Raw genomic sequence first — 72089 nt, forward strand, 5'->3', positions numbered from 1 at the left:
CTGGTGGGCTGCCGTCTATGGGGTCGGACAGAGACAGACACGACTAAAGCGACTCAGCAGCAGCAGGGTCATAATAAAATATTCCAAGAATGCACTAGGGGAGTTTGTAGGTTCATGCTGGCTTGTCTACGTTTATGGTTTGTACTTAGAAAATTTCTTATCAGAAGACCAGGGACGCAGCTTTAAGGTTAACTCATATAGTGCATCCCCCAGTTAGATCTGCTTTTCTTTCCCTCCATTAATGATTGCCTATTAAAAGATGATTTACTTTGAAATTTGTAAGTAAGGGTCTCTTTCATGTGACTTTGCTAGTAAGTTCTGTTCCTAGTGATCACTGTATATATAGTAATCACATGATCACATTTAATATTCTGATGGTTTTATTAACAAGTATATAATACATATATTGCATACTGTATATAGTATATGAGGACTGTACAGTACAAATTTATGTTCACAGTTTGACATGACAAAATGTCATTACTGAATTCCCATTGGACTACAGAGTAGAAACAGAGAAGGAACATTAAACATTCACATCTTTAGTAAGAAAGATTACCAAAATGTTTCAGTATTTGCAAGTATACTAATGCATGCTAAAAACCTTTACCCATTCAGTCTTATTAGCTTATAAAATATATTACACTTTATTAAAAATTTCTGCATAGTTTATACAAGTATTAAAGTACTGTAAATGTAATAATCCTGCTATATTTGCAGGTATGGTTTAAGAGATGCTAAGCAGAAAGATTATTTTGACCCTCTAACACTAAGTACATAACAGCAAAAAAAAGTGCTAGTATTCGTAAAACATAATATTGTTGTAGCCCTCGTTTAATGCATGTAAAATGGCTTTGTAAATGTATTATTTAAGTGAATTTGCAATCATTTAGAAATTGTTAACCTTGACCAAGAAGAGAATAAAGACCACTCTGAGCAACTTCATGCATGACAGTGACTCCTTCAAGATGACTGTATATTTTCAAACCAACCAAATTATTTTAAAACCTCAGACCTTTGAGATTGTCTTTTAAACAATCTAATCAGGAATGATGTGCAGATATACAGTATCAGCAATATAGCTTTTCAAATTCCACATTAGTGCAACACTGATAGTGCAGATGGGTGTTTAATAAAATATACACATACATATAGAGTTCCCCTGTAAATCTGTTCCAAGGCTCTTGAAACTTCTGGTATTTAGCCATTTCCTTAGTTGAACATAGCTATGCTGCTAACACATTCTCCAAACCAGGTGATTTAGAATGTTAATGCCCATTTATGATGTAGGTTCACATTTTAGAACTCTAAAATAATGATGGTTGCAGATTTGATTTTTCTGACTTCTGCCCCAGGATGACACTTGGATAATCACCAAAGAAATTCTATAACCAACAGAATTTATACAACACCAACTTCATGTTTACAAATCATTCTCATCAATTTAAAATATTCAAAATTAAAATCACCATTGATAGTAACATGGCATATCATTAAAACCACACGTTCAAGGGTACCTTATCTTGTATTGGAGGTCTTCCACAATAACAGCTAAAAATTACTAAGATACTAAATTTTTCAACTATCATATTAAAATACAAATATATATAAAGAAGGAAAATTTGGTTAACAGCCAATTGGTAACTGAAGTATATAGGCCAGCATGGGAACAGAAAAAAGCTTTCTGGGTTGCTTTATTTTCAGAGTTGAAGTGTATTCTTGTTAATGTTACCATATCTAAGCAGGCTGAATAGTAATGTAGTAAGTCTTTGCAGGGTCCTGCTTGCTTTTTTGAAAAAAATTTAAATATGCTATAGCAAATACGAATTAAATTTCATGAGAACCCATGAAGCTTTCTATCAGCTGGACTTCGACTCAAAGCTAATTATCCAAAGATCAATTTTCTACCCTTTCTTGCCTCTTTTCCCACCTTCAAGATGGGTTAGAACATGCACAAATTGGTTAGCTCATAAAAAAAAAAATAGTTATTTGCACTCCATTCTTCGGTGTGTTGTGGAAGAACCATTTCAAGCTATAAACACTTTGGCATGAATGTGACTAAGCATCTACAATATAGACAATACCTACTTTTCCAAGAGCCATTTTTAAAAAAAATCCCTCAATTCATGTCATAGTTGCAAAAAAAAAAAAAAGCCTCATAAGGATGGTTTAATATTCTAAACAAATTTTTGCAGTGCTTAAGAAAAAAATAAAGAAAATAAAAACCAAGTGCCACATACAAATTACTCTGCATTTCTCAACTACATCGCCTTTCAGTTGGACCCGAGGGCTGATAAGCGGGATCTCTTAGGTGCACAGTCCCTACAACTCACGTTTATTAACATGGCGCCATCAAAGTAAGCTCCCCACACGATCGCAGGCCTCCAGAATCACTCATGCACTGATGTTTTAAAAACAACTGAACAGTACATTCCTCCCAGTTACGGTTGTGTTGGATCCTGAGTTGTGGCTGGGATGAATCTTCAGGATTCCGTTCTTCTCTCTGCTCCTCCTTCCTTTATCGAGGGATGAATGCGCATTTACTTACATGCACCCACACTAGACCACCGTCGCCCACTTTCTTCAAATTTAGGACCAATGGCATTTCTATGCGTAGATTATTTTTATTGGCATTTACACTATGGTGCTCAAAAGCCTGCTTTTGAAAAACTTCCCCTAAAATAATGGTGCTATTAATCGTCAACATAAACACGAGTCATTTTCAGTTTGTTCTTTTCTGGTAGGATATGTGATAATGACAGGAGATTGCCAGCTCCCACAGTAAACATTTGGGAATTTGAGCTACATTTATGAATCCCTGAACTGTGGTTTTCCAGATTTTTCAGAAATCTGTCCCCCAAAGAAAGGTATGTGTGCTTCACAATTATTTATATTTACAAATAGTGTCACTCAGGTCTTAGATTGAAGGGATCTACTAAAGCATTAGCAGATATTTGTTTTGAACACAGATGACAGCCAATTAGGCACTCTGCAGCTCAAACAGAAAAGTTTCCGTATGAAGTTTCCATGATTAATTGGATAGGGGAATACAATTACCACTCAAAGTTTTCCTGTTTGCAAAAAAGCTATTAAATAGGTGGGGTAAAAGAAGGCCATTCATACCCTTACCCAAGAGATTTTTTTTTTTTTTTTTACCATGTCTGGGCAGATATTTTTGTGGCATTCCTATGATCAATGCTTGGTGATGCACACGAAGGACATCGCAGAAATGGAGACAGGTGTGTGGAGACGCCCACTCTATCTGGCTTTGCAATAGGATTCTGCACAGCTGAACGTGCATAGAGGCTGAAACTCTGCGAATGCTCTGCCCAGCTACAAAATGATGGCGTCTCACCAGAAAGCCCTTGCCCAGCAGGATGGATGGCTTCCTCCTCTGCCCACCCCGCTCTGCTTCTGTTCCATGCCCCTTTGCTCCAACTCCATGCTAGGCAAATAGAGCATCCATCCCCTCAACTGACAGACATCACCCACCTAAATCAGCAGCTCTGGCTCCCCTCCCAGTGGTGGCAAAGCCCTCCCAAGGAGCCACAGGCACAAAGGGGGTTAAAGGATGTACATTTAGATGAAGTGACAAATCCAAGTTGACAAGCCAGATATGTGAAGGACAAAGGAAGAGCTGACTGTACTAGCCCGACAGCAGGCTGCAAGTCTAGCTAATCTGTGAGAGCTTACGCCCTTCTTTTCGCTGTGAAGCACCAAACATGATCACAGGGCACATAGGTCTGGATGTCTCTGGCAAGGACTAGCAGGCTGGATACTGTACTTGTAATACATTTACTTTGATGTTCTCTTGAGGAATACATGGAGAAACCGACAATTGGTTATGTTCGTTTACATGTTCCCTTGTTTTCATTACATTAAACGTATCTCTAAGAAGGGTTTGCTTAGCATCCCCGGAAAAAAAAAAAAGTGTTCACATTCTTTAGGTCTGACCCGTGGTAAGGAGAGGGAGGATTAGAGGATATTTACTACTGACCATATGGAAGTTTGAATGATATAAATTCAGATTCAGACCAGCTGAATCGAAATTAAAATGTACATGTAAAAAATGAGTTAGCTGATGGGGAGGAGGATAGCGAGCGAGCTGGAGGGTGGGGGGCCACGCTGAGGCGGGCGGTGGAGGTGTTCACACGAGCATGTGGCGTTTCCTGTGAAGAGCAAGGTGGTCGGAGCGGGAGAAGCTGCGGTCACAGTCTGGACACTGGAAAGGTTTGATGCCAGTGTGTTTTCGGAAATGTCTTGTGAGTTCATCAGACCGAGCAAATTTCCATGTGCATCCTTCCCACGTACATTTGTAGGGTTTTTCTCCTGCAGAGAGGTGGGGGAAAGGAGCTTATTTTTTTTTTCTAATAGCAAAACGATATTAACAATTAAAGACAGCAAATATTTTTGAGCTAAAGCTCTTGACAATGGGAAGGGAGTTTGGGGGAGAATGCATATGTGTATATGTAAGGCTCAGTCCCTTTGCTGTCTATCTGAAACTATTACAACACTGTTTACAGGCTATGAGCTTAGTCATTCAGTTGTGTCTGACTCTTCCTGACCCCATGGACCACAGCCCACTAAGCTCCTCTGTTCTTGGGATTCTCCAGGTAAGAATACTGCAGTGGGTAATCATTCCCTTCTCCTGGGGATCTTCTCAACCCGGGGATTGAACTCGGGTCTCCTGCATTGCAGACAGATTCTTTACCATCTGAGCCACCAGGGAAGCCCATTTTAACAGGCTATACTCCAATATAAAGTAAAAAGTTAAGAAAAATAGCTCTTGACAAACATTATTTCCAATATATGATCATACATTTGTTCCTCAATAATACTGCCATATGAACCACTGGGGGACAGACAAGAAAAAGAAACTGTGTTAATGCGTAATTGGCTTTCTGCTCCCCAAAAGGGGGGAAGGGTGGGTTTTAAGAGTTCTTAAAGCATATTTATGGCACTGAAATCCACTCCAAGGGGCTACCAAATAATTTTGGGTTTGCCCTCAATAGTAGTGACGAACCTGTTCTTAATACACAGTGATCCGTATTTGCTAACCTTCAAGTTGTAAACCTACTTAGGAACTTAGCTACCTGAGGCATTATCCAATGAGAAGCCCAAATCAAAAGTCTTGTGGGGATTTTCTTATTCAGTAGTTTTCTAAAAATGTAAAGTCCCTTAGTCCCTATGAACTGAAATATTTATCAGGGATTTCAACATTTTGCTTTTTGGTTAGTCAACACCATCAATGCCTAAGTATAAAGCTTTAATGAAAACAGAGTAATTTCTCCCCACCCTGTCAGGGGACATCAGGTTTCTGCAACTCTCTCCTGGGCAAGGATAATCCACAGGTGAGAAAAAGAAGACCGCTGCTGGGGAGTCACAGGCTCAGCTGGTAAAGAATCCACCTGCAATGTGGGAGACCTGGGTTTGATCCCCGGGTCGAGACGATCCCCTGGAGAAGGGAACGGCTACCCACTCCAGTATTCTGGCCTGGAGAATTCCATGGACAGTATAGTCCATGGGGTCACAAAGATTTGGATGACTGAGCGCCTTTCATTTACTTCCTTACTTGTGGGGAAGTCACAAGGACAGTCAGCATGACGGTTTTTACTAATAAACAGGCAGCTAATGGCAATTTTGCCTGTTTAAACTAGTAATAATGGATAATGGGCATCACAGATTCATTTCCATTTACTATCTCCTCAGTTTTCCAGAAACCTTAAAGGACTGCCATTCCTTGGCATTTATTTCAATGACATACTCAGAATTTATATTACCTACTTTATTGCACAGAATATACATGTAAGAGGTAATTTTTCCTACATCTAAATTGTTATCCAAATACCCAATGTCTTTTTAATCTTATGCTGGCATGTGATAACATCCACCTCTCAGGTCCCATTCATGCCCCTGGGGAGGCATTCCTGAATCTGCTTGGCACTGCCCATTGGGTGATCCCCTAACCGCAAGGCTGTGGCCTCAGCTCTCTCCACGGTAACGCTGCGAGGAAGCCGAAGGACAGCTGTGTGCGGGATGGATTCCTCTGCCTCCTTACAGGATGTGCTAAAAAACTTCACTTCCACTCTGCCAGACACTTTAGTTCCTTTCCTCTTCCGAATCCCAGATTGTTCTCTTTGTAAATATTCCTAGTGAGAATGACTCACAAGGCTCCCAAACCCCTACATTCTGAGTTAAGGAAATGTACAGAGAGGCAAATGACTATTACGCTAGAATTTCACATCGAAGACTTCAGGCCACGCCAGATGAGGCCTCCCATAAACATTAGTCACCACTACCAACTGCAATTACTCAGGTTTGTTTAAAATACTTTTGTACGAATTCCTTAAGATGTTTTGTTCCGGAGCCCAGGGGACAACTTTATGTTTTCTTCACCTATTTAACAGTTTTTATAAGATCTGCCTGCCTGCTCTATATTCAACACCTGGCAAGCTGGAAAATACCCTAGAACAAATATGGCAGGCGATGGCATACAAGCGCCCTCACTTTTAGAAGATGATAATTACCAATATCTCTTTACTTTTCTTCCGTTCAATGACTTCCATTTCCATTTGAATTCCATTTCTATACACTGCTGCATTTACTTGCTCTGCATGAAGAACTGTTTTTTAATGTACAACATTTATTAAATGACAGTCTACAAGAAGGCCACATCTTTGATGACACAGGCCCGTGGTTAAGGGCACTTTCCCCTCTGCTCGCAGTGGAGGTGTCCTGCCCTTCTCTGCCTCTTACTACAGAGAAGGCAGAGCTGCAAGTGTTTGTGAGAGACCTTGTTACGCAGAGAACCCTGACTATGTCCTATTAGAAAAACAAATCATCATCAGCAACTTCATTCTTCACAACTGCAGAGAGACAGCTGTAGCTGACTAGGGCCACTTTCAAGACGCCTGAAAAAATTTCACTGTAGTAATCTCTCCAGGACAGAACATTTAACACTCCCTTCTAGTACTTCCTAAGAAAGTAAACGAAGCGAGTCTCTTAATACCTGTATGTGTCCTTCTGTGCGCTTTCAAGTGAGAGCTCTTAGTGTACACTTTGTTGCATCCATCATAATCACATCTGTGTATCCTCCGCTTCCTTTGTGTGTCTGGAGATTCCACAGGTAAAGGTCTCTTCCCGGGCTGCACGATGACGGACGGGTGATTCCTAGGAAAGGCAATGCCAAATGCAAGATGGTGAGGTGCAAGATCCTTGCCTTCAGGCTACCAAAAGCATTAACAACACTGGGCAGAAACAAACAAACAGAAAACCCAACAAAATAAACAGAAAGAAATTAGCTGATCAACCCAAGAAGCACTGCTATATTCATTCAACAAACATGGAGTGAGCACCTACCATGAGCCAGGCACTGTGCTTGGCACCGGGGCACAAAGATGAATAAAAACAGGGTTCCTGCCCTGGAGGAGCTCACACTCTAGGGGGAGACAGACATGTAGATAAGTAACGACAGTGAGAAGGCTTAGGTGCTATGCTAGAGGGAGGTGCGAAGTGCTGGGAGAGTCTTTCCCTCAACAGGAATTTGCTTTGCAGGATTTTGTGGTTGGAGGCTAAACACTGTACTGTTTTCTCACAGGCCGCTCTGGTTTCCATTTACTGTTCTTTCGGGGAAAACCTAAGAGGTCAAATTCCTAAGTCTCAGGCAACCACACTGTAGGATGAATCTATATTTTATCCCCTATGTAACTGGCATTTAGTTTGAGTCTCTTAAAGAGGCTTACATTTGATTTTGATCTTCAAAAAAAAAAAACAAACCGTTTGTTGGCATGCTGTCTTAACAAACTCAGACCTTTACTGTCACTGTTATTCCTCCTTGGGAGAGAACCCGAAGCAGGGCTAGTGGTCAGGCGAGGGGGCGCCCCACCCAGGACCCGGGCGCCCTTCCGGGGCCCTGAGCAGCTGCCTGCCATCCTCCCTGCCTTCCTGGCTCCTCTCCCACACCCGCCTTTTCCTGGGCCTTCATACCTTTCAGGGGTGCGGGAGGGGTTGAAATCAAATCCTGTTGAACGTCATTACTATGAACTTCCTCTTTTTCAGAAAGGAAGTTGGTAGAAATGGCAGATGAGGAAGAGCCAGGAAAAATCTGTAGTTTTCTCAGGCTTCTCCTGCTGATTGATGTAAGTAAGTAACAAGTCCTAATCCGTCCATTTGCTTCCCTAATGACTAATTACTTGATACATTACAAGCTTATGTAGTTGGTCTCTGTGACAAAAGACTCCTGTTTCTTTTCAATCTGAATCTAAATTTCTTAAAATGTTATACAAGAACATATGCAGGGTGGGGGGTGGGATGGGGGGAAAGACTGGTGGAAAGGAAAATAAATACTTAGTTCCTGAAATAAAACTTATTATCTTGGTAAAAATATATTAATAAATACATCTCTTATCAACAACTTTTTCAGGCACCTGAAGTGACTAGGAAGAGAATAAAAAGGTACATTTTACCTTGAGTGACCTTGCTTCTCAATTATGAGCAAAGAAAACTGTGTTTATTTCCCTGTTTTTTTTTAAACTGTCAGTTTTGAGTATCACGTTACCTTCCTACCCTGATACTTAGAGGGACTATATGGAAGAATGAAGTTTAGCCAGTTTAGATACATGGAAAAGGGAAACGAACTAGTCGGGGGTGGGGATGGGGCAGGGAACAAGGACTTCAGTTATATAAACGTAAAAGTAACAGGGAAAGTAGGTAAGTGAAGAGATTTATGGACAGAGTTTTTTTTTTTTTTTTTTTTAATAAAAGCCCATTATGAAGATCCTTCAATAAAAAGAAAAGCTTATCAGTTTACTTTAAAATTTCAACTTTAATGTCACTGACTGAAAATTTTCATCTTAAAAGAACTTCAGGAAACAAAGTGCTGAAGGAAAAAAAAATGAACAGTTAAATGTATCTTATGTGCTTCTGGGACACGGAGAGAATCCCAGATGAGTTCAGAAGTCTCTCCCAGTTATTAAGATTTTAAAGGTTGGGCATCTAATAGTTTCTGGGTAGTAATGATGATCATTGCTTCAGTTACTCACTTTGTGAAAATGTCAGCCTCAAAAAAGGAACCCTAAAAGGCTGTGAGCTTCAGCTCTAAATCCCAGCTCTACCACTGATGGTCCCCGTGACCCCTGGCAAGGTAGTTACATTCTCCATGCCTCAGTTTCCTCTCTGTAAAATGGGTATATTAATAGGATCTCATTCAGAAAACTAAGATCATGGCATCCGGTCCCATCACTTCATGGGAAATAGATGGGGAAACAGTGGAAACAGTGGCTGACTTTATTTTTCTGGGCTCTACAATCACTGCAGATGGTGACTGCAGCCATGAAATTAAAAGATGCTTACTCCTTGGAAGGAAAGTAAGGACCAACCTAGAGAGCATATTAAAAAGCAGAGATATTAGTTTGCAACAAAGGTCCTTCTAGTCAAGGTTATGGTTTTTCCAGTGGTCATGTATGGGTGTGAGAGCTGGACTATAAAGAAAACTGAGAGCGGAAGAATTGATGCTTTTGAACTGCGCCGTTGGAGAAGACACTTGAGAGTCCCTTGGACTGCAAGGAGATCCAACCAGTCCATCCTAAAGGAGACCAGTCCTGGGTGTTCATTGGAAGGACTGATGCTGAAGCTGAAACTCCAATACTGTGGCCACCTCATGCGAAGAGCTGCCTCATTGGAAAAGACCCTGATGCTGGGAGGGATTGGGGGCAGGAGGAGCAGGAGACGACAGAGGATGAGATGGTTGGATGGCATCACCAACTCAACAGATACGGGTTTGGGTGGACTCCGTGAGTTGGTGATGGACAGGGAGGCCTGGCATGCTGCGGTTCATGGGGTCGCAAAGAGTCGGACACGACTGAGCGACTGCACTGAACTGAATAGGACCTCAGAAGGCTGCTGTGAGTGATGCACACGATGAAAAATCTGCTCAACGGCAGCTGTTGATATTTCAAGGTTCAGAAATCCACTTGCAAACTTCGTCCTTACAGTTGTCTAGTCTTGAGGAATTTCTGGGGGCATGTCCTAACACCAGATCATGAATCTACTCCAGGATAAAGAGATGCTGGCAGCATCGGAAGGCAGTAATACTCTGAGAGGGGTCAGCAGTCCATCTTGAAAGGGGCCAGACATTGGTATAGGTTGAGGCTCAGGATCTTGGGATTTCATTCACCCTTCTTGCTCTCTTCACGGCTCATTTTTAAGGAGGTTGTTTTGAGATCTTTCTAAGAAGTTAGAATACCTAGTAAATAACAGAGACCTGGTCATTGTTTTGAATTAAGCTGATCCCTCTTTTTTATTTTTCAACTGTTTGTTTATGGCTGCACTGGGTCTTCATTCTGCTCACAAGCTTTCTCTAGTCACAGAAGAATGGGGGCTGCTCTCTCGTTGTGCAAGAGCTTCTCATTGAGGTGGTTTTTCTTATTGTGGAGCACAGGCTCTAGGGTTCATGGGCTCAGCAGTTATGGCCCACAGGTTTAGTTGCCATGAAGCATGTGGAATCTTCCTGGACCAGGGATTGAACCTGTGTCCCCTGCATTGGCAGGCAGATTCTTAACCACTGGACCATCAGGGAAGTCCAAGCTGATCCCTGTTAGGTTTGCTACAATTTCATGTACACAACTCAATGGGGAAATCTGATCTACAAGATTTTGTTCTAAATACACTTTCATACACATAGATAAATAACAAAAGGAATCTGAGTGACTTTATAAATAATTCTAAAGCTACAACTTTATGATTAAGCAAAATGGATTTCAAAGCTGTAGTCCTCCCCTGAAAAGGAATGGCTTCCTAAGGCAAATATCATTGGGGCTGCCTCACTGAAATGGTACCAGGCATTTGGTTTCCAGTGATTCTTTCCTGGCTAGCTGGTTTCCTATGTGGGCTGCTACTGGGCATACTCCAAGACATTACTTAATCACATCTGTGAGAGAATTACTTAAAAAGTACATGTTCCAGTTGTGGCTACTCTGTTCAATTTTCTGAGAGGCAAAATGCATTCTTAGATCAGCATTAGAAGAAGCACATTACTCATTAATCATTAAAAGCCATTGAATGTAAGATCATCAAAAGAACATTACTTAAAATAAGAGATGTTTTCTTTTCAGCAGCATTCAGGGAACAGAATATTGCCTTCAAATATTCTTCTTCTGAAATATGTCACATTGTAATTCACAATAACCTCCACTTTGGAATACCCCTTATAGTCAATGGATCCCTCCCTTTGTGAGTAGCTGGCTTTAGAGCATCTTTTTTATCATCTGTTCAGGAACAATTACAAGTGCTAAGCCAGGGTACCAGTTACTTTGTGGAGACATCTGTCATTCTAAAAAAAGAGGCGATTCAGCTGTGTCCATTTTGGTTTGTTGTTTGGTCACTAAGTTGTGTCTGACTCTTTGTAACCCCTTAAATTGTAGCCCACCAGGCTCCTCTGTCCATGGGATTTTCAGGCAAGAGAAGTGGGTTGCTACTTCCTCCTCCGGGGGATCTTCCTGACTCAGGGATCCAACGTGTCTCCTACATTGCAGGTGGATTCTTTACCACTGAGCCATCAGGGAAGCCCCCCATTTTGGTTGGCCTGTTTTTCCTTTCAGTCAAGTACAGGAGCAGATGTAATTTGCTAGACATGATCTAAAAATGGCAGGAAGAGCACACATCTGGAAGCAGGAGATCAGCCCAGGTCCCCTCTGCTGTTGTTAATGGTGTGATTACAGCAGACTCACCTATGTCTTGGCTCATCAGTTCTCTATTTGCTCTGACTCCCACATGCTTGTTTTGGGAGAATGAAATAACTCCTTCGAAAACACTTGGAAAAATTCCTCTTTTTTTTTTTTTTTAAATTTTGTGGGAAAGGAGTGCTATGCAATTGTGAAGGGTAACAATGAAAAGACCATCAGATAGGCTCCCTACTGGTGTGGCTGGGGCAGAAGATTCATTCTCTTCTCATGTATCAGGGAATGGATGAACTCCCCCTCCTTCCCTCCCAAAAAAAAAACTGATTTGGTTCAAATGATAATTAACCCATGAGCTATTATGAATGCACCTACTTGGGCTGAATGTAGATACAACCAGAATTTATTTGAAGTTCCATAAAATAGCTGTTCTAAAACCAGAGAATTCATATTCTGTTACAGAATGTTTTATGTAAGGGAGAGAGGAATGCAGAAGATAAAGTAGAAAGGGGAGCAGAAAAGCTGGAGGGAAAGTGATATAGGGAGGAAAGTGATAGAAGGGAGTCTGAGGAGACAATAACTGTTATAGTTCCTCTGTACTAGACAGCTGGTCCTTAAACCCAATGTTGAAAGGACCATAATATAAGAAAAATAATTAAAACCAATAATGCAAATCAAGAGAAAGCAGGGGCAAAAGAGCAAGTGGCTAGGCCAAGGTCACACATACGGTGGAGAGCAGAGGTGGGATCAAAGATGTTGGGCCAAAGACGATGTCTGTACCTACTGCAAGCACAGCCCCCAGGGTAAACCCTGGGAGAAGTCAAGGATGGTGCAAACCACAATAATGATGTTATTTAGCCTGTGTGTGACACCCTCATATGACAGCAAGTTAAACCACTGTTCAGGTGCCAGGATGCTGATGGGTACAGTGTAAACTTTCTACTGGATGGCATTTCTAAAGCAGACCGAACATTCTAGGGCACACACAATAAAAAAGACCGGAGAAGAAAGAGCTCTTTCAAAGCCAAGCTTCTCTGAGCAGTATCGTCAACTTTCTGTTGCCATAGGACTGGTTTTGGAGAAATCTTTCCTGGGCTTTTGTGGTTGGCCTGAAAATTCTGATCAAAGCCATACCCCATCACAGAAACACTGTGCTTTATGAGAACCGACAACAGGAAGGACGATGAGTGATCCCATAAAGACTTTTCAGGATCCAACCTTAAGTGGGATATCTAGAACACCAAATTCAATCCACATTGGGATAAAGATGATGGGAGGACTATATACACATAGTCTGGAAGGACAGAAAAAAACAGGATAAAAATGATTTAAGGGGTAAAGTGGCAAAATGAAGGGTGACTGACTCACTGAAAAGTGACCCAAGGAGTGTAACAGAGCACAGTGATTGTGGAGAGAGTCCATCTGGCCCAGGGGCTGCCCCGAACCACCAGGTGGTCCTAGCAATCCACAAGACATCCCTCATCGGAAGCTCGGGCTTCCATTCCAGTTCTGAGATGCACGCTGCTATGCAACTGCCGGGCAGCCCTCAGTATACTTACTCTTGCAACAAGGCTTGCGGGGGGGACACTGAGTTCATTAAAGGGGGTGACATTTCTTCGGGATAATAATCTGTCCTCTGTGGTTCGATCCCAGGTTCTATTTTAATTTTTTTCTGCAATATAGGCTTCTCATATGATTCAATTACAGGTACTAAAAAATAAAAATAGAAAAGTTACTCTATGTACACTTTACCAATGTCCAGCCTTTAAAAGCTTATCCCACAGCTTCTAGCTACCACACTGATGTGTGAGTATCTACCTTTGGCAAAATGACAGCAGAAATAAGCCTCGGGGGTGGAATTCTTACTTTGTTAGCAAACACTATGTAGGAAGTTGGACTTTTAAGACATAGCCCCCAGGGGATTTCTTCCTTATGACTTTTGGTTATCTCCTTTTACAACAACCTGCAGCCTCTGAACAATCAGTAAACAAGCTGGCTTTTGATAGCCATTAGTTATCACATGGTCTAAAGCAGCCATCTCCAATCTTTGTGGCACCAGGGGCTGGTTTTGTGGAAGACAGTTTTTCCATGGAATGGGGTGGGGGTGTGGGGTGGGGGTGAATCAAGCCCATTACATTTATCATGCACTTTATTTCTATGATTATGTCAGCTCCACCTCAGATCATCAGGCATTAGATCCTGGAGGCTGGGGAGCCCTGGTCTAAAAATAGTTCTTACCAGCCTTTTGCACCTAGAACCATGCTGGCATTCAATAAAGCAAAATGTAAAGTCAAGATTCTTGTTATCCCAAAGCTGACAAGCACATAGTGAAACTAATCGTTTCATGGCATTACACAGACAGTCTGATTCTTGGGAGTTCTTGCAGGATCAACACTTAGAAAAACGAAACGCCTCAGGCAGCCTCTGAGTCGAGTGCTTCCTTTGCAGAGTAGAGCGGCTCTTGGCTCCTTGCTTCCTCTGCTCCCTCAATCAGACCAGACTACCTGGCAGCGAAGCGCTGCGAGTCCGGATTAACGGGGGTGGACAGGGCGGGGGCGGTAGCAGGGCGGGTGAGCTGCAGAACAGAACGGTACCTTGCATGCTACTACTGGAATTTTCCATCTCCTCCGACAAGGAGACCATGAGCGGCTGCTGGAGGTGGCTGGTGTACATGAAGGGGACGGGCTGCACGACGACGGGCTGGATGACCGGCAGGATGCCCGGGCTGCGGATGCCGTGGCGGGACAGGGCCGCGGCCATCACCGGCGGCATGGACAGCGGCACGCTGAAGGGCTGCACGCCGGGCGGCGGCGGCGAGTACTTCTTCCCGGGCGGGCTGGACGAGGGCAGGCTCAGCCCGGGCGAGGCTCGCCTGTGCGAGGGCTGAAACTTCAGGGAGGACGGCGAGTTCCCGGCGGAGGGCGGCGAGCTCCGCTTGTTGACCGTGAGGTCCACCGGCTCCATCTGCATCCCGTGAGACAGGCCTTCCGGCGTCTGGAAGAACTTATCCGACAACGGCGTGGAGTAGATGACGCCGTACTTGTTGGGCTTCATCGACTCCATGTAATTAGACGGGTATGACTATTAGGAGACAGAAATGTGTCAACAGACAGGTGTGTTTGCTTGAAACACGAAATAAGATGAAAATACACAACAAGGCACATTCAGTTACATGGACTTTCATAAATGGGTTTGGATTTAGATATATGCTTGCCACTAAAACAAAAACAAAAACACCATTAAAGAGTTGGTCTAATAAATGTAGGCACTAAAGTTAACGTGGTAACCATGTCACACACAAAAAATCTCAAGTTTAACTCTACAGTGATGGCCATATCCAATGTTAAGATTGATGACGACGCCTGGAAAAATTCTCAAACAGGTTACAAAAGGCTTATGGGCCTTTATCGTTAGGAGTTGGGATTCACCAAGAACCAGCCAAGCCAAGGAACCTTATTGCTTTTCTGATGGGGTTTCTTAATTGGCAGGAAATACCCTCCTTGGCTTTAGTGTCCTCCACCCAAGCATAAAGACACAGAACATTTCCCATGCTTGTGGATAACATGGACAAACCGGGCCGCGTGGTATGCCTTGGCATGCTCTCCAGCCACTGACCAATCCATGCTAAGGTGACCACGAATCCTGGCTTTAGTGCTAAATGTCCGACATCTGAGGAAATGCCTCAGTATCATGCAACTCAGGATGGCTAGTCACCCCACACACTTATATACAGAAGGCCACCCACACGAAGGCGATTATGTCCTTGGCCCCAACTTGTTCAACAGATTTATCCACAATTTGAGATACTGTAGAAGATGATTTAATCTCCAAATCTGAGGATGACACAGAACTATAAGAAAGAGCAAATATAACAGGACTCAAATAAGGACATGTGATGTTGGGAGGGACCTACATACAAGCTGAGGCTTTGCCTTCTCTCCTTTCCACCTTGCTACCCCCTCATCAAGAGACTGGGGGACAACCTAACAAGATACTGGAGGTGAGATAAACAGCCCCCTGAGAAATCTAAGATCTGTTCGTAACTGACTGAATTTGTCTTCAAATACATTCCTTTCTTATAATATCAAGATAACGTGACTCTCATTTACCAGGTTGAAATATAAATCAATCCTAATTGCACACTATGGGTACTGTCCTTGGCCACGGAATTCATTAGAATTACTTCTACTCCTTAAGTAAAATTTAAAGTCTGTTTTAGAATGTTTAAAAAAAAATTAAACTCAACATAAACCCTTTATTTGCATGCATTTTAGGGGAACATATTTTCAGTGGTAACATGTCAAGTCTAACTGCAGAGGATTACTTATATTTGAATGTTTTATAGTAAGGGTGAAAATAACACACTGTGCCTCTCTTCCAGCCCTAAAATTCAATGCATTTGTGATTCTGAAGCAACACTAGCTCACAATGCAACTGAGAAAACCCACTAATGGGTACTTATAATTAAACAGCTTAAATGCACTATTAATTTCTGAACCTCCCTGGCCCCTTCACTGGCCACTAATATGAGTTATTAATAACTGTGGGACAGCAGTGGTTTTGACTGGGATTACTACTGAGATCACACCCTTTCCTCTCTGGGCCTCACTGGGTGAATCTCCACCTGGCTATGCACCCAACTCATCAGTGCTGCTTTGAAATCCCAGTCCTGCACTTTCAAAGTAACTTTATTATGTTCAAAAGCAGTCCTAGAAAAGAAGGCAAGAAAAATTACTAAATAAATATTAGACAGGCAAGTGTCACGAGGTTATGTCAAAACCTGTCAAGGTGGTGCGGGATACTCATCTTCTAGGAGGCTGTGACATTAAGATTAGAATTGGACCCAATGAGACGCCTGTGAGATGAACTTAACACACACGGGTCGAGGAGCCTTTTCCGCCTGCTGTATATCACAGGTGTTAGGACTTCAGTGGGCTTTGATATTATCAGGTATTCTTCAGACTTCATTAAGCATACAGATTCACCTGGGAATCTTGTTAAAAGGCAGATTCTGAGTTACTGGGGGAATGACTCAAAGTGCCATAGATCAGCCTTGGACTAGCATGGCTCTAAATTGATGAGATACAGAATAAAAATACTAATTTTTATTACTAACATTTGGTAAATTATTTAAATGCAATTTAAAGGTGGGGAGGGAGAATTTCCACTAATAATACTGCTTAAAAACAAGGACATGGGGATATAAAATCAGGAAACGCAAAACAAATTGTTTTTTAAAAATAGTTTTGAATTATGTATCAAAGATCAAATGAAGAAAAGGCTATTTCTACCTTTCTTTAGAATGAGACACACAGAGGTGCAACACAAGGTGAGAGGCTCAAAATATACAGTAATATTAACATGCAATAGATTTAAATTGAAATATTAAAATAGGCAAAAGCAAGAGGCACAAGGTTTGCGAACAGAAATTACACATTATGTACAATGAGGGCTTAAGGAAGTAATTAACTACAGGAGGAAAAAAGATTTCTCCTAGTTCTAAAGTTTAGCCAGCTTGATATAATTTTCTAAAGGGCAAAAGTTCTGGTACAAGAAACAAAAACTCCAGGAAATGGGAGGCAGTGTTCATTGTTTCTACTCACAGAAATGTAGCTTCTCCCTTATTTTCAGCCCTAGTCTTCAAAGACATCCCTATGACCTAGATTTTAATACCAAGTTATTGGCAACTACATAGGAAGCAGGATGAGGACAAACTTTTCTTGCTGTCATGGCTGGATTTTTCTATCTGTGGGGTGAGTTTAAGGAAAGCAGGAATTTAGAACCTGGGGGATTTGCAAATTTAATAACAGTCTCAGGTTTCTCGAGCCATAAAGAAACAGCCACACAGAGCTGAATTTTATAAACATTATGCACAGTTTTGCTGAGAGTCTTCCCTCTCATGAATGCCCCCTGTCCCCCACACTGGACATGTGGTCTTTGGAAGGCTCCAGGGCTAAAAGCAGGGGGACTGTTTTCGTTGACCTGGGCATACAACTGAGTCCAGTGTTAACTATTTCTGGTCTGACTGCTTTGCCTGAGGGTGAAGAAATGTGGTTCTTCAAACTGTCTCACTAGCAAACTTCACAGCAATGTTTACCAGAACCTTCTATGAGGCATGTTTACTTTAATCATTTGGGTGGAGCACATAAGCCACTGCAATCAGCTTGCAACAATCTGGTTCTCCACAGCATAAGGACTGACACAGGGCTTGCATGGGGTGTGTGCCTTGGGTGGATACACACTGGTAATAGTTGCTTCCTCTCTGTTCAGAGCATTCCTGTGTTCTAATGAAGCAATGCAAATAAGTGTGACTGCACCAGCAAAATCCATATCAGCCCCAAGTAGTGATGAAGCAGAAAGAGGTCCTCTGGACACTGCTGGGCATCCATGGCCCTCCTGACTCAAGGATAGGTCTCCTCCACTCCTGACCCCCAGTAAGGGTGGCAAGGGGGTTACTTTCCCCAAAAGTCTGGTATTAAGAAGGGTTCTTTCCCTCTGTGGTAACATTCATTCAAGTGTTCACACCTCCGTGCCATGGCTTATTTACTTGTTGGTGGCTTCTTGTCAATGGAGTGGGAGATGATGGTCCAGCCCAAGTGCTCAGAGAACACTGGATGAATGGATGACATGAATCAACATGCTCTCTGAGCAAGTTTTTACCACTGACCAGGCTCAGCATAACAATTTTTTGATTCTCAAAAAAAAAAAAAAATTTTTTTTTAAGTGTGATGAGGAAAAAAGCACAGGGTTTGGATAATTTTCCAATGTTATCACTTCCTGTGAAAGTGAGAATGAATAGTTTCTCATTTTATTGGAAATAGTTTTGGTGAAGTTTTCCATTACAAGATGGTTTAAGTGGACAGAGTGACTGCATGAAACGTGGGTGAGTCTGTTTCACTATTCATTAATATGAAAAAAAAATGCGACTGTCCGTGACAGGGCGATGGCAAGTCAAAGGAATCTTCATACCAAGGGTGGAGTTCCAAGTGCAGGAAGGCGCGGTGCATTTATAAACAAACTCTTTGGAAACAGCAAATGTCATGCCCCTCTGTGCAAACAAAAGTAGAAAGCTCTCTTTCTACCAGGCTCAGAAAAGTCATGAAAAGTTTCTGTTAGAACACAGCAGAGGGACTACTGATTTTAACTACTTCTTCATCTGTAAGGAGTCTGTTAGATGATAATTTTCATTAAAGAAAAAAATATACTTTCTTCAGAAGTAATCTTCCTTTAGGAACAGAAGAATATGAAGGAATACTTTTTAAAAATTTTCTTTTCTCATTTCCTGAATTAAATTCTAGTTTTCAACCTTCTTTGGCAGTATTGGTAAAAACATGTGCATTTTATATACACCTGCCATTTCATGTTTTACATGTAAGTATCTCCAATTTTATAAATAAGAAAAAAATTGGAGACTCAGGGAGCTGCTGATGGCTTTGCCAGCAACGCACTGACAGTAAGCAGCAGAGATCTACAGCACAGGATGGGGGGCGGGGTGTACTCTGCTCCCCATTCCTGCAAATCTTAATGGGATCGACAATCCAAAGTCTAGTCTGCCTGAAGGCACAAGGTTTAGTGAGCATTATGAAGGTTTATACTTTAGTAAGAGAAAAATGACATTTCCTCACTTTCTCTAAATTATAGCAAAACACCAACTAGGCAGATTATTTTTACTCTTCTTAACTTTTAGGGAAAAGGGGTGAGAGAGGGGAATAAATCACAGTAAAATATTTTTATTCATATGTGGAATTGAAGCAAAAACCAATCTTACATGTTACCGCTTCATGTTTACAACACTGACCTGAATAAACAAAGACCTCAACCTTTAGGTCAAAGGCAGAATGAAAGAGAGAAAAGGAATAAAGGAATGATAAATCAGATTTCATATACTTCACCTATGAAGGTAGGAAAAATAAAATTTGAAGATTTAAGAGTGGAAACAAAGAAAACTTCATTGTAAGGACTGGAACTCTCTTTTGGTGAAACAATATGATTAAATTCTATAAGCATCAGCAGAACTTGAAAACTAGAGCATGAAGGAGAAAAAGACCATTAATTGCAAAAATACTTCCACATATTTTAACTCCATGCATTAATATGTTACAGCATTATAACTATTACAACGAAATTCATTTTATTTCCAGTTTTTTTCAGCTAAGTGCATTTCCTTGTATGGTGAAGTTCATTTTAGCTTTAAATTAGGCTCTTGTGACACATTCTCATGCTTGATTAAAAGCTCTGAAAGTATACTGAATAGTAAAATGCATCACTGATGGGCCTACATCATTTACCAAATTAATCATAGTCTCTGGTACTAAAACCCTATTCATATTTCAAGGATACAATTAATGAGGACATTTTGTACCTTAATATTCCTCCAGTATGATCATGCAATAGTTGGGGGAAGGGGTTGATGACGAAATGAGTAACATTAGAAGCCAATTTAGCTCTTTGATTAATAAAATTCTTATTGCTCTGTTATTATCATGTGGTTGTACAGTTGTCAGGCAAGAATGTAAATGCTGTTTCCTTAAAGCCACTCCGACTTAACTTTTCACCGTACGGAGTGGTAAACACTGGCGCAGAAATCTCCATGGCAACTCAGTTCCAAGGGCCTTGGAGTGACCCCCGTGTCTCGTATAAACAGTTTTGGCAGGAACTCCATAGCCAGCGCATAAGGATGATCTAATTTTTGCAAGCGTGTCATTACCAACCTTCAGAGCCACAACTCAGGCCAAGTTTTCCCCCGTGTGAGTATTTTCCAAGCCCGAGGAAGAAAAGAGAGACAGAGCTGGGAGTGTGGCCGTGTTATTTCACATTCACTAAACCAGAGCCCCTCAAGTCTCAACCACTCCCGGCTCTGCAGTCGGACACCTTTCTGCTGTCAGCCCTGTCCAACCTCCAGAGAGCTGGTGTTGCACCTCTATAAACAACTGGACTCGGTACTCCTTCCCTGGTGGTCGACAGGCATGAAGACCGGGCTAGCTTAGCACTGAACTGTTGAAAGAGACGATGAGTGTAATTGCCTCCCAGCCACCACAGACTGAGTGAAACAAAATTCCATCCTCAGGGTCAAGTTCTTTCCCTAGCTTCTCCCAAGTCACAGCTCCACAAGGCTGCCTGCTTGGAGTTTAAGCAAATCATTTTATTCTTAATATATTTTTACATGCAAAATGATCAAGGATTTTCTTCTCCCAATTTTCATCTTTTTAATGATTTTTGTGAAGGACATCCTAAGCACTACGTGAGGCAAAATGGAGTCTTTTTTTTGCTGCCAATCAAAAAAAAAAAAAGACTGACATTCACAAACATGTTTAAGAAACTCCTCTATATAGTCTGGGTGGTCATCTTGAGTGAAAAATACCTCTAAGTAAACTCACTCTTGATGAAGATTTCTTGTAAGTACATTTGGAAACTGCTTCCTACTCATGATAAACATTGTGTACAATTTTATTTTTTTTTCAACATTCCACATGCACATTAATTTTTAAAAACTAGTCTGGCCATTTTTTTTCTCTTTTGGCCAAAATCAATAATCTTGAGAGCTCAGACTAAAAAACTGACAACTAAGGGGTTTCTGAAAAACTATTTCTGTTGTGAGCAGATGTACCTGTGGCTCAAGCTCTGTGCGGATGACATCCTGGGGGTGGTGGGGGGCTGGGGCATAGCGTTTAAGAAAACATGGACCCTGTTTACAAGTTTGCCTATCAAATGCCTGTCGGGTAAGGAGTACTTTGGGGAATAACACAACACACAGTAAAGTTATTACCAGTTGGAATAAACAAGAGGTGTTTAGTTTTGGAAAACTTACCACCGAGACAGGGTCCATGGCCTCTTGCTTGACAGGAACTGGGTCAAACATGAGCATTCTTTTAGTTATGCTTTCTAGGGTGCTCTGGTGTTTAGCCTGGAAAACAAAACAAGGTGTCTGTCTAAATCCTGAGGTTACTTTCAATATAAACTGTTGAAAAAAAAAAAAAAAATTTCCTCACCCTGCTTCTCTGGTCTTTCCTCTCCCCTGCCCCCAGAATGGCTGGAATTTGTTTTTCTTACCTATGAAAATGCCATTTGATATAATTAAGACCAGACTCCATGGTCATGACCAGAGGAGAGTCAACTGGAATTTCTAACTCAAAAACATAAACCCTGACGTTTCTGGGAACAATAGGTACAGCCCTCCTGAGCGGCCAAGCTTGTTTAATAAGATTACTGTGCAGCTCAACAGAAGTTCACATTATATACAAATGTTAAAAAAAAAACAAAAAAACTTTCCTTTCCACCTTATGTCATAAAAGAAAAATCAGGGAAAAATAAGGCAGGCAAAAAGACAACCTAGAAACAGTTATCACGACTATCTTTGTTTTTATCCCTCCAAACTCTTTTTAAATGGATCGTAATATGCATACTATGTAGTACCCAGAATTTCACGTAACAATTATTGGGAAAACGTTTCCTTTCCAGTATGTGTGGTTTCACACCATCAAGTTCAGCGTGTCACCATGTGAACCAATCAGATTTTTTTTTTTTTGACCGTGCTGAACAACTGGTGGGATCTGTTCCCCAACGAGGATGGACAACTTGCCTCAGGCCCCTCTTATCCAAATTTAGTTTAAATGTTCAGCACTTTGGTTAAAAGCCAGGTCTTTATATATCACTTTTGTTTGGGTGGGAAGGTGAGCAAGTTCTAGATTGAGCTCCACCTGAAAAAGGTATAGAAACTCCTGTTTAGATTACTTCCTGTATTTCAATATTTAAACTCCCCATCCCCACCTCCCTGACAGCAATCCTGTCGTTAGTGGTGTCCACACTCTATGGGTTAAACTAAGATATCTTCATGCACAATTATAAAAGTAATACTGTGTAGTTCTTGTGCTTCACTGCTGTGCTGAAGAAAGACTGTCCTGGGTCTCATGACAACACGTGAGTATCATCATTAACTCCACATAAGGCCCGGACTTCAAAATTATATTTTCCTACATCACAGGACGTATTATAATCTGCGAACACAATTTGAAACCAGGCTGCTCAAATCAATGGTGCTACCACCCTCTTCTGTGTCCCAGTAAGAACAAACCCCATAGCCAGTGAAAAATGGATGATTTCATAATGAAGGATGAAAACCCCTTTTGTGTCTTGGGATCTATTATTAACCAGTTCCCAGCCTAGCAGCTGTACAGATGGATATGGTGCTAAGAATTGCTGCCCAGGGCCCCAGAGCGGACCATACACAAAAGATGTGAGATCGCATGCTTGTATCAATGAGGTCAGATGATTCAGCAGCCTCGACCCATGGCCGGTCATCCTTCCCCAAGCTTTTTAGATTTAATTTACTCTTACAGATTCATCCACTCCACTAGAGAGTATCTTGCTGCAAATCCTTCTAAATAGAAGCACTCATATTCTCAGGAGTGTAGTGGAAGAGTTCTGATCTTGAAACTCAAGCCAGAGATCAGTACTTGACCCTCGCCGTGGGGAAGTAGATGGGGGGAGGCCGTTTTTTACATGCAAAATGCAGAGGGCACCTCTTTTGTCTACTTCCTAAAAGATTTACCTTCAAGGTTTTGGGGAAATTAGAGATTAAAAATAATAAAATCCAAAAAAAGAAAAACTCTTTTTTGCCCTGCAAGTTGTTTATCTGAATATGCACACAGTTTTTGAATCTATAATACTATACACACAGCACTAAATTTGTTGATTCTGATCTCTGGAACAATGTCAAGTACTTGCCTCTTTCCTAGAATATTTAGCCTTAGTGGTCAACACCACCCCCTCCCCAACACACACACCCTTAAAAAACTCAGACTAAATTCAGTTTAAAAAGTAATGGCTGCTTTCATCCTATCTGAGATCTCATACAGGACCTTGTCACTTGAAAATCGCACCATCCCAATAGTTTCCTATCATCTCTTGCCTTGCCTTACCTGGAATCCTTTACTACCAGTAGGAGCAGCACAGCGGAATTAAAGATGATGGGGTCTGGAGCTCATTTTGGTTTAAATCCTAACCCCATCATTTAGCTCATAAAGCCCTTCAATGTACAGTACATTTGACTTTTTCAAATGTCTACAGCAGTAACTACTGAACCCATTTAGAAATGAATGACACATTAACTTGCTACAGTTTGTGTCATTTTAAGACACTGGTGAAGTTAATTTGTTAGTTTTTCTGTTTTATCTAAATTTAAGGAAATTAGTGCTTTGAAACACTTGTAATCTTAAGAGAAAAATTCATCTAGCATAAAGCATCCCTCCTAACAAAACTGGACTCATTTTTAGTAAAAAATAATTGTAAGGGTTGTTTATTCAGAACTGTACCTCAAAGAGTAACTCAATCACTGATGAAGGGATACTTCTCATACACAAGGATTTCAGCTAATAAACAAGAAATGATATTACAGAAGTTAGAATACCTCATTTTAAAACTCCTAACTAAATAAAGCATCACTTGGCAATAAAAGGTCTGTGCAAAATTCAAACGTCACTGTGAACAGAACCACACTCACTGTCCACTCACATATTTAATAGTACTTTGCTCTCAATCTTGTAGCTTCTAAAATGACTGATTATACTTTCAGTGATAGTCAAAGGCTATGAAACAAGCAGGACATGTAAAAAAAAATATAAGAAAAAGACACACCCTAACCTTTAACAAGGAATTCTTGGGAGAGGTGGGGGCAGATTTATACATACCTGTGTGCCTATTTTTAAATGTATTAATTCTATAATCGAAACTTCTAATAAAAGTAACAGGGAAGCTAAGCTAGAAGAAATCAAATTTAGGAAGAGACTCAAACACATTAATGCAAATCAGACTTTTGTTTATTTATTTGCACAAGTCTAGACTCTGTACCCACTGTTTCTTGAGTGGACCACTTTTGCCACTAGCACTGACCTTATCTTTGGGTTCTGATCTAGAGTAAGAAAAGAGTGACTGCAGTGTCACTGAAGGGCCTTCCATATGATTCAGCACTGGAAGAAGTGGGGTCTCTAAACTTAGTGGCTTTTGCTATGCGTGGGCAACTCTGAGCTCTGGGGCTATTGAAAGTAAACTTAAAATGCTATAGAAAATCTATTACCACATAACCCTGACAGCAGTTCCAAGTATGACCATTAGGTGGCGCGCTAAAACAAGTATTCAGTAAATTGAGTTTGCCAAAGTCAGGGTCTTTAAATCTAGGGGATTTTAACCAGGCTCAGGAGTTCTTATCACAGAGATTAGAAGGCCCCCCAAAGTGGTTCTGTTTTTCTTACAACTAGTTCCCAAACATTAACAGGTTTACATCTTAGTTAAGCTAGCTTAGGAGACATACATTCTAAACTAGTAATCCCAGGATAACAACACTGCATTTACAAGAGGAAAAACAGGCGAAACAGGTTTAAAGAAAAAAAAAAAAAGTCTAAGTTATCAAAGTGCCTAAAAGCAAAAATATAGGAACATCGCCATCGCGAAAATAATTTTCCATCACGGAACAAACGTCTTCTTCCCCAACTGTTATTTTACTGGGAAGGGCCAATAGAGAATAATTTTCCTTCAAAAGGAAGAAACAGATTTTCCTTCACACTCTACGTATACTTCTGACTTTTCAGCTGTCATAAGAAGGCTCAGATTTTTGTCAAGATGCACAACCGCGTGTTTATGTTTGAAGAAGCTTTGGTGAATCACTTACATGAAGTTTCACAGGCAATCTAGTTCCCTCACATGGTCTTTTCAGCCCTCCACGAGGCCTACTCGACAATTGCTTCATGAGGGTACAAATGAGCCGCAGAGCTTAGAAACACACACAGGCCTTAATGTAAGAGGTTATGCTGCCAGCCTCCTTTGAAGATAGCTTGTCTTGAAGCTATGGCACATTTTATTACAGAAACCACCTTTTAAATAACTGCCCCTTCCTTAGAGGAATGGGGGGGGGGTGGGGAAGAAAGGGAAAGAGAGAGAGGGAGGTGTGGGGCAGGGTATGGAGGGAGTTCTGGGGAGAGAATGTATCTGAAAGAAACTTCTTGGCGATCTATCAGGATTTGCTCTGACATTCTCCCTTTTCCTCTCCTGTCTAATGCACTCAAAGGGAGCCTGAATTCTTCTCCCCCAGCCCAGCCTGACCCTGAGCTACCTGCCTCCTTCAAAGCTCATCTTTTGTTTCCTAGCCGACCTCAGCCAGGCGTAAGGAGAAAAGGAGGATGGTGAAACCAGCAAGCCATTTCCAAGTGCCCCTTTCAACCCACCCCAGCCTCTGGGCTTTAAAGGAGGAAGCCTGTTGCCTCCTCTCACCTCTCACTCCCTTAAGGAACTTCAGGGAAAAAATAAAAAAGACAAAAAAAAAAAAAAAAGGTGCGTGGGTGAGTGTGAGTGTGTGTGGATGTACGTGAGAGAGATTCTCGGTCAGGAGGAGGACCAGGGCGGACAGGTAGCATCCCTAAACTTCCTCTCCGAAGAAACTTTTCTTGCTTTACTTTTGTACCCAAACTCTTTCAAGAGCTCCAAGGAGTTGTGTATTTAATGGCAGCTGCTCTGGCCAGAAATCCAAGGGGCCGGGCAACAGATGGAAGTAGACATTTCTAAGTCGGAGCCTCCTTCCAGAACAGCTGAATGCTGGCACCTACCTGGAAAGGCGTCTTGTTTTCATGTCACTCGATGATTTTTCTCCTACCTCAGTCTTGTACTGTTGGTGTGAAAGGAAAAAAAAAATCCCGTGGAACACTTCTAAATCTTTGCCCCTTGTAAATTAGTTAGTTTGCATCAAAATGTTTTGTAAATGGGAAAGAAGTTAATTATTTAGTTTCAGATTAAATATAATGATCCATGAGCAAACAATCCGCCCTCTCTCCTCTCTGGGCTAACAAGCCACCCAATTTTACTTTCCTGCCTCCACCCATCTGCTCCACCCTATGGAGAGTTGCCAAGGCAGTCCAACTTGTCCAAACAGGACATGGCTTCAGATAAGATTCTGCCCACACCCTGTACTTCGGAAAGACCAAGTGAAGCAATTGATTTTGCATGTAAATAAGGACAGGTGCAAAGGTAAGAACGAAGCGAAGTCCCTCCACTTTTGCAGAGGGCCCAGCAGAGCAGGGTGGAGGCGGGGAGGCGCAAACCCATACCCTTTAGGTGAACTCTCAAGTTCGATGCCACCCAGCGAGTGGCCTACCACATCTTTCTTAAAGCAATTTTAGCGAACACTAGTCATTTTCCCTACTAAGGTTATGTACTCGGTTTTCCTCCCCATGCCGACAATTTTCATTTTTTAAAGGCCAGTGACCCCAACTCGGTTGAAAAGCACCCCTAATGCGTAATCCTGCCGTGTACACGGCTGACGCCGCCTGCCTTGGCCCTGTTTTCTCCTGCGATGTTATATAATCAAATCCAGAAGGGCTGTGCGAGGCCACGGCCTCTCCAGGCGGGTGCCCTATCGCTGGAGACCCACCCCACCCCGCCCCGAGGGGCCTCCACCCTTGGGGCCCCACCCTCCGAGTGGAGGCTGGGAGGGACCAGTTGGCTTCAGCCAGCTGCCAGTTCCTGGAAATGCCGGCCTGAGCAGCGGCGGCTGGAACCTTGCAAACAGCCAGAAAGTGGTGGCTTCCCCCAGCTCCTGAGGATGCTCACCACCAGCTTCTCAGAGCCACGGAGCCTCTGGGTGTGGAAACGTGAGCTGTTGCGGACCTCTCCCTTCAGAAGCTAGCAAACAGAAAGGCACCCCGCACCACGGCTGTGGAAGAGAATTCAACGTGTCCCAAACCCCAACCCTCCTCCTTGTCCCCAGAAGGCTGCGCCCCACATCTGCCTTATCTTCTGGCCCCTCGCCTCAGAATGCTACAGGTCATCTTTCAAGCTTTCCTCACCAGCTTTTCTATTTCTACTACTGCCGTGGCCAGGCTCTCAAACCTCAAGACTGAGTTACTGGGACTCCCCTCCATTGGTCTATGCTTGCCCCTTGGACCCTCCAAGCCATTCTGACTATTCCTCCCCACCACCCCCCCCACCTGCCACTTGCCACCTATGTGTCACAAAGCCCTCTTCCCTGGGAGTCTTTCCCCAACTCCCAAACTTTCCTCCGGGGACACCCCTAGGGCTTGCAGAGCAGTTTCAAGCATCATGCCCAGCGCCCCCTTTCCTACCAGCTGCCCCCCGCCCCCCAGGAGCCCTCCATGCTGACTGCCCTGCTTCCCCCTCCACCCGCACCCCCTTCCCCAAAGCCTTTGTTCATTTTTGGCCCTGATGCTGGGCAACCAGAGTGGAATGCCCATCCCCTTCCGGCTTATCTAAATCCTCCTAATTCTTCAAAGACCAGCTTGAGGCCCTCCCCGCTCAGCGCAGCTCCTGGGCCCATCTGAGGCCGCCTCCTCTTACCTAGATAGGTGGGCCTTTCTACCTCCCAAATAGGCTGTCCAAGACCACCACCGGGCCTGGAAGCGCCTGAGCACAGGCATTACTTCACAGCTCCTTAGAGGGGTTCCCTTCCTGCTCCCCAAAGGACATCAGGCACACCCGCTAAGTCAAGGTTCTGCCAGGCATAAAGAGTGGATATAAAAGCCCTGAGCAATAGGAGTCTCCATCACTTCCCTTTCTTTTCAAATGCACTTGAAAATCTCCCTTAAAACAGTAACAGGAGTGAGGGGGCGAGGGGGCCTAACCTAAAGGAAACCTATCACATGAAACTTCCTCAAAAAACCTATTGCTCCTAACCTTAACCCTTTGTTTTTTATTACTCACCCAGAGAGCTCTTCTAAACAAGCCCAGTGTCAGGGTCTCTATTTTAAAACCTAAATTAAGGGCGGGGGCGGGGTGGGGTGGGGTGGAGGACAGTGAGAGAGAAAAGAATGTGGTAACTTGAAGTGCGCGTGCGTGCGTGTGTGCATATGTGTGCTAACAAACATTAGGTTCGTTTTGTTTTAATGCTACTTCTATTGACCAAGGAAAACCAGGAGCCCAGTCATGTCACAGGTTTCCTACTGATTATCACCAGCTTCATAACTGGCACTCTCCAGGCCCCATTCTTTACAAGGACTGTGTCGTTTCATGCCCACGATGTGGGGAGGTACTACCTTCTCATTTTACCGTGGAAACAGAGAGGTAAAGTAATCTGCCCGAGGTCACACAGCTATTACAGGTGGAGAGCTGGGATGCAAACCCAAAGCAGTCTGATTTCAAGGCTGGTGGTGACTTGGTTCTCACTTCCACTGCCTCCCACAACAGGGCACAGCTAGAGTGGAATGGAGGGTTCTGCAGGCAGGTCCGTCCACTGTGGATCTGGAACCAGGGGCAGAGGATTTATGGCAGGGGTGACCTCAACTCCTGCCCGCTGGCCCCTGCTGCCTCCCCCTCTGAGTGCAGGCTTGGATGCAACATCAAAAGACACAGTCTGAAGGCCCCGATCTAGGCAAACTATTCTTCCTGGCCAATGCACCTGCAATTGGTCCATAAAAACGGCTCAGAAAAAATTGGCAGCTTCACCCAAGTAAATACGGAAATCCTCATAATAACTGTACAAAGGTAGAAGGGTCAGGCCCTCATCCCCATTTTAGAAATGAGGAAATGAAGGAACAGAGGTGAAATGACTCGCCCAAATTCGCCGAACTGGTGGGAGCTGCAGCCAAGAACAGAAGCGTGTCTGCTGCAGACCCAGGACTCTCTCTGTTCTTCCGCTCCACTCTGCGCTGCAGGACCCGCTTTGAAGTCAAACCATCTTATACACTTGGGCATTCCCCCAGGGTCGCCGGGGAGCGGGATGTCTGTGCTGCCACGCTGGTCCATGGGAGGCAGTGCCATAGGGAGGTTCCGGCTGGCAATTATGATTTCAAAATGACTTTTCAGGTTAGATCACTTGGGACCTACTCCATCCTTGTGGCATAACTGAGAATAATGACTGCACGCAATCTGAGATTAGCTCTAATGAGTAGGTGCTCAATAAATACTTGTGGGATGAATACATGAACAGATGTCAAACTACCTTTCTCACATGCTAGGATAAAATGAAGGGCAAGGGCCTAAGAGTGACTGTATATCAGGTGTCACACAAGGAGAATCTGCCCAGGGGCCAGTGGAACTAGCCTGAAAATCATCTTCTGAAACACAAAGTAAATGTGAAAACCGTCGCTTGGGAGACAAAACACCCTTGCTTGGAGAACTGGAATAGGAACTTGAACTTACTAATGAAAGCGGTTCTGGGGCTCAAAGCTTTGGAAGGGGCCAGGACGTACAGTGCGAGAACAGATACAGGAGGGGATTTCAGCCATCAGACTCAGAACAGTCGTTAAGAGAACTAGAGCATACGCACCAAAGGAGAAAAACCCCACACGGGACCACTGGTGGCTCTCCTGGGTAGAAGGCACTGACCTCAGTATCCGCTGGATCTCTTCTGTCTAGATTTGGCCAAACTCCACTGATCTGGGCTGAGACTAGCTCCAGGCCATCCCTGGAAAGCCCCAGGCCTTCCAGAGATTGGCCACCATCTTGGACATGTCCCAGGTTAAGCTGGTCCTCCTGAAAGGGGGCTGCGTCTCAAGGGAGCACCCCCTTCCCAGGAGAGGGTAGCAGCGAGACCCAGGGTTACACAGAAGCTGAAGGCCCAAGTAAGTGACTCCAGTTGGTCTCTGGCTCCCCTTAATAATGAGATGGGGAAATGGTAATGTATTCGACTTGCCAACACAATGGAATGAGTTTCCAACCGCTCTAGGAACCTGCTTTGCTTGAGAAAGGACCTTACTATTTATTAAATACTCTGACCAACAGACACAAAATATAGTTTTTTCTAATGTGCCACTGAACTATGGTGACAATGCAGAGAAAGCAGAGCCAGTTTTTGCTTTGGGAGAAAACAGTTTTAGTTCTGGTTGAGAAACTGTGTTTGTAGTATTGTATCTCTTTTATTGCTACTAAATTTCAAGGAAGGAGAGTTGAGGGGGAAGCAAGGCTCCCTCCCTTAGACAATGCCCTCCCTTATCAGGGCAGACTGCCGTCTGGTTTCCTGTCTCCAGCGCGGGCATTACTGTTTCAGATGAGAAACCGGGTCTAATAAGGGGACAGATCAGGCTTGAAAATGAGAATGCTGGAAGTTACCACAATCCTTCCCTTCCAACTCACTCCAACATGAATTCTGGCTGGAATACTACCAGATATCAATTGTTTTATAACTCTAGGGATTTTCTTTTTTAAAGTTAGCACCAACTGAAACACTTCAGAAAGAAACCCAATTTTCAAAATAATGTAATTCCTGGTATTTAAAGGGTCAGGTTGCTTTTATTTATTTTTCTTAAACACAACCGGATGTGAAAACAGAGTAAGAAATGCCACTTTAAGATAGCTGTTCATTTTATAGCAAAAATGTTGATTTGCACACATGAAGAAGGCAAATATCTAAAGAAGGGGATGGAGGGAGATGATTTACATGGCTTAGAGACTACCTTCTCTATGTAGACCGTCCACCTCCACCCCACCACTTTTTTTTAGTGATTATAACAACTATCAGATTGGTACAATTTTCCCTAATTGTTTAGCTTACATTTAAAAGCTTGCAGAATACTTCCTGATAGAATAATATTAGTTTCTAATCATCTCTATTAACCACCTCCCTCTCCCCATAAATAGGGAAAAATGACTTGAGAGTAAGCCAAATAAAGACTCCATCTACCAAATCTAGTTGGATTGTTAACAACTTTGGAGCTAAAATAAAAAATCTTACTTCAATTTGGGTTACTTATGAATTCAGTTTAAAGATCTCCTGTCCTACAAGCAACTTAATATCGCGAGTCTGCTTCCTCCAAAGAAGAAAGGAAAAATCTTATTGAAATTTTCCAAACTGCATCTTTTTTTCATGGAAGGTTATCAATATCCTACTATTTGACCCTAGCAGCTTTCTTAATATCATACTGTGTATTTTCCTTTTTATCCATCAAGGAAAAATGTGATGGGTTGAGATGCTAAAACCAAAACATTATTATTATTATTATGATCACCAATTTGGGGAAAGAATAAGGCCTGATGTGCTGCCTCAGAAACTTTCCATTAATTCCATTAGAGAACACTGTAGATAATTCCTCTAGATTTTAGAGAAAATCCCCACATAAGAAGTTTAAGGGAGAAATCTGCCAAAAAACTTTTCTTTTCCAACCATTTTATGCAAACTTTGTTTCTGGAGAACCAAGAGAAAAATAGTTTGTTAAAGCAGGTTTTAAATAGTTAACCCAGAAACCTCCTTACTCACAACGGACAGAATATACCAAAGAAAAAAAAGGGGGGTTGGGGGGCTGGGGTGGAGATTATGAGAAAGTTGCTGTTGTAAAACAAAACCAAAGAGCATTTTCCTTGTTTTCAAAATATTAGGTCAAACATTTCCAAACTATCATTAAAAGAACGTATTGCATTTTTCCTTTCCTTTGAGCTTTTTATTCTTAAAACAGTTTGGAAATCGGATGTAGGATACAGTAAAATCTTTGTCCTTAAAAAGAAATAATCCTGTAGGGCTCTTAATACATCTTACAATTTGTTTCAATACATGATGTCTCCCTTAAAACATAAGCAAGACTTCTTTAAAGTCAGTACAAGCAGTCCAAGACTGCTTGAGTTATCCGTTCAGTGAAGCCTCCGATGCCTAGTGTTGGGTGATAAAGGCAATATGAGCCACATCCTTCAGATCCTGCTAGATCTTCTGAACAGTGAGGTGTAACCCCATCCAAAATTGACAGCTCCGGGGCAAAATGCGTATCAATACTCAAAACAAGAAGGAAAAACAAACAAAACAACCTCCTTTAGATTTCCAGCCAACACACACACACACACACACACACACTTCTTGAAATCGAATTGATAAACTAAAAAAAAACAAACAAACATAAAAGTACTTATTCATCCATACAAACATATGGGAGCAAAGGGTGTACGTAAAAAGGTTAGCTGACTTTTGTCATTATGACATAACACCGGCATCTTAGGCAATCCTAAGTGTGTGGAGACATGATAACTCCCTGGGTGGGGACTGGGAGTTTAAGGGCAGGGACCGTGGCCTGGTCTGGGCTACTGATCTACCAGAAAACAGCCTGAAACAGGAAAGAGCACACACATGCCACTTGGAATGTATGACGCAAACCCCAGCCTTGAAACAAAGAACAGGAAACAGCTCTGCAGGCTGCGCTGGAGAGAAAGCACAGAGAAACATTTAGCCGGCCCTCCCTGACCCTAGATTCATGAGCAGCTGGAGTTTTTTAAGACAACAACAGGGGGGTGGAGGTGTTTGTTCTATGGGTGTGAATAATAACACCAGCTTTATACAGGAGACCTGCCCTATTTACAAACAGGAGCTTCCACATACAGTAAACATCATAAGTGAACATGTGATTTTATCATATTCAAGCAGCAGCAACCTTCCTAATTAACACCAGCCTCCCTACCAATTTCTTTTGTCTCTTTCGCCCCCATCCCAGTGGCTGGTCTCTGGCTACAGTCAAATTCTGGGCTGGGGTAATGCCTACTGCAGTCTCAGGGCATCAGGAGGAAGAGGAGAGGGCACCGCAGCTGAGAATTCAGATGACACTGGGGTCATCCCACATAACCCTCCCAAGACACAGTGTGGAGACGTCTAGAGTCATCCCAAATTTTCAGTCTTTTTAAACTGCAGAGTTACAGAGATATTTGCACACCGCTGCACATCTGTTCTACATGTACACACATCTACAGAAATCCACCTTTTGAGAATGCAATTCTGTTCCTGAAATTTCATTTAATCCAACTGAAAAATTGTTATACAATCTGTAGAAAAGAGTATCGATTTTTATAAGATGTTCTAAAATGTCTAGTTTCCTTCAGGTATTTGTAAGGTAGCAAAATCCATTCACTAGTCCTTTCCCCATTATTTCTTTTTATTTTGTTAGCCAGTACTGTTTAGGTTCCCATTAGCAGAGATTTAAGAATCTGTGTGTAGATATAACTACAGGTAAAAAGAAAAAAAAGGGAAAAAAAAAAAAAGGCATCACTGTGTCCATAGCAACCAGAAGGTTGGGTTTTAATTTAGAAACTTTGCAGTGAAAAAAACAATAGCTTTCTCCAAAGCTATGTTGCCGTTTTTTACATCTGACAAGGTTCTGTGGTCTAAGCAGTTAAGTTTTGTTATTCTCACGTTAGGATTTTCATACTTGCATTTTCCTTCAGGCAGGCAGGAATGCTTCTTATAGTCTGTTTTCATTGACCTCACCCATGGTACATTAGGCTGCTTTTTTCTAACAGTTCTGCAGCAAACCCCACTGACTGTAGAAACTGAAATATTAGCTTCTTTAGGGAGCTGAACGAAATTAATCAAACATCCCATTTAAGGTTTCTGTGAACAGAATAAAGTCAACTTCCATACCCCATGTTTCAAGCCACGGAAGAAACACATCCACTCTTTAACTCGCAAAATTTTCAAGATGTCATAAAATTGTTTTTCTCCTAAAAGCAAATCTTCTCTTGGGTTATGCAGATTATCATCCGGATGAATTTCTCTTTTAAAAATGCTCCTCAAATTCATACATATGAGAACTCAGAAAAGGACAGCACAAAACTGTTCTGTGAAATAACCTATAATGAACAACTGCCTTATACCCTACTTGATTGTGTTTAATAAGTAGACACTAAATCTAAATGAAGTCAGAATACCACTTCATACTTTTCTCTACAGACCAGACTCTTATGAGAATATAATCAATATGTTTCAAATGTCTTGGATGACCTATCGAAAAATACATTCTGAGTTAGCAAAAAACAAATTCAGTGTACAATGTTTATTTTAGTGAAATATAAGAAGGTGAGCCATTACCAATTTCCCTTTAACCTGGCTTAGGGAAAAAAGTCCCATTCACACGGTCTTCATCTAGTTTTATAGATTGCAGTAAAATTTAAAGTAGAATTCTGTCCTCGCTTTTAGCTGCCAAAGAAGTAGCTATGACAATTCCAGGTATTGTCTGCCATCTCCAAAGGAAGGTCCCAAGCGTCCAGGTCCAGAGCTCCCTCCCTCGGTCCCCACCCGGCTCGGGTCCCTAACACTGCAGGCAGTCGCCTGAGGCGTTCTCCGCCTCCAGCCACGCTGCAATCCTTCCTCCAGACACTGCGGCAGGTTCTCTCCTTGCACCCGAGGACGACTCTCCAAACCCGGCCAGCTTTCTCCCCTGCCCTCAGGGATCCAGACGCCCTGGCCAGCTCCTGGACTCCAGGACCGAGAACGGGATGCTCCCTCCACTCCCGATCGCCCCAAGTTTCTTCCCAGAGGGCCCGCCAGGCTGCTCCAAGTTTGCTCCGGCGACGGGTGAGCGGCAGCGCGCCCGGTCCGAGAAGGGGGGCGGCAGGGGGCGCAGGCTGGGGGCGGGCGCGGGGGGTGGGGGCCGGGGAGGGGGAGGAGCAGGAGCGCGCGGCCTCGGCGCTACCCTTCTCCAAACAACGTCGCCACACGCGGAGAACACTGAGATTTCTGGGGCTTTGGAGGGAATCGCGAGCGGGCAGGCGGGAGGCGGTCGGGGGACCACACAGGTGAGCCCCCGCCCGCGCCCTATCCCGGGCCGCGGCGGGCGCCGCTGGCCTCGCTCGTCGCTCCCGCAGATCTGCACGGCGGTTCTCCCCAATCCCACACTTTCCACCGCCGAACCCGGGGGCCCCCTCCCCCTCGCCTCCTCTCCCACCCCCGCCCCCGGCTGCGAGGAGCTGTTGCACTTTCCCAAGCCCGGGGGCGCCCCCACCTCCGCGTTGCACCCCCAGCCCATTCACCGCACGTCCCCCCCACCCACCCCGGGGGAAAAAAAAAGGAAGCTGGACTAGCCGAAAAGGGGGGCAGTGGGAGTCGGGGCGAGAAGGAAAGGTGAGAGAGAGGGGACTTACTTTTCGAGGCGCGGTGCTGAGCGCTGCAGGCGAGAAATAAAGGCCCGGATCCGGGCTGCCTGGAACCCCGCGGATGCAGCGGTGTCAGCGCTCCAGGACGGGCGGCGGCCGCTGGGGACGGGGACGGGGACAGGCGCGCGTGCGGCGGGCGCGGCTCGGCTCGGCGGGCGCTCGCGCTGCGCTCCGGCTCGGGCCCGGGCTCCGCGCGGCTCCGCTCCTGGCTCCCCTCTAGCTCCTGGCACCAACTCCGGGCAGTCACATGACGCCGGCGCCGCTCGCTCTGCGAGCCTCCCAGGGCTGGCGGGGTAAGTAGAGGCTGGGACCCGGGGTGGGAGGGTCAGGGAGGGGAGAGGGAGCCGCCGCGGCCGCCCGGGCTGGGCGGGTCCCCACCCACTTGGGTGGAGGCAGCCGCCGGAGGGGTCGGCCGAGTCACTCGCGCAAACACGCACCCCGCCCTGCGCCCTTCCCCCGCCACCCCCGCCTCCCGCGCCGCCTCCGCCCCGCCCCGCCCAGTCACCCGGGGACGGCCTGACAGACACTCATTATTCCCCGGAGCCGGGCGCCGCCCCGCCGGCCCAACCTGTCCCGCGAGGCGCGGCGCGGCCGTGGGGCTGGGCGGGCGCCGCCCCCGCCCCCCGGAGTCCCCGCCCGCGCCCCCTCCCGGCGCCCTCCGCCCTCGGCCCCGGAGCCCGCGGCCCCGCCCGGCCCGGCCCCGCCGCCGCGCCGCCGCCCGAGCCCGGGGGGAAGGAAGGGCGGCGCTGGCCGCTCCGGGCGTCACAGGGCAGCAGCAGCCCGCTGCGCCGCTTCCAAGACACACAGCCGGGCTCGCGGGCGAGCCGAGGCGGGGGACCCGGGGCGGTCGGGGCCATCAATCAGACGGCTCCGGCGGGAAGGGCGGCCCCGGGCGCGGTGGGAAGGGCTGGGCCCAGTGGCCAGCGCGGACAACTCTCTTAAAGGAAAACCAGAAAAAGGCACCGCTGCCGTTGCAGCGGGTGGACCCAGGCAGATTCCGGAGAGACGGAGAGGCGAGGAAAGGGAGGGCAGTTGGGGTGACTGCCGCCCAAGCACGGCCCCGCGTCTCCAAGGTCATTCCCCAGCCTCCAGCGCGCTCTCTTTGTGCCCGGGGCGCCGGGCGCCCCGTGTCGTCCGCCCCGGGGGGGAGGTGCGGCCCGGCCGGTGGCGCCCCCGCCTCCCGGGGACTTTTCTCTGAAGGCCCGGATACCCCCGAGCAAACTTCCCACGGCCGGGCCTGCCGCTGGAGCGAAACGGCGACCGGGCGCAGCGGCGTTTGCTCAGCCGGGCTTGTCGGAAAACTTGGCAAACTTCGGGCCAGATCCTCCCGCTTGGAGGGAGACCTTGGGGCGAGCCGAGGGCTAGGAGCGGCGACATTTCCTTACATGTCGCCTCCCCAGGACCGAGGGCGAGCGTCCTCGGGGGCCTTCCCGGGAGCCAGGCCCCCGGGAGGACTTTGCAGAGCTTGGTACCCAAGTTTAATGCTTTTTGAGTTTTCTTTTTAAACAGTATTAATGTAATAAAGAATGCAATAAAAAGAACAAAAGACAAATTGGTTCAATTGTTTTAGTCCTGTGCGCTGTTTAAAAACGCCCCTGCTGCCGTCTATGGCTTGTTATTGCTTCAAGATGTTTTAAAGGCCCTTTAAGTTCACCATTTTAACTCTGATGCTTCATCCAGGCATGGTACTATTTAAAACATAGAGATACCATGTATTCGGAACTCCAGCGTGTAACTACACAATATTATGAAATTAGTACCGGGAAACCTCAAATAGTGAAATTGCTTATTGTAAAAAAAAAATGCATATACATAACAGACCACGTGGAAAACACCCAGAACTGACACTGTTAATGTGCCATCCTACTGTCCCATAAAATTAATCTTTGAAATGTAAAAGGATGAGGGTTTTTCTTATGTTGGTGAATAAAGACAAGTGCAAGGGAAAAAGTTGGATTTGTGTCAATTACTAATCGCAGCTTATTGATTATTGACATCATTAAATGTCTGATCGGATGCCTTAGATTTGTATTAGCTGAAAAAGCATTAGTGACGACTAATGAAATTGTTTTGCATTTCCATGCCTGGCTCATAGTAGAGACTCAAAAAACACAGGCTTCACTCAAGGGACTCAGAATGATGAAAACCTGAAGAGTGAAGTAGGTCTATCTGAAAAAAGCGTTATTCCACATAAGTAGGGAGTGTCTTTGATGTGAAAGATGCAGGACGGAAGAGAAAAGTCGTAAAAAAGGTTCATTAATGAACACACCATGTTCAGGGCCCTGTGGGAGACTGCTCAAACATAACTTGCACAAAAATGAATCCATCCAGTGAAGGACAACCACCATCTCTCCAGGTGCCCAAACCAGAACTGCCTGAAGTCATCTTTAACTCCTCCCCTGCCTTGCTGATCACAGCCCTGCCGTCACTGGATCCCAGACCTCCTCAGTCCTCACCCACTCCCTGGCCACCGCCCGGGCCCAGCCCATTCCCACAGTGTCTTGTTGGTCATCCTGTTTGCAGCGTGGCTGAACTTTAAGTTAGGGATTGCAGCAAAGGATTAAGACTGCCTTTTTTAAAAAGGCAAACCTAAACATGTCAAACCCTTCAATGGTTTCTCTGCTGATAAAATCTGAGTTTAGCCTCCATGTTGACCTGACCTCCACTTATTATTATAAACTCATTTCTCCCTGTTCTCCCCTTCCACTCTTTTCTCCAACACTTTCCTTTCTTCCAGCTCTTTCTCTCCACCTCTGGCCCTTTGCATATGCTCATTTTTTTCTAGATGGACTAGCCTCCTCAGCTTCTCCCTGACTCCTTACCTCCACTCTCATTTCCCTAAATTCCTATTCATCCTCTAAATAAATATTAAATTTATTTAGTTAAATTTATTATTTAATAAATAAATATTCAATGACATATTTTCAATAAAATGTCTTTTCTTACTGCCGTCCCTTTGGACAAGTGGAGGCGGCTCCTTAGTGCTCTGAGAGCACCCAGGCTTCACCTCTTGTTAACACTTTTTATTCTTTCTTGTAATTGACTATTTAACTCTTTACAGCACTGAACTAGAAACTCTGTGAGGGCATGGACCATGTCTTTTTAGCAAAATTGTATCCCAATGACTCAGATGCTCGAAGAATATTTGTAAAATGAATAAATGTGAGCTATGGATTGAGAAGAAGTCATTCAGGCTGAAAAGATGAGAGGAGGCTTCAGGGTGGCAAATGGCCATGTACCTCTGAAATAGTAAGGGGGAGGGTAAGGGAAGTAGAGTGAGATGGTATAAGTGTGTCTAAGTCTTCTTTTTATTCCTAACACTAGCACAGTGCTTTACACAAGCTGAGGTGCTGGATGAACCCATAAATCCTAGGTCAATGAAATATCTTGTGTGTGGTCCTTGCAGTAGTTACTTCACTGTTGCTCTTTGAGGACAGCAGGCCAGTTTGGTTTAGATTTGGGCAGCATGTGCTCAGAGAAGGATACCCCTTCCTAGCCCCAGCATCCTTGCTCCCAGCCAATCATTGATGTCTTTTTGGGGAGTGACTGTTCGGAGAGTAGATATGTGACCTTGTTCTAGCCACCAGTGGGACCTGAAGGGAAGTGTGCTGGGGCTTATGAGAAATTTGTTTCTTCCTGATGAAAGGAAACTCTTGCAAGGATAAACCATCAGACCTACTTTGGAAATTATGTGAGGATGTGATGCTTGAAGCTATGGCACCCATCTTATATTCATAAGGAAAAGGCATGGTTTCAGGTTTCCATACAGATAGCTTTTTCTTCAATATTAGTTTTCAGCTCAAATATAACCTCTTTAGGAATGACCACACAATCTAAAATATCCCTCCTTTCCTCAGTCGATGTCTAGCTGTCCTTGCTTCAAACAAACAAACAAACAAAAAAACAACCCAACTTTTTTCCCATTAGAACCTGGGATCCATGAGAGCAAGGACATTGTCTTCTTCACTTCTGTTTCCCAAACTTCTGGAACAGTGTCTGGCAAATATAAGTTTTCCAAAAGTATTTGTTGATTAGTGGATGACAACTGAACAATAACACCATGTTGAGATTGATTCAGAGCCTAATGGATACAAGTCACTGTAAACCTCGACTTTCTCTTTCAGGGCTTGTATCACAGTTCTATTTCAGGCAATCTCTTTTTGACACACAAACACATATTCTTGAGATTCTTTCTTCCTCCTCCACTCTCTTTCAGAGCTTTTCCATGTTCCTGCCAGGAAAGTTTCTTCTCCTTGTGTGATGATGGACCAAATCATGAAGGCAGAAAAGTGTCATGTGCTTGTGAAATTATGAGCAACACAGACACACACGTAAATTTAAGATGTACAGTATGATGATTAGATAGACGTGTACATTGCAAAATGGTACAACAACAATTACAATAAGGTTAGTTAACACCTCCATCTCTTCACACCTTTTTTTGGGGGGGTGGTGGTGATGGTGAGAACATTTAAAACTTACTCTTAACAACTTTTAAGTATAGAATACAATTTGTTTTTTATCTACACCATGCTGTACATTCAATCCCCAGACCTTCTTCATCTTAGAGCTGGACGTTTGTATCCTTTGACCAGCACCTCTCCATTTCCCCATCTCCCAGCTCCAGGCAACCACCACGCAACTGTTTTTATGAGTTTGGCTTTTTCAGATTTCATGTGTAAGTGAGGTCATCCAGTATTTGTCTTTCTCTGTCTGACATTTTGCCTAGCATAATGCCCTCGGAATCCATCCAGGTTGTTGCAAAGGGCAGAATTTCCTTTTATTTATTTATTTATTTTTGCCTGCATGGGGTCCTAGTTGCAGCACAGAAGATCTTCACTGTGTCGTGTGGGATCCCTCGCTGTATCCAATAGACTCTCCAGTTGCGGTGTACGGGCTTACTTGCTCTGAGGGGTGTGGGATCCCAGTTTCCTGACCAGGGATTGAACTTGCATCTCCTGCATTGCAAGGCAGACTTCCAACCACTGGACCAGTAGCCAAGTCCCCAGGATTTCCTTCTTTTAAGGGCTGAGTGATAGTCTAGTGTGTGTGTGTGTGTGTGTGTGTATCACATTTTCTTTACCCATTCATCTACTGATGGATACTTGAGTTGTTTCTGTATCTTGCTTATTATAAATAATGATGTAATGAACATGGGAGTACAAGTATCTCTTTGAGAAAGTGATTTCATCTCCCTTGGATGTATACCCAGAAGTGAGATTATTGAATAATATGGTAGTTCTATCTTCAGCTTTTTGAGGAATTTCCACACTGTTTTTCATAGTGGTTGTGTCAGTTTACATCCTCATGAACAGTATACAAGGGTTCTCTTCTCTCCAGTCCTCACCAACACTTGTTATTCTTGTGTGTGTGTGTTTTTTTTTATAATAACCATTCTAACAGGTATGAGGTGATATCTCATTGTGGTTTTGATTTGTATTTCCCTGATGATTAGTGATGTTGAGCACCTTTTCATGCTCTTGTTGGCTATTTGTATATCCTTTTTGGAAAAACGTTTATTCAAGTGCTTTGCCCACTTTAAAATTTATTTTTTGTTTGTTTTTGTTTTTTGCTATTGAGTTATGTGAATTCCTTATGTAATTTGGATGTTAGCCCATTATCAAATAGATAGTTTGCAAATTTTTTTTCCCTTCCATAGGTTGCTTTTTCATTTTGTTGATTGTTTCCTTTGCTGTGGGAATCCTTTTAGCTTGATGCAATCCTTCTTGTTAATTTTTTCTTTTGTTGCTTGTGCTTTTGATGTCATAGCCAAAAAATTGCTGCCAAGACCAGTGTCAAGGGCTTTTTCCCTTATGTTTTCTTTTAGTAGCTTTATGTTTTCATGTCTTATATTTAAGTCTTTAATCCGAGAGGCTGTACTTTCTCCATTGAGTGTACTTGACTCCTTTGTCAAATATTACTTGACTGTGTATCTGTGAATTTATTTCTGGCTTTTCAGTTCTGTTCCATGGTTCTATATATCTGTTTTTATGCCAGTACCATATTGTTTTGATTACTATAACTTTGTAATATACTTTGAAACCAGGAGTTGTGACGCCTCCAACTTTTTTCTTTCTCAAAATTGCAAATCCATATGTTTTGAAGTAAAATTAGAAATGCTAAACTAAGGGTCACTCATCTTGATAGCATTGCAAATGTTGCAGAGTTTCTCTTTAGCATCTCTATAAGTTTTCACCTATATTATCCATCCAACCATCCAACTTAGGAATGCCAGGAAATACTGATGTTGAGTTAGATGACCATGACTTTTAATAAAGATCAAACTGGACGTATGTTCTGTGTTCCCACCCCAGGAACTCTCAGCATTTCTTGTGCAGGTGGACAATTGAAATTATCCTGGATTATGTTTGTCAAAGCAATATAATTGAAGGACAGTAGTACAAAAATAGTTGAAATATTGGATCTTGGAATCTAAGTTGGAGAGATAAAACAGGAAGAGACTCCAGAGATCTGGTCAAAAGATCAGTGAACTGAACATTTCAAATAAGTTGAAGAGTGTTGGGAATAATGAAGTGAATGGCCTGGAAGGTTAGGTGGTAAGTAGCCAGAGAGTGGGGATATGTGAGTTTAACATTTTAAATTGTTGCAGTCTCTGGGGATAGCATGGTTCAGAGTGTGCCTGTGGGAGTGCAAAGTGAGAAGGGAGTGGAGGATATACCTGGAAATGAGGAGATGAGGGAAAGAATGAATGGGATATTAAACATGGTTCCATGTGGATCTTGAAATTACTCAGAATTGTGGCCAGACTTGGGAATCAAGATTAAGACCCAGGTCCTTGGGCCACATCTTCATTTCCCAAGAGACTGGTGAATGTCAGCAACCAGGATTCGATAGATCATGCATTTCACATAGTTAAGTCTACTTTCCTTGAATCATGATTATTCAAGTTAAAAATAATCACTTATATTTGGTTGTTTTTATTAGTTATTGTACTAGTGAAATATGAAAATAATTTTTCTACTTTTTCTTGCAACATACTATTTCTGCTTCATTGAGAGTTGAACTTGGCTTTGGGAGACTTATTTGGGGTCTTAAACATTATTTATAATATGATTTCCTTCATTTTTAATATGTATTTATTTGACTGCACCAAGTCTTCATTGTGACATATGGTATCTTTAATTGTAGCACGTGAATTCTTAGTTGTGGCATGTGGCATACACTTCTGCAACCAGGGATTGAACTTGGGCCCCATGCACTGGGAGCATGGAATCTTAGCCACTGGACAACCAGGAAAGCCCCTATAATACTATTTCAAATGGAAATCAATTGTAATTTCCAAATCAATGACCTACACATACAAAGGTGTAGAATGTAACTTATTTTTATTTTGGGGAATATCTAGATTTCTCTGTTCTAGGAGGCAGAGATTAGAGAATGGGAGACCCACAAAGTAAGATAAACTACTTCCCATTTTTCAGCTTGTTTTGGAATGAGGCTGACTATGTTTCCAATCCTCTCCTTTGCATCATGGAAATTTTACTGGCCTTTAAATCCTGGATGTAAGTTAGCTTGGTAAGTATTGATTGAACATTTGTGATTTGAGGTGGATGTAGAAGAGTTAGAAATATGTATATGATCCTTGTATTCAAGGAATTTGAGATAATATATATATTTGCTTAAATTATTACACAGAGTAGAATATAATAAGTAAAATTTAAAAAAGAATCATGATATGGGTCCTAAAAGGATACAAAGGTAAATTGCTTCATTCAAAAGCTATGAGTATTCTTGCATGGATTGGGCCCTGTCTTCAAGGAGCTTATGGGTTTGCAAAAGAAATCACATTGGTCAGGAAATTCCCAAAAATCTTCATGGAGGAGGTGATAACAGGGCTATAACTTCATTACTGGAGTTAGAGGGGAGCTCCACACTGCATTTGGAGTCTGAGGGGGCCCTGGGGTGGGGTGTGTGGAACACACAGGTGTGGTGTAAGGCATGCTAACCAAGGTCAGCTGAGGCCTCGCAGGGGGGGAAATGCAATGCCAAGTAGATGCAACTTTTTCCAGCAGACTTTGGGAAACCATGGAAGGTTTCTGAACAAGGGAGTTGCATGGTAGCATATAAATGACGTTAAATACAACTCTAATGGGAAGTTCCAACAGTGCAGTACCGGAGGCAGCAACTATGGTATAAGTACCGTGGGGAGAAATACATATATACACACATATACACGCACACCATCTCTTTCTCTCTCACTCTACACACACACACACACACACACACACACACACGTTTTCTCCTTTCAGTAACCAAGCCAGCAGAGGGATGGTGTGTGAATTGTACTCTTGGGAAGAGGCCTTGCAGCCTTCCTTTTTCTGCTGATGCAATTGTGTGTTGCATGCTTACACCCAAACCCTCAACTGTGACATGTGAAGCATTTACCTCCATATGAAAGCCCAGTTGCACCAGTTTCCCCGGTACTTACTGGGGAAGAAGGTTTCAACTTTCATTCCTTGGTTTCCCAACCTCGCAAGCTTGTCCACACTCACAAATGCTTTAGAAGTTTGCTGAGATGTCTAGAAGAATAATAAGCATATGGTGGAACCACATGAAGAGTAGAAAATTCTTCATTGCCCTTGTAGTACAAAAAGATTTGCACACAGCAGATGATATTAAAATCATAGTAATATCATATCAAAGTGATAGGAGTGAGAGCGATTTTTTTTTTTGCCTTTCAGCGCTCTTCTGTGTTTTTTTCTTTAGTGAGCATGTATTTGTGTGTGTTTGTGTGTGTGTGCACGCTCAATTGCCTCTGACTCTGAGTATGTGTTACTTTGGTAATAAGTGTGCTTTTTCAAATAGCTAAGACAGTCATGTGCATGCTATGTGTAATTCATTAAATGCAGGGCCTGAAGCATAGTTTTACAAGGTGGGTCCTTGAAGGCACGCAGACCCAGAGGGGTGGTTCTGTGCCTTGGAGTTTTAGGGGGGTGGTGGTGGTGGAAGAGGGGGGGCTCTAGGAGGTGAGGCTGTGAGAGAGGGTGACCATCTCCCTTTGTTGACTCTATGTCTTTTAAACTACTGCTTGAATAGCGAGATCTGTGCAAGTTCTTGGAACTAAAGTTCTTCCTCAAAAATCACATGTATTTACTTTAAAAGCCACTCCAAAGAGCAAAAGTTAAAAAACAAAACCAAACCAAAAGCCCAGAACACCCAGCACACTGGACTGAATAGAGCCGAAGTTCCTATTTCTCAAGAGATAGAAATATACTTCCTGGTGCACAAAGTCCACTCATCCTCTCCCTGTGGTCTGTCGCCGGGATCTGTTGATTCAGCGGGAAACAGGAGTGTCAGCAGTTCACTGGGCGTGAATATGTGGGAGATTATCTTCACCTCCCCACGCTCCATTGATACAGGGGGCCGTGGTCCCAGCCAGCCGAGGGTAGCTTCTCTCGGGGTTCTTTAAGCTCCATTTGTTTGTCTGTTATTGTTCTTAAAGTTTTCTGGGTAACTATAAGCAACAGACCTTGTTAGTTCCTCTTGAGATTGCCCACTACTCCCCACCCTTATTTCTCACCTCCTGGCATCCTGTTTGTCTCCCTGACGCTGTCCCCCGCCCCATCCCCACCCCACTCAGCTACCAACCCTTTTAGCCATGTTTTTCTTCCCTCGGTTACTTTTGAATTTCTGTTTTTATGTGTTCTCATACCAAAGGAGGCATGCCATACGTTCAATCTTTAATTCATTGCTTTGTACTTTCTTCTGTCATGAATACCTCTAAATTGTGTCTCAGCGTGTATTCCAAGGTCCATCTCCCCTCATCCCTTTTCTTGAAGACGCTGTATTTCCAGGAGGGGATATTCTTGCCTGGAGAATTACATGGACAGAGGAGCCTGGCAGGCTACAGCTCATAGGGTCGCGAAGAGTGGGGCACGACTATAGCGTCTTAGCATGTATGCACACACAGAAGGAAATATGGAGAACTTTGAACTGTGTACAGGACTTTTGGGGTGATCTTTGTCTATTTCAAGTTACTTACTTATGATAGAGACAAGAATGATATAAAAAAGGAAATTGTGTTCATGCTTGTATCAGTATAATATTTCGTTTGTTATATTTTAAAGAATATTTCAGCCACTCAGTTGTATATGAATTGCTTAGATTTACATTTTAATTTTGTTCTTTATTGTTGCAAATGGATCTGTTGCTTACTGAACATTATGGATTCTCAGTTGTGTCCAATTCTTTGTGACCCCATGGACTATAGCCTGCCAGGCTCCTCCGTCCACGGGATTTTCCAGGCAAGAGTACTGGAGTGGGTTGCCATTTACTTCTTGAGGGGATCTTCCCGACCCAGGGATCGAACCCGGGTCTCCCACACTGCCGGCAGACTCTTTACCATCTGAGCCACCAGGGAAGCCCATTAAGGAGTCTAGCACCTCTTAAGTTTAGCAGGTTCATGAGAAATATTGAAAAATTTTGAAGGACTTGCTTGGTGGTCCAGTGGTTAAGAACCTGCCTCCCAATGCTGGGGATGCAGTTAGATCCCTGCTCTGGGAAGATTCAATATGCCTCGGGGCAACTAAGCTTATGGGCCACAACTACGGAGCCCATGCTTTAGAGCCCAGAACCACATCTGTTGAGCCCATGTGCTGTAACTAATGAAGCCCACGTGCCCTAGAGCCTGTACTCTGCAACAAGAGAAGTGGAAGTGTTAGTCATTCCATCGTGTCCAACTCTCTGCTATCCCATGGACTGTAGCCTGCCAGGCTCTTCTGTCCATGGAATTCTCCAAGCGAGAGTACTGGAGTGGGTCGTCATTCCCTTCTCCAGGGGATCTTTCCGACCCAGGGATTGAACCTGGGTCTCCTGCAGTGCAGGCAGATTCTTTCCTGTCTGAGCTACTGGGGAAACCTATGACTGATGTGTGCTGCAACTATGCAAGCCCATACACCCTACAGCCCGTGTTCTCAACGAGAAGCCACCACAAGGAGAAGCCTGCACGCCGCAGCTAGAGAGTAGTCCCTGTTCTCTGCAACTAGAGCCCACGTGAAGCAATGAAGACCCAGTGCAGTCAAAAATAAATAAATAAAATTTAAAAAGATTTTATTTGCAATAGCATCATAAAGCAAGCCATCAGTACCAGTGAATATATAATTCTGCCTAGTAGTCACAATATCTTCTAGGAGAGGAAATTCACTTTCTAAAAAAAAAGAGAGTAACATTTTCAAAACTCATGGAATACAATATTTGCTACACAGTAATTTATCTAATCAGTTTCCTTTTCTGTGCTGGAGATAAGAAAGGTGAAGATTTAAAAGAAGCTGAAATTAATAATGGTTGAATCCTAAACTCATTTCCCTTAATATTTTGTGGATTTATGAAAAATGATTTCTCCCAGAGTCACACAAATTTTTCTCCTTTCCCATATGTTTGTTTATTTGGCAAAATTTTCAAATATGATTCACTGTATTTCACTTAGTCCTGAGAAGATGAGGGCATGTTAAAGAAGTTAGAGGAGACAGAAAAGGTCTTGATGAGGATTTATTTACCATGTTTTAAGAGAGATACTGTTGGTAGAATCTGTTTGCTTTCCCTCACTAGATATCTCTAGGAGTTCCCCATTCTGTTGCATTTGAAAGAGTTTTTCCAAAACCCAGCCCTTGGCACCTTGTGGTTTTGATTGGGTGGTTCAGTTCAGTTCAGTTGCTCAGTTGTGTCCGACTCTTTGCGACCCCATGAATCGCAGCACGCCAGGCCTCCCTGTCCATCACCAACTCCCGGAGTTTACTCAAACTCATGTCCATCGAGTCGGTGATGCCATCCAGCCATCTCATCCTCTGTCATCCCCTTCTCCTCCTGCCCTCAAGCTTTCCCAGCATCACGGTCTTTTTCAATGAGTCAACTCTTCGCATGAGGTGGCCAAAGTACTGGAGTTTCAGCTTCAGCATCAGTCCTTCTTTTTTTCCTATTTCAGCTCTTTATACTTAATGTTGTCGTTATTTATTCAATAAGTCATTTCTGACCCTTTTTGACCCCATGGACTTCAGCAAACCAGGCTTCTCTGTCCTCCACTGCCTCCCGGAGTTTGCTCAAATTCACGTCCATTGAAACAATGATGCTAATATTGTCCTCACTGCCCACTTCTACTTTTGCCTTTAATCTTTCCCAGCATCAGGTCTTTTCCAGTGAGTTGACTCTTCGAATTAGGTGGCCAAAGTACCAGCATTTCAGTCTCAGCATCCGCCCTTCCAATGAATATTCAGGGTTGATTTCTTTTAGGATTGATAGGTTTGATCTCTTTGCTGTCCAAGGGACTCTTAAGAGTCTTTTTCAGCACCACAGTTTGAAAGCGTTGTACTTAACGCATGCTAAGTCACTTCAGTCGTGTCCAACTCTTTGCAGTCCTATGGACTGAAGCCCACCAGGCTCCTCTGTCCATGGGAATTCTTCAGGCTTGAATACTGGAGTGGGTTGCCATGCCCTCCTCCAGGGGATCTTCCCAGCCCAGGGACTGATTTCGGGTCTCTTAACATCTCCTGCATTGGCAGCTCAGTTCAGTTCAGTTGCTCAGTTGTGTCCAACTCTTTGTGACTCATGGACTACAGCATGCCAGGCTTCCTTGTTTATCACCAAATTCAGGAGCTAGCTCAAATTCATGTCCATCGAGTCGGTGATGCCATCCAACCATCTCGTCCTCTGTCATCCCCTTCTCCTCCTGCCTTCAATCTTTCTCAGCATCAGGGTCTTTTCCAGTGAGTCAGTTCTTCGCATCAGGTAACCACAGTATTGGAGCTTCAGTTTCAGCATCAGTCCTTCAATGAATATTCAGGACTGATTTCCTTTAGAATTGACGGGTTGGATCTCCTTGCAGTTTAAGGGCCTCTCAAGAATCTTCTCCAACACCACAGTTCAAAATCATCAATTCTTTGGCGCTTAGCTTTCTTTATGGTTCAACTCTCACATCCATACATGACTACTGGTAAAACCATAGCTTTGACTGGACAGACCTTTGTTGGCAACGTACTGTCTCCGCTTTTTAATATGGCATTGAACAGGTGGGTTCTTTACCATTAGCACCACCCGGGAATCTCATTATATTCGCTTAGTTGCTCAGTCATGTCTGACTGTTTGCAACCCCATGGACTGCAATGCCAGAGGAGCCCACCAGGCTCCTCTGTCCATGGCAATTTTCCAGGCAAGAATACTGGAGTGGGTTGCCATGGCCTCCTCTAGCAGATCTTCCCAATCCAGGGATCGAACCCTGGTCTCCCGCACTGTGGGTGCATTCTTTACTGTCTGAGCCACCAGGAAAGCCCATTATACTTATTAGAAAATTCTATATTATTCCAACAACTAATTTCCTTGACCATGTATGTGATCTTTTTATGTTTGAATTTATTATCTATAATAGGATGTCAGTACTCTTATTTATATAGTATTGATTTTTATTTTGATATTTTATACATTATTGCATATCACTTGCTTTAGTATCTCTGAGTTATACTCCTGAAAATACAAGCTTTACTCAAAATAGTGTTATTCGAGTCTAATTTCCCAAAGAAAATATTGTAATTAAACATTATATTTAAACTATTATGAATAAAAATTCCATTCAGAGTGTCCTCTTATATCACATAAAAATGGAGAGAAAGTTAGACTGGGAATTAAGTGAGCAAAACATTAAAATAGTGGAAGATAGTGACATCCATACTTACCCGTGAGGTTAGGACCCTCCTTTCTCCAATTATCTTTATTTGTCATTATTGCCTGGTTCTATTTAAATGAAAAGAGATACAACAGCAGGATTCTGTAAAGGTCATAGGAAGACGAGATCAAGTGGTCTGAAAACAATTAAGGAATATCACACTCATTTTTCCTAAAGGTTTCTGTTAAATCAAGAGAAAAGACCTTTCCTTACATTGGGTCATGATTCATATTGATATCATATCATATCATGTTTTCATACCAGAAAAATTACTGATAGCATTTAATTCTATATGGTGTTTCTTTTGCCTATGATTGCCATAAACATACTCTAGTTGTTTCCCAAATCCACAGAGGCAGAGACTAACTGTATTTCCACATCATGCTGCTGGTTTGGTTTCTAAGGTGTCTAGTTGATCCAAAAAAGACAGTCAGATGAAAGAATAGTAAGAATCCTTGGAAAGGAAACTCCCAGAATTAATCAAATAGACATTATTCAGAAATAGGGCCTGATCCATGTTTATTAGAGTGGGGTTAATGGTGACATTAATGGCACTGCTGTTCTCCACTAATAACTGTAATTCTCCACTTCCCACTTTTAGTAGGACTTGTGCCCAAGTTGTTAAAGAGACTCGGATTTGCCACTGCCTTCTCTGGCTCTTTGTGCTCAAGCTTGGGCTTCTGTGTAAGTGCTGATGATGCTGTTTTCCAGTGATTTAATTTAAAAATCTACAATATTTGCTGGACGTCTTCTTAGATAGGGATAGAATTAAGTAATTTACAACATCCTTGTTCTCAGAAATTTTCAATCTGAAATGGAAACCAGAAAGGACTCTTTATCCAAAGATAACTGATGGTTTGAGGAAGTAGATGATGTGTTTTTTTAAACAGGTAGTCCAAATAAAGAGTGGTATCACTTTGGCTTCATAGGGTCAGAAGAGGCTTCATGTGTGAGGAGGGGTTTGAACTGAGCAGGGTGTATCTAGAAGGGATGCAGAGAACACAGTTCAGTTCAGTTCAGTCACTCAGTCTGACTCTTTGCGACCCCATGGACTGCAGCATGCCAGACCGCCCTGTCCATCACCACCTCCCAGAGTTTACCCAAACTCATGTCCATTGAGTCAGTGATGCCATCCAACCATCTCATCCTCTGTCGTCTCCTTCTCCTCCTGCCGTCAATCTTTCCCAGCATCAGGGTCTTTTCAAATGAGTCAGCTCTTTGCATCAGGTGGCCAAAGCATTGGAGTTTCAGCTTCAACATCAGTCCTTCCAATGAACACAGTAGTTCCAGCAAAATGTGGAAGAAAGAGGTTGGAAAAGCAAGTGAGAGCTTTAAGTACAGTGCTTCAATTTAGGTCAAGGAGTAGGGGCATCAAGCAGTTGGCAACTTATTCAACCAAAGCTGGATTTTCCTAGACCAGCTTGAATTTCATGACATTTGCCCTTTTCAATTGAGGTGATTGTTAAGTGTGATTTCATATTAAATGTTTTACACTGCTTATACAAATATACTTACATAACTTTTTTTTTTCCAGCCTATGTCCTGGCTTGATCTTTGGGAAATAGAATCATTTATTCTGTCTTCAAATATTTGCTCAATATTTTGTGCCAGGTTCAGGAATGAACATTCATGTAAAAGTTCAAAAATTACTTATTAGGTGCTTGCTATGTCTCAGGCTTTGTTCTAGGCACTCAGGGTACATCACTGAACAAATGGAAAAGAGAAATCTCTGCTCCCATGGAGCTTTTATTTCAGTGATATGTTAGTTTTCTAGAACCGCCACAGACTACGTGTCTTGCATGTGCGTGTGTGTGAGCTCAATCATGTCTGACTCTTTGTGACCCCATGGACTGTAGCTCGCCAGGCTCCTCTGTCCATGGGATTTCCCAGACAGGAATACTGGACTGGGTTGCCATTCCCTTCTCTAGAGGATCTTCCCAACTCAGGGATTGAACCCGTGTCTCCTGCACCGGCAGATGGATTCTTTATCACTGTGCCACCTGGGAAGCCTAAATGTCTTAAACAACAGAAATTTATTTTCTGACATATCTGGAGGCTAGAAGTATGAGATCACGTGGTCAGTAGAATCCGTTCCTTGTTAGGGCTGTGATCTATTCCAGACCTGGATCCTTGGCTTGTAGGATGATCTCTCCTTATGTCTTAACGTTGTCTTCCCTCTTTCCTTGTCTGTGTTTAGAGTTCCTCTTCCTATAAAGACAATATAAGGATATAATATATAAGGAATATCCTTATATTGGATAACGGTCCACCCTAACCCTCATTTTAACTTAATTACTTCATTAAAGATCCTGTCTTCTAATATGGTCATGTTCTGAAGTAGGACTTCAGCATATGGATTGGGCCGGGGGGATGGCCATGGGACACAGTCTGGCCCATCAGAGGTGATGCTGATGGCACAGCAGTGAATGATGCCCAGAGCCCAGGTGTTCCTTATTGCTCTGTGCCAGGCCCTGTTCCTGGCACAGCCATACACATTGCTGCTCTGGTGCGGCAGCCATCCCATGAAGTAAGTATCGCTAGCCCCACTTCACAGTGAGGAGGCTCAGGGCACGCCACATTTAGTGCCTATGGGGGTTTGCTTTAGTGATACTGTGTTTAATGTTTTCACTAGGATGAAACCTTGGAAGTGGAAAGTGAGCCATGGTTAAAAGTGTAGAGCGTGTATTTATGGCTTATTCAGATGCAGAACTGACAATTTCTGGGTGTGAGTATAGAGAGTGCAAATTGTTTTTTTGTTCTGTTTTGTCTTTTTATATTGGGTTCTAAGAATAAAACCAAAAATAAGAGCAATCTTTGATAATTATCTTTTTTTCTCTGTAGATAGTTCAGTAAGTTGTATTATGTAATAACATTATAACAAATAAATGTAATTATTTATAATATACATAAACACTAGATAATTATATATATATATATATATATATCTCCATCCGTCCATCCGTCATCCATCCACCCAGGCTTCATTGAACCTCACCCATGTCCTTCTCACAATTGTGCCCTGAATCGTTTACTTTTCTATCTTCTCTCTCCTCTCCTTCTCTCTCCTTTGACTGCCTTAACTTCTGCCTCTTTATTTGATTCTTGGATCTCCAGTATTTGACCCACATCTTCAATATTATGCCCTTCTCAAGTGCTTTCTGTTATTCCCTTCTCTCTGGCTAAACTATCACTTCTCATCTTATTTTAAACAAACAGATTGTTTCTCCACATTCTTTTGAAAACTTTCTAATCAGGTACAAGAAAATGAGTTTTTTTTGGGGTGTGTTTGTGTGTATGTAGTCAACCGATTATAGTTTCATGCCTTAATAAAGAAATGCTGCTAATATAAAACAAAATCTAAATATTTATCTGCATCTATCACCTATCTGTATTTTGGATCATTTCTTTCTTTTAATTATAAACTCCTGGAGAAAGTCAGTTCTATCTGTTTAATTTAATATAGCATCTGGCACTTGTGGTAATCACTTCCTAAACTTTTGAAAGAGGCAGTCCTTTTTGGGTCTTCTAATGTGTTTGTTGCACCTCTGATATAAATGCAGAAATGAATTCAGAAATGCACAGCCCAAGATGAATGTGGTTTCAGATAACTCCTGTAAAGTTATCTCTGTCCTTTCTGTCATAACCTGGACATGAGAAATCCAAGTCAGCAATAATACAGTAAATCATTGACTACTTAGGCAGACCCATCAGGAAAGGGTTTGTATTTACCCCGCTGTTTCCACACAAGTCAGTTCAGTTCAGCCGCTCAGTTGTGTCCTTTGCGACCCCGTGAACCGCAGCACGCCAGGCATCCCTGTTCATCACCAATTCCCGGAGTTCACTCAAACTCATGTCCATTGAGTTGGTGATGTCATCCAACCATCTCATCCTCTGTCATCCCCTTCTCCTCCTGCCCCCAATCTTTCTCAGCATCAGGGTCTTTTCCAATGAGTCAGCTCTTCACATCAGGTGGCCAAAGTATTGGAGTTTCAGCTTCAGCATCAGTCCTTCCAATGAACACCCAGGACTGATCTCCTTCAGGATGGACTGGTTGGATCTCCTTGCAGTCCAAGTGACTCTCAAGAGTCTTCTCCAAGACCACAGTTCAAAAACATCAATTCTTCAGTGTTCAGCTTTCTTTATAGTCCAACTCTCACATCCATACATGACCACTGGAAAAAACATTGCTTTGACTATATGAACCTTTGTTGACAAAGTAATGTCTCTGCTTTTTAATATGCTATCTAGGTTGGTCATAACTTTCCTTCCAAGGAGCAAGCGTCTTTTAATTTCGTGGCTGGAATCACCATCTGCAGTGATTTTGGAGCCCAAGAAAATAAAGTCAGCTACTGTTTCCCCTGTTTCCCCATCTATTTGCCATGAAATGATGGGACTGGATGCCATCTTAGTTTTCTGAATGTTGAGCTTTAAGCCAACATTTTCACTCTCCTCTTGCACTTTCATCAAAAGGCTCTTTAGTTCTTCTTCACTTTCTGCCATAAGGGTGGTGTCATCTGCATATCTGAGATTATTGATATTTCTCGCGGTAATCTTGATTCCAGCTTGTGCTTCATCCAGCCCAGCATTTCTCATGATGTACTCTGCATATAAGTTAAACAAGCAGGGTGACAATATACAGCCTTGACGTACTCCTTTTCCTATTTGGAACCAGTCTGTTGTTCCATGTCCAGTTCTAACTGTTGCTTCCTGAACTGTATACAGGTTTCTCAAGAGGCAGGTCAGGTGGTCTGGTATTCCCATCTCTTTCAGAATTTTCCATAGATTATTGTGATCCACACAGTCAAAGGCTTTGGCATAGTCAATAAAGCAGAAATAGATGTTTTTCTGGAACTCTCTTGCTTTTTTGATGATCCATCGGATGTTGGCAATTTGATCTCTGGTTCCTCTCCTTTTCTAAAACCAGCTTGAACATCTGGAAGTTCATGGTTCATGTATTGCTGAAGCCTGGCTTGGAGAAATCTGAACGTTACTTTACTAGCTTCTGAGATGAGTACAATTGTACAGTAGTTTGAGCATTCTTTGGCATTGCCTTTCTTTGGGGTTGGAATGAAAACTGACTTTTTCCAGTCCTGTGGCCACTGCTGAGTTTTCCAAATTTGCTGGCATATTGAGTGCAGCACTTTTATAGCATCATCTTTCAGGATTTGAAATAGCTCAACTGGAATTCCATCACCTCCACTAGCTTTGTTCGTAGTGGTGCTTTCTAAGGCCCACTTGACTTCACATTCCAGGATGTCTGGCTCTAGGTGACTTATCACACCATTGTGACTATCTGGGTTGTGAAGATCTTTTTTGTACAGTTCTTCTGTGTATTCTTGCCACCTCTTCTTAATATCTTCTACTTCTGTTAGGTCCATACCATTTCTGTCCATTATTGAGCCCATCTTTGCATGAAATATTCCCTTGGTATCTCTGATTTTCTTGAAGAGATCTCTAGTCTTTTCCATTCTTTTGTTTTCTTCTATTTCTTTGCATTGATCACTGAGGAAGGCTTTCTTATCTCCTCTTGCTATTCTTTGGAACTGTGCATTCAAATGGGAATATCTTTCCTTTTCTCCTTTGCTTTTTGCTTCTCTTCTTTTCACAGCTATTTAAGGCCTCCTCAGACAGCCATTTTTGCTTTTTTGCATTTCTTTTTCTTGGGGATAATCTTGATCCCTGCCTCCTGTACAATGTCATGAACCTCCATCCATAGTTCATGAGGCACTCTGTCTACCAGATCTAGTCCCTTAAACCTATTTCTCACTTCCACTGTATAATCATAAGGGATTTGATTTAGGTCATACCTGAATGGTCTAGTGGGTTTTCCCCACTTTCTTCAATTTAAGTCTGAATTTGACAATAAGGAGTTCATGATCTGAGCCGCAGTCAGCTCCTGGTCTTGTTTTTGCTGACTATATAGAGCTTCTCCATCTTTGGCTGCAAAGAATATAATCAATCTGATTTCGGTGTTGGCCATCTGGTGATGTCCATGTGTAGAGTCTTCTCTTGTGTTGTTGGAAGAGGGTGTTGGCTATGACCAGTGCATTCTCTTGGCAAAACTCTATTAGCCTTTGCCCTGCTTCATTCTGTACTCCAAGACCAAATTTGCCTGTTACTCCAGGTGTTTCTTGACTTCCTACTTTTGCATTCCAGTCCCCTATAATGATAAGGACATCTTTTTTGGGTGTTTGTTCTAAAAGGTCTTGTAGGTCAGTTACATTCAACAAATGTTCTTTGGAAAGTCTGAAGAGCTAGAGTACACTATCTAGAAGATTCCACTTATCAAAAGATAAGTAGAGGGGATTTCCCCTTCAAGGCATGTTGGAGCAACAAGGACCAGACCTAACTGCTCACCATAAATAATTATGGTTGGAGAAAATTTGAAACAGTGGTTTTCAGACATTAGACAACAGTCTGTATAAGACTGTGATCCTTGAGAGAAAAGAAACAACGTGAACTTGATAATTACCCTGGCTTTCTGCCTGGAAGCAATTTCTAGAGTGTAGATTCAAACAGATCCTGGCAGCCTTGCTGAGTTGATGAGATGGAGGTCAGAGTTTGGGGAGGCTAAGGTGAGCAGAGGTAGTGTGGGATGGAATTCTGTGAAGGAGGGAGCTATTCAGGAAAATGTAGTGTCAATATGTAGTGAGGTGTCTTTTGCTGAATCCCATGACACACATGTGTAGAATGATACTCCACAGGGCTGGACAGGAAAGACTGGTGAACTGTAAGTTGAATAAATCCCAGGGTACACATGACATGAGAAAATGTTTGTGGCTTGATGAGCCAAATGGGTAAGTCCTTGTTCATCCTTGGAGTATTCAGTGGAGACCCTAAAGTATTATACATTAGTAATGAGTCTGAACTATCCTTGGAGTGAAAGATCCTCTAGACCAGGGGAATATTTTCTGAAATTTACAGATAGTAAATATTTTTGGCTTGTGGGTCATATGATCTCCATCACAACTACTCAGTTCTGCCATTATAATGTGAAGGCAGCCACAGGCAATACGTAAGTGAATGGGTGTGACTATGTTCCAGTAAAACTTTATTAACAAAAATAGATGGCCAACCTGTGGGTTGTAGTTTGACCTCTGCTCTAGACCAACATTGACCTATAGAAATATAATTAATGCAAGCCATATATGTAAATTAAAAAGTCTCATAACTGTAGTAAAAAATTAAATAGGTAAAATTAATTTTAATAATATATTCTATTTAACCCAATATATCCAAAATATCAATTCAACATGTAATCAATATAAAACTTATTAATGAGAAAGTTTGTGTTCTTTTTCTCACATTAAGTTTTCAAAATCTGTGTATTATAGATGAAGCAAAACCTGTATATTTTATACCTATAACACATTTTATTTCAGATTAGTCATCGTTCAATAACCACATAGTAATTGCCATATTGGATAGCACAATGCCAAGTTTTGATGGAATCAAACTGATGAGCAATTAACTTCACCACCCATCAAAACCAAACCCAATGCTGTTTAAAAGAAGACAACACAAAGCAGACACTTGTCAGTACCAAGACATGCTAAATTAACTAGACATGCTAAAAAGTGGACCCCCCAAAAAAAGAAACAAAAATCAAAAAACAGCCCTATAACCAAGAGAAGAACTAGCTAAGATAAAAAAGACCTAGAAATGAGAAGATAATAGAATTAGCAGACAAGAGTATTAAAATAGACTTTATTATTATATGTAAGTATTTAATGGAAAACATTAAAAGAATCAGAAGAAAAATGAAAAATATAAAAAAGAACTAAATGAAACATCTAGAGATGAAAAAAATACTATCTAAGACGAGGATTTCACTGAATGGGATTAATAGCAGATTAGGCATTGTAGAAGAAAAGATTAGTAAACTTGCAAACATAGCAATTGAATTGATACAAGGTGAACCACAGAGAGGAAAAAAAGACTGAAAAAAATAAAGGAAAAGAGGTTCAGTGATCTGTGGGATAATATAAAATGATCTACCATAAATAGGGAAATGAAAAGGGGACAGAAAAAATATTTGAAGAAATAATGCCTTAAACACTTTAAGGTTTGATGATAGCTATATTTCATAAATCTAAAAGCTTAAGAGCTCATTAAAAAAAATAAATTAAGACACATAATAGTCAAATTGCTAAAAACTAGCATTGAAGAGACACTTAAAAGCAGTTAGAGAAAAGTCCACCTTGCACACAGAAGAACCGACATGTACATGACAACAGATTTCAGTTCAGAAACGTTGCCGGCCAGAAGACAATGAAATAACATTCTAAAAGTGTTTAAAAAAAAAAAAGTCAACTTCTAATTCTGTATCCAATGAAAATGTCTTGCAGAAACAAAAGTGAAATAAACTTTATCAGACAAACAAAATTTCAGGAAACTTGTTGCCAGCAAATGTATACCATAAGAAGTATTAAAGAAAATCATTCAGGCTAAAACAAAATGATACCAGATGGAAACTTGGAATACACTGTGCCAGAGATGGTAAATATGTGGATAAATAGACAATATTTTCTTTAAAAAGTTAACCTCACTGTTTAAGAAACAGATAATTACAATGCATTTTTGAGATGTATCAAACAATTAGAAGTAAAATATATGACAGTCGCTTGAAGAACAGGGTGGGGAAAACGGCAATCCATAGTCATAAGGGTTTTACATTATACATGAAGTGGTATAATATTATTTGAACATATATTATGAATTAAAAATACATATTGTAAAGTGTAGAGCAATCACTAAAAATTTAGTAAGTTAAGAAAAAAATAACACCAACAGTGCTATGCATAAAGAGAATACTAAGAATGTCAATTAATTCAAAAGAACCAAGAAAAAAGGGAAGAGTAACAAGTTGAGACAAATAGAATGCAAATAGTAAATGGCATATTTGAACTTAACGATACTGATAATTATATTACATGTAAATATTCTAGATAGTTCAATGAAAAATCAGAGATTGTCAGACTAGATTTTAAAAAGTAAGTCTATTACATGCTTTGTGTGAGAAAACCACTTTAAATATATAGACAAGATGGATTAAAATGAACAGGATGGAAAAAGATGTGCTATACAAACACTAATTACAAGAAAGCTGAAGTGGCTCCATTAAAAACTTGTTGACGAGTGACATGTTATTATGTCCTTTGTTCAGTTCAGTTCAGTCGCTCAGTCATGTCCGACTCTTTGTGACCCCATGGACTGCAGCACACCAGGCCTCCCTGTCCATCACCAACTCCCAGAGTTTACTCAAACTCATGTCCATTGAGTCGGTAATGCCATCCAGCCATCTCATCCTCTGTCATCCCCTTCTCCTCCACCTTCAATCTTTCCTAGCCAGCATCAGGGTTTTTTCAAATGAGTCAGTTCTTAACATCAGGTGGCCAAAGTATTGGAATTTCAGCTTCAGCATCAGTCCTTCCAATGAATATTCAGGACTGATTTCCTTAAGGGTGGACCGGTTGGATCTCCTTGTAGTCCAAGGGACTCTCAAGAGTCTTCTCCAACACCACAGTTCAAAAGCATCAATTTTTCGGCGCTCAGCTTTCTATTTTATAGTCCAACTCTCACATCCCTACACGATTACTGGAAAAACCATAGCTTTGACTAGATGGACCTTTGTTGGGCAAAGTAATGTCTCTGCTTTTTAATATGCTGTCTAGGTTGGTCATAACTTTTCTTCCAAGGAGTAAGTGTCTTTTAATTTCACAACTCCAGTCACCATCTGCAGTGATTTTGGAGCCCAAGAAAATAAAGTCTGTTACTGTTTCCACTGTTTCCCTATCTATTTGCCATGAAGTGATGGGACCAGATGCCATGATCTTAGTTTTCTGAATGTTGAGCTTTAAGCCAACATTTTCACTCTCCTCTTGCACTTTCATCAAGAGGCTCTTTAGTTCTTCTTCACTTTCTGCCATAAGGGTGGTTTCATCTGCATATCTGAGGTTGTTGATATTTCTCGCGGTAATCTTGATTCCAGCTTGTGCTTCATCCAGCCCAGCGTTTCTCATGATGTACTCTGTATATAAGTTAAATAAGCAGGGTGACAATATACAGCCTTGACATACTCCTTTTCCTATTTGGAACCAGTCTGTTGTTCCATGTCCAGTTCTAACTGTTGCTTCCTGAACTGTATACAGGTTTCTCAAGAGGCAGGTCAGGTGGTCTGGTATTCCCATCTCTTTCAGAATTTTCCATAGATTATTGTGATCCACACAGTCAAAGGCTTTGGCATAGTCAATAAAGCAGAAATAGATGTTTTTCTGGAACTCTCTTGCCTTTTTTACCAAATGTTATTGACTGAAGTGTTTCAATATTCACTTACATGACAAATCACTGACCACAGGCATTAGTTTCTGCAAAATCTCCTGGTCAAAAATGTGGTAATATTAGACAAAGCAGACAATGCAAAAAAGAAATGAGAAGGGATCTTTCATAATGATAAAGAGATCAGTTCATCAGGAAGATGTGCTAACCTTAAATGTAATAGCACTTCAAAATACATGAAGCAAAACCTGACAGAATGAGTCAGAGGTCTGGAAATCATTTAAATTCTTTGACGTTAATCAGTTGTGTGGCACTGGGGAAATTATTTAATCTATGAGTGAAAGCTTATTCCCTTATAAAATAAAAATGATAGCATGTATATCATGAGAATTTTCTGAGAATTAGATAAAAGTACATGTGAAACTTTTTAAAAATAAAACTTGATGAACTAAAGGGAAATTTTTAAATCCACAATTACAGTTGGATTAGTCAACATTCTTCAGTTAGTAATCAAGAAAGAAGACAGAACATCTGCAAGGATATTGAAGACTTCAATGACACCATCAGTGAGCTGGATCTAATTGGCATTCATAGAATACCTTGCCCAACAACAGTAGACTACACCTTCTTTTCAAGGTCACATGGAACATTAACCAAAAGAGACCATATGTTAGTCATAAACAAGTGCTAACAAATTTAAAAGTATTGAAATCATAGAATTTGTCCTCTGATCATAGTGCAATTAAATTTGAAATTAATAAGAACTATTTGGGAAATCTCCAAATATTTAAGAATTAAACAGCACACTTCAAAACCACACACAGTTCAAAAAAGAAATCACAAGAAAATGTAGAAAATATTCTGAATGAAAATGAAAGCACATATCAAAATTTATGTGATGTTAAAGCAGAATCTTGAGGGAGCTATATAGTTAAATGTTTATATTGGAAAAAAAGAAAGGCCTAAAATCAATAATATAAGACTGGAACTTTAAAAGAAAGGAAGAACAAATTATACACAAATACAGTAGGAGAGAAAATAAAGATAAAGGCAGAAATTAATAACATATATGACAAAAGTAATAGAGAAAGTCAATGAAATGAAAAGCTGGTTGGTAAATTTCAATAAATGGTATAAACCTCTAGCTAGACTCATTAAGAAAAAAAAATGGTAGAAGATACAAACTGTCAATTCAGGAATGAAAATGGGATGTGCTGCAGATGCTGTAGACATCATAAGGGTGATAAATAAATATATGAATAATTTTATGTAGATAAATTCAACAATTAGAAGAATGGGCAAATTCCTTAGAAGATACAATTAACCAAATATGACTGAAGAAGAAATAGGAAACCTGAATATCCCAAATTTTAGTAAAGAAATTAAATGTGTAAATTTAAAAATTTCCCACACAGAAAATTTTAGGCCCATATGGCTTCACTTCTGAATTCTAGAAAATATTGTAAAAAGAAACATACCAATGTTTCACGAACTCAGAAAATAAGAGGATGGAATACTTCTGAACTCATTTCAAGAGACCAGTATCACCTTGATATGAAAATCTGACAGTAACATCACAAGAGAAAGAGAGAAAGAAAAACAAGTAGAGACCAGTATGCCTCATGAACATAACTACAAAAATTCTTAGCAAAGTAATAACAAGTTGAATTCGTCAATCTCTTTAAAAAAATAATGCCTTGTGACCAAAGGGGTAGGGGTTACTTCAGGAATATAAGAAAGTCTAAAGGAAAACCACTGAAGGTGAGGATGTATGCCAATGGGAAGTAAAGATAAAAAGGGAATATCACAAGCTCCAATAGTCTTGATTTCCATTCTTATTTATAGCAGCTGACATTTCCAAGCATTTATCACATTCCAGAAAGCATTTTCAGAGTTGTATGTGAATTAATCTCGTTTAATCTTTGCAAGAACCCTATGAGGTAGGTACCATTTTCTAAATAAGTAAACTAAAGCCCAGAATGTTAAAACAACCTTCAAAAAACTAAGATCATGGCATCCGGTCCCATCACTTCATGGCGAATAGTTGGGGAAACAATGGAAACTGTGACAGACTTTATTTTCTTGGGCTTCAAAATCACTGTGGATGGTGACTGCAGGCATGAAATAAGACGCTTACTCCTTGGAAGGAAAGCAATGACAAACCTAGACAGTGTATTAAAAAGTGGAGACATAACTTTGCCTACAGAGGTCCATATAGTCAAAGCTATGGTTTTCCAGTAGTCATGTACTAATGTGAGAACTGGGCAATAAAAAGGCTGAGTGCTGAGGAATTGATGCCTTCAAACTGTGGTGCTGGGGAAGACGCTTTAGAGTCCCTTGGACTGCAAGGAGATCAAACCAGTCAATCCTAAAGAAATCAACCCTGAATACTCATTAGAAGGACTGATGCTAAAACTAAAGCTCCAATCCTCTGGCCACTGATGGGAAGAGCATACTCTTTGGAAAAGACCCTGATGCTGGGAAAAACTGAAGGCAGGAGGAGGAGGGGAGGGGACAGAGCATGAGATAGTTGGACAGTATCACCGACTCAATGGACATAAATTTGAGCAAACTCCGGGAGATGGTGAAGGACAGGGAAGCCTGGCGTGCTGCAGTCCATGGGGTCACAAAGAGTTAGACACGACTGAGCGACTCACACACTTTGCTAATGTACCCTCTATACAGAACTGCTCATTTTCTGTGCTTTTGCCTAGCAAGACTGTTTTCATCATTCCTGAAGTGGCTCATCAGTAAAGAATCTGCCTGCCAATGCAAGAGACATACGACATGTGGGTTGGATCCCCGAGTCCAGAAAATCCCCTGGAGGAGGAAATGGCAACCGACTCCAATATTCTTGCCTAGAGAATTCCACGGACAGAGGAGCCTGGTGGGCTACAATCCATGGGGTCGCCTAGAGTCAGACATGACTGAACATGCATACAACACAACAAAAACATGTATGTACTTTTTCAGCCCATAGTTAAGAACTGCCATCTGAGTCAGACAGTTACACATGCAAAATTATACTTCTAAAATAAAAGTATGTTTATTAAATAATAAAACTCATGATACTAGAGTGGGAGCTATGCTACTTTATACCCTCCTAAATGTTTATGTGACCACAAATGTTGCCATCTCCAGGAAGTGGAAAGGATACTTTCCCTTCTCCAGGTTTAGAACAAAATGCTTGTACTTCTCCCCCTGTGTAGCCTGGATTTCAGTGCTGGCACTGTGACTTGGGCAGGGTCTTTAAGCCCTGTGGGCTTTAGCTCTCAAATTTGCGAAATGGAATAGGATAGTGTGAGGATGAGGAAGACATCCAGGTATTCTTTTATTCTCTCTGCTTCTCCCTAGCTTTTCTCCTCCACAGTGCTTGAGTTTCAGAAGTTTGACCTTCTCCAGAAAAGCCTTTTTCAAACTTTTTGGACCATTGTCCACAATAAGAAATAACTTTACTTCACAAACCAGTAGACACATGATGCACATATATGTGTATAATGAAAGTGATCACCCAGTTTATTGTACACATTAGGAAAATTATTACTTTCGAAAGTAACTATGGGTTGCACCTATGGGTTGAAGTCAATGGCTTTCCCATGGTTCAAATAAATAGATTATGGCTTGTATGTGTAAGTTTTTGAATGTTTCTATGAACCAAAATCACTATGGATGGTGACTGCAGCCACGAAATTAAGACACTTGCTACTTGGAAGAAAAGCTATGACAAGCCTAGGCAGCTTATTAAAAAGCAGAGACATCATTTTGCTGATAAAGGTTCGTATAGTCAAAGTTATGGTTTTTCCAGTAGTCATGTACGGATATGAGAGTTGGACGATAAAGAAGGCTGAGTGCCGAAGAAGTGATGCTTTCAAATTGTGGTGCTGAAGAAGAGTCTTGAGAGCTCCTTGGACACCAAGGAGATCAAACCAGTCAGTCCTGAATATTCATTGGAAGGATTGATGCTGAAGCTGAAGCTCCAATACTTTGGCCACCTGATGCAAAGAGCTGATTCATTGGAAAAGACCCTGATGCTGGGAAAGAATGAAGATAGGAGGAGAAGCGGGAAACAGAGGATGAGACGGTTGGATGGCATCACCGACTCAATGGACATGAGTTTGAGCAAACTCTGGGAGATAGTGAAGGACAGGGAAGCCTTGGCGTGCTGCAGTCCATGGGGTCACAAAGAGTCGGACATGACTTAGCAACTGAAGAGCAGCAACAGTGAACCAAAATGTAGATAAAGAAGCATCTTGAGTGGTTTGTCAACATTCTCTATGATCTGTATACAAATGTTAGTAAGAAGTAAACCCCATCTACTATGATCTAGTAGCCCCTATGCGGCTGGGGTGGAGACCTCTGGGGAGGGAAATGAGGGAGTGTTATTGGGAAGGTTGATATTGATGAGGATAAGATAATAAAAATTGTGTGTGTGTGCACACTTGGGTGTGTGTACATGCATCTAACCAGTCACAGAACCCTGCCATCACCCGTTTCACATCCTTCCTTCTAGCCCTGCTTCTTTTTTCCATATGTTCCTCTTAGCCGACAGAGTTTAAGATCAGTGGTTCTTAATAGTTCTTGGACCTTATCCTGAGAACAATCCATATCCATTACACACAGAAAATTTCATATATATCAGGGGTTCTGGAACCCTAGATTTAGGAATATCTGACCTGTAGAGTTTGTAAAAAGTTAGTTCATAGATAAAACTATATTTAGCCAATAAATATATGAAAGATGGTCAAGCTCATTAGCAATGAGTTAAAGAACTCTATTAGAGAACTCATAAAAAGATCTGTGTTACATATAAATGCTTTTGTATATATGTAGAATATATATGCATTTGCCTGTTAAGACATCCTCAGCTGTCTAACACTCATCCTGTCCTTCAAGACTCAGTTTCAGCATCACCTTTCCCAGAACCTCTGGTCCACGGACCACCTCCAGCCCAGTGGGGAGGGTGCTGCTGAGGGCTCCGTGTACCAAGGTGTATTTCCCATATTACACCACTTTTTGTGCCCTCCTGCCAGCTTATCTTAGCATCTGTTTCCTTTAGGTAAGAACACTCTGAAGATAGAAGCAGGGCTTTGTGTCACTCTGTTTCCATTGCATAACCCAGCGCCTGGCCACAGGAGGCTCCCACCAAGTGGCTCTCTGAGGGTAAGATGCCCACGCTTGCTTTCTGGCATCCTTAAAGAACTATGAGACACTGAATTTTAAAAATTTCTTGTGAATTCCTTTTTTGCATAGAACCTAGATTGAAATTTAGAATCACAAAACCACTGTACTTTTTAAGTGGAAATGACTTAGGAGGAGTTGTTTTCAATGAAGAGTCAATAGATAAGTGCAAATTCTCACACTCAAAGGAAAAATGATAAAAATATGAGCAATGGAGCAGATTGAAAAAAATAGGTTAAATGATGCTTTCTTATTCTGATATTGTTGCCCTCTCATTTTAAGGTTATTTTGGAATTCTATGCTAGTATTTTTTGAAAAGTTCTGTTAAATCAAAAATTCTGGAAACTCTGGCTCTTGTGTCTTTCTGCTCAGAACTAAAATCCAGAGAGACTGTGACTTTGCCCATGGCCAAACCAAGAAATAAACTTTTCAGTCCAGTATCTTTCTGCTATTATGTTTAATGCAATTGTGTACATTTAAAATTTTTACAGATATGTTTGGTGCAGTTGGTTTTCTGTTTAGCCTTTTAAATTTAGAAATGAAACAGTCAGTTAACATGTTTGTTTTATTATAGTCAGAGACAGGTTTGCTCTCTGAGAAATATCTATAACCATATGATATTGCTGACTGTCAGTATTTGGTGAGGTGTTAAGAAATGTCAGAATCTTCAAATTATATATATATCTAATATTAATATTGGGGCTTCCCTTGTGGCTCAGATGGTAAAGAATCTGTGTGCAGTGCAGGAGACCTGGGTTTCAGGTCTGGGTGAGAAAGATCCCCTGGAGAAGGGAATGGCAACCCACTCCAATATTCTTGCCTGGGAAATCCCATGGACTGAGAAGCCTGGTGGGCCACAGTCCTTGGGGTTGCAAAGAGTCGTACACAACTCAGCAACTCACGCTTTAATATTGACTTTGATATGGAATTAAAGACTGTTTTCTTTCCACTTTTGAATGTGTCTTAATTTTGAAGGTGTTGTAAGCACTTAAAGAATTTGAAGAGATTTTGAATTTGGCTATTGCTTTAATTCTGATTTTAAACATCTGAATACTGTCCATCTAAGAAATCCCACTTCTAGGAGCTTATTATAAGAAAATAATGAGATGTGCAGAAATGCATGCTTAAATGTGTTCATTAAAACATTTATGTTAGTAAAGATTAGAAAAAAGCATAAATACCCAGTAATAAAGAATTGGTTAAATACTTCGATATAGTCATTTTATGGAAAGTGCTTTGGTAATTAAATATGGCTGTATTTTTATATTCTTCTATACACCCGTATTTCCTTACTCTTATCTATCACAAATATTTTGTACTTATGTAACTTATTTGAAAAATTTTAAAATTTGCCCAACTCAATATTTTGTCTGAAATTATATTCCTTGCTTGTTTTTTCTTGTACTTTTTTCCAATTTGACAGTTTAATTGAATAGCCAAAGTTCAGTATCTGTGGACTCTAAGTTTTAATTTTTCAATTTTACTTTTACGTCTTCTGTGTTTATGTGGTTTAGCTTAACTTCAACACCTGACACTGAGCTGATTATGGAACAGCACACAATCCAATGAAAAGCTGTCATTTTGGCCTGAACACTGTGCTCTCCTGCAAACTCATATCTGAAGCCTGTACATTCTCATTCTTGATAATTTAGTATCAAGATGGACAAGCACAACCATAAACTCAAAGATCTAGAAAATATTTGAAGATGTAATCAGTTCAAATATTCTTTTTCTCCTCTGTAGTTGGCTGCATCTTAGCTCAGAGTAGAAATTCTGGCTACAATTTTTTTTTTTGCCAGGATTGCAGCCTGTTGGCCTAAAAGTCAGTATGTGTAGTATCTTTAGTATTTACAGCTCAAAAGTTGCCTCTTTGAAAGAGGAAAACAAGCGGTTCCTGATTACATCATAGCTATGTCTGCCTGTGTGTGCATCTGTGTGCATGTGAGTGTATGTGCATGTGCGTGTCTGAGAGAGGAGGAAGGGGGTGGGGAGGGGATGGAGGAGAGGGGGAGAGAGTGGGATGGTGTAAAGGGTTTCTGTTATCTTTGGCACTGGGTTCATTGGCCCGTGTAAAGTTCTTGTGGACTCCAGTAGTTCTTCCTAGTAGTTGTACTACTTTAATTAATTGTTCAATGTCTGGCTTTCTTTCTAGAAGTCAAGAGACATCAGAGCAGGAACCGTGTTTCCACCAGCCCCACTGTCTGTTTCCTTAGTTTCCAACACAGTGCTTTTTGCATATGTAGTGAGGATTTATGAATATTAGTTAAGTAAATACATGGGTCTTAGAAAACTTGATTTGTTTATTTTCTACCGTGTGTAACAGCTTCTATGGTTGCTTTAGCTCCCCCTCCCCCTCTTTATTCCAGCTGCTTCTTAAAGCCATGTTTAGGATGGGGTGGGCAGGGTACCATTGTCTTGGACTGAAGGAGGTGCCTGCCGATACTCCATCCATTTGTGAGCTTCCAAAGGTGGGGCCTGGGCTTCAACCCTGTTAGGATCAGTGTGCTTCCCTTCCTGGCTCCAGATAGTTCTGTGATAAAAGCCAAGCATCTGTTTTACCATCTGCAGTAATACAGAGATGTAGCCTGCATTGGAGAAGGAAATGGCAACCCACTCCAGTGTTCCTGCCTGGAGAATCCCAGGGACGGGGGAGCCTGGTGGGCTGCCGTCTATGGGGTCGCACAGAGTCGGACACGACTGATGTGACTTAGCAGCAGCAGCAGCAGCCTTTTTTTAAAAATATTTTTTATTTTTATTTATTTATTTTTTTTGCAGCAGCCTTTTTATGACAAGAGATTTGGATGCCAGTGTGGCTGTGGGAACTCCAGCTCTCTCCTAGACAAAGCATACAATCATCTTTAATTTGTGCAACATGCTAGGCTTTGCCTCAAGAAGGCTTGGTGAAGGCAGGCATTTCTGTCTGTGTTGTTCATTGCCCCATCTTCATCCCTAAGGACAGGGCTTGAATGCCCGCTCTGTGGGCACTCAGTAAATGTTTGTTGAATGAATGATGAATGATGAAATATCCTCATAACTGATGAATGTCATCTTGTGTTTGATGTGCCATTTTGGCAATAGTTCCAGTTAAGCTGGCTGGTTAGCTCAGTTGGTTAGAGTGTGGTGCCAATAATGCCAAGGTTGTGGGTTCGATCCCTGTATGGGCCATTAAGTCTACTTTAGGCCTTCCCAGCTGGCGCTGGTAGTAAAGAGCCTGCCTGCAAATGCAGGAGATGTAAGAGACACGGATTTGATCCCTGGGTCAGGAAGATCCCCTGGCGGAGGGCACAGCAATCCGCTCCAGTATTCTTGCTGGAGAATCTCATGGACAGAGGAGCGTGGCGGTCTCCAGTCCATAGGGTCGCGCAGAGTAGGACATGACTGAAGTGACTCAGCACACCAGTTCAGAAATGGAAATGTGTGCTGTTTATGAAGAGGCAGCCTTTTGCTCACGCTTCCCCGCCCCGCCCCGCCCTCACCCATGACTGTTTCCATGCTCCCATACTCTGCTGCATGATCCTTCTAAACAAGATCCCAGTTCCCGCATTTTCGTTTATAGAACAGGCCAAACCATTAATGTTGGCAATCATGTGCTAGTGAGTATGTTGTTACAAAATTTCCAAATCTTCTGATCAACCCACAGACTTTACAAATATAACAAATTTATTTATTTGTTTGTTTTGTAAAATGCATTTTCAAATCAATGTTTTCCGTAAGATTACTGATTTTTGTGTGGATTCAGAGAACAAATGGTGATAATATATGCTAAAATTAAAATTGGTCTGCCTCCTTTTATAAACCAGAATCTTATCACTTCCCAGTTTACCCTGTCTCTCAGGAAGCTCAGAGCTAGGAGTTATGCCCACTCGTGCTTACTGTCAACTTTCTGAAACAGGGATTTCATCTCTGTTTTCCTTCATTACTTTGTTTTTTATATATATGGTATTATGTTTTGCTGAAAGTAGCCTCAAATTCTTTTTGGTAGATGGAAAATTATAATTAAGGAAAAGAAAAATATTTAACTGTTCACAGGTGCTTTTCAAAGCCTGCCTTCCATGATGCTATCAATGCCTCCATCTAACTCACTGGGTATTGACCCTCTTTCTGAGCCCAATTTCTCCAGTGTAGAGGCACTGGGAAATAGAGGCGTTTTATGTTAGAACATTAGCATTCAGCAGAAAGAGCCCTGGGTTTGGAGTCAGCAGAGCTGGCTTCTTGTTAAACAACTCCACGAACTGCTGGAGTGACCTCGGACAAGTCTTTTAGCCTGTTTCTCTTCTATACTTTGAGTATAAAGTCACACGCTGTACCAACTACCTTAGGTTCTCCTGATATTGAGATAAGACATATTCACGTGTTTTGTAACGATTACAGTTGTCTACACGTCTGTGTCCCCACAAGTCTATAACATTCTGTAAGGTCAGGAACTGCATCTTGTTCATCTTTGTGTCATCAGGGCTTGGCTTGTTGACCTGAAGATGCGGAGTGCCCTGAATGTGTGTGACACTAACTTACTCATTGTTTTCTTTCAGCAAAGTTCCTCTGGTGTCTGTTCGTCAATAAACCTCCACTGGTCAGCTGATCTTAACTGAATACTTTCTGCATGCTTTCTACTACCCCTCAGATATTTAATTGCGGAAGAAGTACAGAGAATAAACATAGAAAAATGAAAATGCACACACACACACACGTACCCCCCCCCCCCATTATAGATGCCTAAATGTCAGAGGTCACAAAATAGTGGCTTAAGGGCTAAATCTGCCTTTAAATGTGCTTTCTTTGGCTCAAACATGAATTTTTAAAATGTAAACCAATAACTTAAAATCCAGATATGTGGATTTTTGCTTCTTCATGAAGTTGTGAACAGCTGGTCACACCAGGCCAGCTGCAGTGTTTGCAGGGACAACTGGCAATGCAATGCTGGCGGTTACAGGCATTTCCTTGATGGGCCAGCCCAGATACAATGTCCCCATTGTCTCTTGAACACCAAGGTAGATAGGAGCTACCATTTTTGATCACATTTATTATGCTTGCACTTGGGTGGCAGCATTTACTGCGTACCAGGCACTATTCTAAGCTCTTTGCTTACCTGTTCACCTTGACTGTTGTTGTTTAGTAGCTCAGTTGTGTCCGGCTCTTTGAGACCCCATGGACTGTTAGCCCGCCAGGCTCCTCTGTTCATGGAATTCTCCAGGCAAGATTACTGGACTGGGTTGCCACTTCCTTCTCCAGAGGATCTTCCCGACCCGGGGGTCAAACCCACGTCTCCTGCGTTGCAGGCAGTCTCCTGTGTTACAGGTGGATTCTTTCTACTGAGCCACTTTATGTAGCCAAGAATGACAGGTAGGGAAACTGAGGTGCAGTTAGTCTGTGGTGGATTAGGATTCAACCCCAGACATTGGGCTCCCAGGTTCTGGCTCTTAATTGCTCAGCTAGCTATATCATATCTTTGTGGGGAGGGAAGGATATAAAAAAAAATCATACCTAAGAAGTGACTTTGTAGAGTTTTCAAGGTATAAAGAGTCAGGAGTCCAGGCAAGTTAAATGTACCGTGCAGAGCCCTGGCTGGAGATCTGAGCACAGTCTTGGTTAACGCCCCGGTGCAAGAGGGTGCAGACAGGATTCAGGCAGGAGGTGATGTGTGGCGGCGGGGGATTGGGAGCTTGGGTCTGATTCCCCAGGGAAGGGGATGGCCCTAGGCATCTTAGGGTGGCCTGAGCTAAGGTCAAAGTCTGTGACCCACGTGGTGTGGGATGAGTCGGCATTCTTACAGGAGTTTTGCTGAACTTCATTCATTGCTTTCACAATAGAAGAAAGTCGATTTTGAAACCCAGGTGTCCCTATAATACTGGCCTGACTGTTTACTTCTGCTTTGGTCCCTGAGTATATGAGCAAATACTTCAGGCGCTACAACGAGCAGAAACTTGAGACAGAGCTTATCTTGTAATGCTGGGTTTTGCATCATATCCAGGGTGTGGTGTTACTTTAGAAGGCAAGTTCAATAATTACGTGTTTACGGATTGAGCAAACACTGCATGTGCCCTGGGAGGGCTCAGGATTTATACTTTTCGAGCTTAGGGAACTTATTTAGCTGGTCAGCAGGCTTAGTACCTGGATATAACAAATGGTCACAATATATTCAACACATTTATGTGTGTGTATATGTGTTTACATTGAATATTTATGTAACACCTGGTACTGAATCATACTTATTTACAAAATAGCCTAGGGAAGCTTGGAGATAAGTGAATCAATTAAAGCTAAACAGGCAAGCCCTGATCACTGACCCACCCCATGTGCCCTCTCTTGTTACATGTGATCTATTAAATAGCACATTTTGTGTTTTTGATGTAGCCTAATGATATAATAAAGGGACAAAAAATGAATGTTAAAAGCATTAGGGTCACCAAAACTGCCTTCTTTAGAAAATAAGGATGGCTATGAAACAGTTACGCTCTTTATTCTCTTGCCCTATTATTATGTCTCTCTTTAGGAGAGAGATTGAAAGCATGTTTATTACTCTGTTCTTAACCAGGCTTGTCAACTACTGCCATACAGTAAGTGTTTAAAGCATCTGTAATAATGAATTGCAGCCCACACCCCTGCCTAATCTCTGTTTCCCTGCTTCATTGCCCTTTGATAATTTCTTCCATTCGTATTTTTCCTTTTTCAAGGACAACACAAGGCAGAATAGTTATATGATTCAGGACTTTTAAACACACTTGAAATATGGCAGTCACTTGTTATTCTTGATAACAAACCTAAAGGCAAGCTTTCAAGCACTGACTTGTCTTCTCCCTCCTCATTCCAGCTACTTAGACTGAAAGAGAAGGACTTTGAAATTATCTGCTTACTTGGGTTGCATGTCACTGCTGTTGGTGAAAGTGGCTTTGGGATACAGGTGTTGGTTTTGGGGGGAGGGCTCTGCTGTGGTTTTACATGTTTTGTCTTCGTTGCTTTGCTAGCTTTGAGGACCAGGCAACATCCTTGGCTTGTTCTATTCCCTTTGAGGTTGACGCCGTCTGAGTCTGGCCTTCCTTTGCTCTGGCCGTTCAGGTGCTCTGGACTTGATATTCTGCTCCTTTTGGAATGGACATCAGAGGTCCACGTACAGACTTTTGATGCACTTAGAGTTATGCTAGGACGAGCATGAAATGACTTCCCAAAGGATGTGGTTCCCGCCCGCTTATGAACTAAAAAAGGGAAGGTCATGGTTGGACCAGTAACCCATCCTACTTGACTGTCCGTTTCCTTATTTGTAAAGTGTGAGAGTCAAACAAGATCATCTCTAACATCCTTTTCTCCTCAAATAATCTGAGCCAAAGCAGGCTGAGAGCACATCTACACCGAGAATTCTGTAATTTTAATAATTTTCTGGAAAAGCATGGTGGTGGTACCAGCCAACAAGACTGAGACAGAGTTTGCAGTCAAATGGAATTAAGGATAAACCC

General features: G+C 42.1%; 1 protein-coding gene across 2 annotated transcripts; it reads right to left on the reverse strand.

The window, feature by feature from the left end:
* Nucleotides 1-362: 362 nt before the first annotated feature.
* Nucleotides 363-36005, reverse strand: KLF3 (Kruppel like factor 3). Of its 2 annotated transcripts, XM_043438265.1 has the most exons (7): nt 35502-36005; nt 26270-26328; nt 21484-21579; nt 14270-14756; nt 13235-13385; nt 7010-7170; nt 363-4329 (listed from the first exon to the last, which is right to left on the reverse strand). In XM_043438265.1, the coding sequence occupies exons 3-7, from the start codon at nt 21538-21540 to the stop codon at nt 4148-4150; spliced, it is 1038 nt and encodes a 345-aa protein (XP_043294200.1). In that variant the 5' UTR covers nt 21541-21579; nt 26270-26328; nt 35502-36005; the 3' UTR covers nt 363-4147. The 2 variants fall into 2 exon arrangements, with proteins under 2 accessions (XP_043294200.1, XP_043294199.1); XM_043438264.1 differs by lacking the exon at nt 26270-26328.
* Nucleotides 36006-72089: the final 36084 nt, after the last annotated feature.

Source organism: Cervus canadensis, chromosome 19 (assembly GCF_019320065.1).
Source record: "Cervus canadensis isolate Bull #8, Minnesota chromosome 19, ASM1932006v1, whole genome shotgun sequence".
Taxonomy (NCBI): Eukaryota; Metazoa; Chordata; class Mammalia; order Artiodactyla; family Cervidae; genus Cervus; species Cervus canadensis.

Excerpts from the sequence above, each read along its gene's own strand:
- KLF3 (XM_043438264.1), bottom strand. The coding sequence starts at position 21,540 with ATGCTCATGTTTGACCCAGTTCCTGTCAAGCAAGAGGCCATGGACCCT. Across the intron at positions 14,757-21,483 it reads CCATGGACCCTGTCTCGGTG|TCATACCCGTCTAATTACAT; the intron begins GTAAGTTTTCCA and ends GTCTCCTAATAG. Across the intron at positions 7,171-13,234 it reads CCGCAAGCCTTGTTGCAAGA|GAATCACCCGTCCGTCATCG; the intron begins GTAAGTATACTG and ends TGCCTTTCCTAG.